This window comes from Zingiber officinale, chromosome 6B, assembly GCF_018446385.1.
Source record: "Zingiber officinale cultivar Zhangliang chromosome 6B, Zo_v1.1, whole genome shotgun sequence".
Taxonomy (NCBI): Eukaryota; Viridiplantae; Streptophyta; class Magnoliopsida; order Zingiberales; family Zingiberaceae; genus Zingiber; species Zingiber officinale.
The window spans coordinates 80,699,863-80,771,951 of record NC_055996.1 but is presented as its reverse complement, the minus strand read 5'-3'; the positions used below and the strand labels follow the sequence as shown (position 1 = coordinate 80,771,951).

General features: G+C 36.6%; 2 long non-coding RNA genes across 2 annotated transcripts; one reads left to right on the top strand and one right to left on the bottom strand.

Moving 5' to 3' along the window:
• Positions 1-31,867: 31,867 nt before the first annotated feature.
• Positions 31,868-32,122, top strand: LOC121990345. The gene is made up of 2 exons (XR_006114561.1): positions 31,868-31,944; positions 32,040-32,122. It is a non-coding gene; the product is annotated as an uncharacterized LOC121990345 (long non-coding RNA).
• A 29,929-nt stretch (positions 32,123-62,051) lies between these two features.
• On the bottom strand, positions 62,052-63,246 carry LOC121990344. The gene is made up of 4 exons (XR_006114560.1): positions 62,879-63,246; positions 62,409-62,645; positions 62,254-62,315; positions 62,052-62,101 (listed from the first exon to the last, which is right to left on the bottom strand). It is a non-coding gene; the product is annotated as an uncharacterized LOC121990344 (long non-coding RNA).
• Positions 63,247-72,089: the final 8,843 nt, after the last annotated feature.

Here is a 72,089-nt window from a genome sequence, read left to right as displayed (position 1 = left end):
TATCTTCTCTTATTAATCTTGCTGGAAAATTTATTTTGGTCACCAATAAATTAAATAGGGATAAGATGACTATTTTACGAGTAGACTGTCGTAAACTAATTTTTTGAGTGAATGAAAAATTAATGTCTAATGAAGGGTTGATATGATATGATCAGAGTTTGAACTCGCACATGAATTGGCTTTATGGATGAGATTACATGAATGCTAACTTGAGTATGTGAAACCATTGAAATGTATGAAATTATAATTAATTTCATTCATTGATTAAAAGGTGATTGTGATATTAATTAATTGATTAATTAATATTTATAATAGATGTAGTAAATAATTAATCAGATTATTTAATTTAATTAATTATTGATAATTGATAAGTTTTAAGTGAAAATGCACACCTATTGATAAAGTTTAAGTGAAAAGACACATCCCATGTCTATTCATCTCTTCACCTGTGGGAAGAAACCTTTCATCTTTTGGGAGCAATCCTTCATACCTCAACACGCTCAATTCTCAAATTGTGAATTCTCCTCTTGAGTTCTCTCATCTCTTTTGAGTTTCAAGGTTTCAAAAGTTCGTCAGGGCTCAAAATTTGGAGTGCTTTTATTTCGAGACGTAAGTCATTGTATCTTAAGAGATGATTACTGATAAACCGTAAGCTAGGTGGGATAATATCGTCTTAAGGAAAGAAAGCATAACCTTCACCTCGATCTTAATATTCTTATTTGCCGGGAGAAGCTTAGAGGCATGTCGATATTCGAAGGGATAACTTGACAATCAATGAGATTAAGTTGATAATGATGATACCAAGAAGGGTATGTTTGCTACTTGAAAGGGTGTCTCGATCACCGAAAGAGTGCGTTGAGAGTATAAATAGGACAAGGTTCACATCGTCATACCGAGCTCCACCAGTTAGAGTCATCGAATTATCGTCGAGATGACTAACCGGACCCAATTGTTGGATAAATGCCACAGATCCATCTCTCTATATATGAAAATTCCAATAGATCTCGAGCTCATCATTTGAATCCATAGTGGAAACTTGAATCAATACCAGCACCGCATGCACAACTATGTGATTTTCTTGGTATGCAACTCTTAGGCGACTAATCTAATGCATACTCTTAGTGATCTCCCTCCACTATAAACTTCTCCTTTTGAGATATCTTTCAGAAGCGGAGAAGCCTCTTACAATATATTCTTACAAGAACACAATAAAAAAGAATGAATACAAAGACAAATGGAATTGAAAATGACTTTACAATGAGGATGCTTTGGATGTTTTCTTGTTGCTTGAAAATGCCTCTTATAGATCCAAAAATGTATCAACACTTTGTCTCAGAATCTCCAAGAATTGTCTTAAAAAATCTCCTTGAAACCCCTCTTTAAAGTCTTTAGGACGGGTTGATTTCTACCTAGCTATCAGTTGACTGATCTTACCTATCAGTTGATTGATATAGTCTCTAACATTATTCCTGTTGTTGATGACCTCTAATCTTTCTAAAATCTATTTTATTTTGTTGATAATTCAAACATCAGTCGACTGATATAAACCATCATTCGACTGATCGAATTAGTTGAATCGAACAAGCGAATCTGATTCACTTATGTTCAATTATGATCGACATCAATCGATTAATGTGAACTATCATTCAATTAATGCCATCAGACGAATCAAATCAAGTGAATTTGACTCACTTTTGTTTGATTTATGAAGTCATCAATAGACTGATGTCAATCATAAGTTGATTGATATCATCAGTTAAGTCAATCAATTAAATCAATTTGCTTTTATTTGGTTCTGATTGAAATCAGTCAACTGATATTGAGGAAAAATATAGGTCTCTAAATGAGCTCCATTCACACCTTAAAGCGCCTTGTTCTAATATTTGATTTAAAAATTATGGTCTTTGAAAGTTTGTTATGTCAGGACTCCTCGTTACCTAATATTCGATCAACCATAACATGTTATAACTTCATTGTTATCTGTCATCCAGTCAACTTGACTTGCCAGGACTTCACTCCGCAAGCCAACTCCCTTTTGGAACAGCTAAGTGTCCAATCAACTATGAACCCACTTGGACTTGCACTTGTTAACTACTTTGTTGGACTTTCAATCACCAAGTGTCTAGTTAATCATGACCCATTTGGACTTCCAATCACCTAGTGTCTAGTCAACTATGATCCACTTAGACTAGCCAACTACATATTGAAATTCTAATCACCAAGTGCCCGGTCAAATGTGACCCACTTGGACTTTCTGTTTCATGTCAACTCCATGTTGGACTTCCAACCGTCAAGTGTCTAGTCAACCGTGACCCTATTTTATCAAGTATTCAGTCAACCTTAAGCTATTTGACTTTTCACTCAACTAACTTAATATATTGATCGACCATGAAGTATCTAGTCGGCTTTGACATACTTGATGTCTCGACCAACTAACATATTGATCAAACATCAAAACTCCAACTCGAGTCAACTCAAGCTTCATCAATCTTGACCAAGGGTCGATTGCACCAACATAAGTCAATTTTCTACTGCACAATATTCTATAAAGTCATCGCAAATATATTAGCTTCACGAGGGGTCTAGTCCATTAGTCTCTAGCTACTATTGTACAATGTAAACTCATTAACAATATGCATTATGAAGGGTCAACCTTTAGAAGGCTTTCGACTTAGTGCATTGAGAGTTTCTATGGGAGGCACTTATTAGACTACGTTTTCCCATGTAGTTTATATCATGGATAATGGAATGTGTTACCACCACATCATTTTCAATGGCCATTAATGGGGGTCATTTGGATTCTTTAGTTGGAGCTAGAGGACTATGACAGGAGGATCCACTCTCCCCTTATCTATTTGGTATATGCGTGGAGATTCTTGGGCGATAAATACAATAATTGTAGGTGTAAGATCGAAAAGAATTTAGATATCTCCACAATGGTATGATATTGTCCACTTTAGGCCTAAACCCTCATAATTTTTCTCTTGGGCTCTACCTAAAACGTTTCATACCAATGAAGGTATCTTTTTCTTATAAATACATGATATTTCCCATGTGTTTTCTATTGGATCGTGAAAGTCGATAGAGGGGGTGGGGGTGAATATCGATTTTAAACTTTATCGAGAGATTACACAGCGGAAAATGTATAAGCGAAAAGTAAAGAGCAATGCTAACACAGTTCGATTTACTTGGGTCAGAGCCTGTGTCGACTCCTACTCCAAGGCCCGCACACAAGGGTGCTTTCGATGGATAATTCACTAGCAATTCGAAGGTTTGATTACAAATTAAGTACAAGAATGCTAATGATAAAATAAAATAATGTCGACAAAGAAAGAAACTAGAGGAACAGTGCGTTGTCGGAGCTTTGCAGCGTCACAGGAGCACAAGAGATTAGATTGTGAGTTCTGTGTTGAGCTTCAGCCTTAACCCTCCTTATATAGGAGGTTCGGGGCGCCTGGAACCTTCAGGGTGCCCTGACCATGACATAGCCGAGCCAACCAGGGTGCTCCACGTGGTGAGTTGACGCTGAGGATAAATTTTTACCTCCGAGCACCCGGGTACCTCCCTGGGGTCCGGACCCTATTTTCCAGCGGTTTCCTACCTGCAAGAAACCGTTAGTCCGAGGCAAATATATATCTTGCAAAATAGAGTGTTAGGACAGTTTATCATTAAATAAAATATTAATTAGATTCCATCTCCTCGAGACCGGAATCTAGTCAAGATCTCGACATAGAGTTCTGAAATGGTTCTAAGTCGGATCAGCTCCTAAGTTCCCTTCCTGGGAACACGTCCTCACAGTCACTCCCCTCCAGTGACTTACCTTCACTTACCTGCCGGACGTCCGGTCAGCCCTTAGACCTGTCTGGGCTTCGTGCCAGTTATCCGGTCGGCCCGTCGACCTAGCTGGGCTTCATGCCAGACATCAGGTCAGCCCGTCGACCTGTCTGGTCTTCTCCTGCACACTCAGTCAGAGTGTTAGATAACGACAAAACTAACTTAACCTATTTTGTCATTAATTAAAACTTGAGTTAGATCGTCAGTGGTAACCGCACCAACAATCTCCCCCTTTTTGATACAATGACAATTTGGTTAAGTTAGTGATAAATATGCATGTAAGAAACAAGCAGATGGTTGTTAAGTTAGCTTTTAAGTTTTGTTCTATTTGTGTTTGTTTAACTAACTTAACCACCTAACCCTCCCCCTTTGGGATTCATCAAAATAATATAGAAACATCAAGTTAGAAAAGAAAAAAAAATCAAGGTCAAGAAATTTAAGAACTGTAAGTCAGATTATCTTGTGGAAGTATAACTTATAAACTGATTTAACTTTTTAACTTTCAAAACTAAATAAGATATTATTAAGACTTTAGTTTGTAAAATCAAATTTTCAAAATCAACTTTTGAAACTAAGTAAAATCTGTTTTCAATTTTAAGTTTGTAACCTTCAATTTTCAAAAAGTAAAATTTTCAAAATGAAGTATAAAAAAGAAATCTAAGTTACAAAACTTATTTTTCAAAGTCAACTTTTCAAATCTAGGCTTAGAAGGTCTAAATATCATAACTAAGTAGAAAACATGATTTAAGTTTAAAAAGTTTAAAGTTTGAAAACAAAAATATTTTTTAGTTTCAAAATCAATTTCCAAAATCAAGTTTGATTTTGTAAAAACTTAAAAAAATATACAATATGATTTTGTAACCTTTTAGATAAATTTGTTTTGAAACTCAAATATGATTTTCAAAATTTGAGGACTCCAATTTTCAAAACAAACTTTTTGTTGGTGCAAGAAGCATCCGACGATCGAACCAGTGTTTTGATAATGACAAAGGATTCAAAGTTAAAGTTATGTTGTGATCTAATAGTTTGAATGAGCTTGCAGGAAAGTCCTAAGTGTACTTAGGCAAAAGTAACTGAGATTAGGCAAGTGGAAAACCCTAGGGGGTGGTAACCCTAGGTCATTGGGGGTGGTAACCCTATGTGGAAAGTCTTGGTGGGTTGAGGGCTTCAGGCAAAAGTCCTAGGGGTGGTAACCCTAGGTGGAAAGTCCTGGTGTCGTGAACCAGGTGGAAGACTGGACGGGTCGGGGAGCGGGCGCCCAGCAGAAAGTCCGGAAGCATCGAGCGTTGAGCAAAAGTCCAGTCGATCTGGAGGATCGTGATGGCAATAGGTAAATCTTCTGAGAGGAGTAGGTGAGGACGTGTTCCCCGCAGAGGGAACAATAGGCGTCGGGTCGACCTAGGGTTTCCGTTTGGAAATCCGAAGTCAGACCCGGACAGTTCAGAGACTGTCAAACACTATTTTTATCATATTTATGTGTGCTAACTTTGTTTTGCAGGGTATATGTGTATTTTATGGACTAACACGTTGTGCAGGGACAAAAGAGCACACTTGGCCTCGGATGAACACTGTCCGAGGGGCTCCATGGAGCTTGGAGGCGCCTCGGGTGCAAGCCAGAAGAAGTCAGCGCAGTAGAGCTTGAGGCGCCTTGGACTAGGCTGGAGGCGCCTTGAACCAGACCTTGGAGGCGCCTTCAAGTGGATGAGGTGTGACCGGATTAGTGCTGATCCACGCGACTAACTCGGCGGGTTGGAGACGCCTCGAATGAGCTTTAAGGCGCCTCCAGCAGGGTATAAAAGAAGCTCTCGAGGCAGCACTCAAGATATCACCTTCTAAGCGACCCTTTTGCGACAAGCTGCCAACGAGAAGTTCCCGAAGTGCTGTAGCAACATTTCGACGACCTGAAGCTCCAGATTTGATATTCTTGTTATCGGTATTGCTTTCTTTACAGTTCAAATTGTAATTAGTTTGTAATAACTTTTCGAGCTTATAGTTGTTGCCCACCGGAAGCGATCAACGATCGCGGTCCTTGGAGTAGGAGTTGCCACACACTGCAAACCAAGTAACTCCTCATGCCTTTGTGTGTGATTGTCCTTTTAATTTCCGTTGCGTTTAACACTCGGGTTTTACGAATCAAACGAAATAGCCACGAGCGCTATTCACCCCCTCTAGCGCTTCTCGATCCAACACTTTTTAAAACTAGATTTGGAAGGTTTAAATCAGAAAGTTGAAACGTTGAAAGCAGATTTTTTTTTTGAAAATAATTTTAACTTTCAAAACTGATTTCGAAACCTATTTTTTTTTTAAAAAAAATTTCTAAACTCTTAGTTTTGACTTGTTTTAAAGAGAGGTATTTTGTAAAAAGTAATTTAAACTAAGTAGAAGAATAATTAACCTCCCCCTGAACCTAACATCACAAAATCTGTCTAACCAGTTAGTTACTTACTGACTATTCAGAGGATAGCAACTTTCACTTGGTTAGTCAAGTTAAGTCTAAGCATCAGTTAGTGTTTGACTAAACCGAATGACTTAACTTGATTACTATTTGTGTAATGCCCCGCCCCTTCCTGCTTAGGCTGACGGGGGTTACTTATCTTTTCTTCTTAAAACAGCGGAAGTCTTATCTATAGTATAAGTTTTTTTTTCTTTAAAACTTTTTCTTTACTTTTCAAATCATCATCACTAACTACCTATCATATGAGTCACATAACATGCTTAACATAAATTTAAACCACAATACCAAAGAGCATGATGAAATGTCATGGAGTCATAAAAGAGCGACATAAATATAATTCTTATTAACTAGAAGCAGGTCTTTCTCTTTAGCCGAGTCACTACTACACACGTCCTTCTTGCCCCCTCCTGCTGCTCCCTTAGTACATCCATTCTTTGCCCTTATCTGTGGTACAAGGAAAGTAAGATGTGAGCACACAAGGCTCAGTAAGATCCTTTCCTACTCACAAAAACCGTATAGCATAACTAAATCTCCAAGGCATAAAGCATAAAGACAACTCATCATATCATGTATAGAAGCATCATATCATAACATAATCGTAAGGTATCATGGCATATCATAACATGCATCCTAGCATAACATAATCATAATAATAGCATATCGTAACATGATCATAAAGTTCATCCTAGCATAACATAACATAATCATAAGCATTATAGCATATCATGATATAATCATAAAGTACATCCTAGCATATCATAATCATGATCATGGCATATCATAACATAATCATAAAGTTCATCCTAACATAACATGTCATAATCATAAGCATCATGGTATATCGTAACATAATCATAAAGTGTTATGCGAGATGACTTTCAAAAACATGATTCATGCAATAATATATGCAACATGTCCTTTGAAAACTTATTACATACATACTTAAACATAATCATAACATGATTAGGGCCCCGGCTTGTACCACATACATAAATGCGCGCGTCCTGTGTAGGTCCAAGGTAGTAAGTCTTGAACCCTACAAGGCATACATACTAGGCCCGTTTCTTAGTCCATCGACCTAGGGGCACTTAGGAGCCCATCCCTAACGAGGCCCGTTTCTTAGTCCATCGACCCCGGGGCGCTTATGGAGCCCACCCTTGGTACAAGCCATATAAAGTAAAGTAGCATGTCATACATATCATGGTTCTTAATATTTCATGCACATCGTATCCCTTATCATATCATACCATACAGAATTTGGGCACACAGCTCATCATAATGGTATGTAATAATTTGGGCACACAGCACATCATAAATACATGCATAGTTTGGGCACATAGCTCATCATAAATACATGCATAATTTGGGCACACAGCTCATCATAAATAGCATGCATAATCTGGGCACACAGCTCATCATCATAACACACAGCATAGCATAAGAGTTACCATCATACATAGATCATAAGTGTACATAATTAAACATAGAAGCATAGCAAGCTCTTACCACATCATAAAACATTGCATGTGAGATACATGGGAATCATATTTAGATTTCTAACCCTAATGTCATATAGTGGCCAAAACATATAGTTGGGATTTAGGTAAAAAAAAACTACATACAAGCATGTGAACCCTAAACCAATATCATATCATATACCATAAGGAAACATCATGAGCATGTTTAGGTAGGGTTCTAGGTTTCTTAAGCTTATAAACTTATCATGGCCGAATCTTATCAAGCATTACATTGGGTTAAAATCATCATTCAAACATGTGAACCCTAAACCAATTTCGTAGCAAATATTACAAGGAACATCATGAGCATAATTAGGTTAGGTGCTAAGCTTCCTAGGCCCTTAAACATGTTGTGGCCGAGACTTGTAAGGCTTGAATCTAGGGTTCAAGTGTCATAAAAGCATGAGAACCCTAAACAAATTTCATAGCAATTATTTCAAGGAACAACATGAGCATAATTAGGTTAGGTGCTAAGTTTCCTAGGCCCTTAAACATGTTGTGGCCGAGACTTGTAAGACTTAAAGCTAGGGTTCAAGTGTCATAAAAGCATGAGAACCCTAAACAAATTTCATAGCAATTATTTCAAGGAACAACATAAGCATGTCATATTAATTTCATAACTTGTCTTAAGGAGGATCATGGCATAATTAGTTTAGGTTTAACAATTTTTCTAGGCCCCTAGTCCTATCATGGCCGAATACATATGAGCATGGAATGAAGTTTAATCATCATATAGGCATGAGCATATCATGTTAACAACTTCCTCATCATGAGGCACATATCATAAACAAAAAATAAGAAACATACTTGGTTTGAGTCTTAACTTACCTATTTCCTTTGTTCATGTTTGGCCGAGAGTCTAGGGGTATGACTCTAAGTTCTAACCAAACATTCTAGCATATGAACATTAGATAAATCCCTACCATAAGATACATGTTACAAGAAACATGTTGAGCATGTCAAAATTTAGGTCTTTACATTTCCTAGGTCCTTCTTTTTAGTCTTGTCTTGGCCGAAAATTTCATAAAGGTATCCTAGGTTTTTAGGCAACCAAATCTCATAAAAAAAAATACACAAGCTATTGTACCACAGGTGAGGGAAACTTACATCCTTTCACTTGTGATTTTTCTTAAGGAAAAAGGTATCCTAAGTGCCAAGGAAGGAGAAAGCTTCTTCTTCTTGTACCTCCTTTTGCTTCTTTTACTTGGAAGGGATAGAACTTGAAGGCTTCTTCTCGAAATTTAGTTTTCTTGGAGAGGAACTTAGCTTAGCTTTTGGAATAAGGAGAGGGGAGGGCTCTTGGTTTCGGTGAAGAATGAGAAAGGAGAAGGAAGGAGGAAGAAAAAGATTTAATCTCTTGTTTTTCTTCTCCCAATCTATTTATTCCTTTGCCAATGAAACATGTCTTCATTCATTCCCTCAACTCCTCTTTTCCCTCACTCCTTTAATTCCCACGAAAAATAGAGAGAGGGAGGGAAGTAGGCAATTCATCTTTTGCTTGCTTCTTTTCTTAACCAAGAGGAAAGGAAGGTGAGCAACTTGGTTTTCTCTTGCTCTTTTGCTTAGTTTTTCTTTTATTTTCTTCTCATCATTAACTAAATTTTCCTTCCTTCCTATCCATATATTATTCATTATTCTAGTGGTTATCATACATCAATTTATCTCCATTATTTGTGGGAGGTTCAAGGTTCAATCCTTGACCTCACCTCTTCTTATTCTATTTTTGGTTTCTATTTTCCCTTTTCTCTTATCCTTTTTATTTCTATGCTCTAAAGAAAATAATACCCATATACTTATCTTATAATTTCATGGGTGTTACAATTTGTTTGGTATTTAACGCCCAGACTTATATTGATGCATTGACATAAGCATCTTAACTCCAAGCAATATGTCTATGCATCTCACCCCTTTCTATGTTTGGCAATCACAAACAAGGGAATCCTAGGATGTTGGTGAGATGCTCAAGTATTATCCCTAGGGGAACATGCTTTCTAAGGGATTATTCTGGTCTAAGGTTAAAACTGATTTTGAAATACTAAAAATAGGGAATTTTGAAAGCATAAAAGTATTTTACCTTAGAATTTGAAAATTATCATTTTTGAAAATAATTTTAAAATTCCTAATCTATTAGACACATCCCTAATTTTCTACGTAGATTGCTAAACTCACTTTCAGGGAGGGGTTTAGTAAATATGTCAGCTAAATTAGATTTTGACTCAATGTACTTGAGTTCAATGTCTCCTTTAGTGACATGGTCCCTGATAAAGTGATGCCTAATTTCAATGTGTTTGGTTCTGGAATGATGCATTGAATTTTTTGTTAAATTAATTGAACTAATATTGTCAATTAATACTTTTACATTTGTGAGGTTTAAGTTAAAATCTTTTAATGTGCGCATCATCCATAATAGTTGGGCAACACATTCTCCTATGGCTATATATTTTGACTTAGTTGTAGATAGAGCAACGCAGTGTTGCTTTCTACTAAACCAGCTAACAAGTGATGGACCTAGTAGTTGACATTCACCACTTGTGCTTTTGCGGTCTAATTTACATCCAGTATAATCTGAGTCAGAATACCCTATTAATTCAAAATTATTAGTTCTTGGATACAAAATACCTACATTTGTTGTTCCTTTAAGGTATCTAAAGATTCTTTTGACTTGAGTTAAATGTGATTCTTTAGCACATGTTTGATATCTAGCACACATACTAACTGCAAATAAAATATCAGGTCGACTTACAGTTAAGTACAGTAGGCTACCTATGACACTCCTATAGTGTTTTAAGTCAACTAATTTTCCATTTGCATCTTCATCTAGGCTTGTGTTTACTGCCATAGGTGTTTTTATTTCTTTAGTGTTTTCCATTCCAAATCTTTTAAGTAATTCTCTAGTGTATTTTTGTTGATAAATATAATTACCTTCATTTGTTTGTTTGATTTGTAATCCTAAAAAGTAAGTTAACTTGCCTACTAGACTCATTTCAAATTCTTGTTCTATTAACTTTGTGAATTCATCTAAAAATTCTGAATTAGTTGACCCAAAAATTATATCATCTACATAAATTTGGGCTATGAATATGTCCTCTTTTATTAATTTAACGAATATGATTTGGTCAATTTGACCCTGGTTAAACCCTTTGGATATAAGGTAAGAGGTTAACCTTTCATACCATGTCCTAGGTACTTGTTTAAGTCCATATAAGGCTTTCTTTAATTTAAATACATACTCAGGGTGTTCTAGACTTTCAAACCCAGGTGGTTGTCCTACATAGACTTCTTCTTTTATTAATCCATTTAGGAAGATTGATTTGACGTCCATTTGATATAGTATAAACCCTTTATGGGCTGCATAGCTGAGCAACATTCTAATGGACTCTAGTCTAGCTACTGAGGCATAAGTTTCATTATAGTCAAGTTCTTCAACTTGACTAAATCCCTTGGCAACTAACCTAGCCTTATTTCTAGTAATTTCCCCAGTTTCACTAAGTTTATTTCTAAAAATCCATTTTGTTTCTATTACCTTTTTGTTTTTGGGTGGTGGTACTAAGTCCCATACTTCATTCCGCTCAAATTGAGCTAGTTCCTCCTGCATAGCTATGACCCAGTCTGTATCAAGCAAGGATTCAGCTATGATTTTAGGTTTGATTTTTGAAATTAAAGAAATATGACTTAGGTTCCTAAAGGATGACCTAGTCTGAACTCGTAGATCTTGATCGCCAATTATCTGGTCAGTTGGATGATTTGGGTTGACTCTTATGGTTCTAGGAGGTTGATTTTCTTGAGTTCTTTCTTCTTCTTCATGATTTAAGTCTTGATTGTTTCCTTCTTGATTACTATTGCTTTGAATGAACTCAATTGGCTGAAGTTAGGTTTGATCTAAGTTTGGTTTGGATTCCTTAAATTTTACATTGGTGGTTTCTTTAATTCTTAATGTAACCTTATTTTATATTCTGTATCCCCTACTGTTGAGTGAGTATCCCACAAAAATCTCATTTTCTACTTTAGAAGTAAATTTTCCTAAATGTTCCCTTGTGTTTAAGATGAAAGCTGGGCACCCAAATACTTTAAAATATTTTATATTAGGTTGTTTGTTATAATAAACTTTGAAAAAGGTTTTATTATATACTTTATTTAGAGTTGTTCTATTTTGCACGTAGCAGGCTGTACTAACAGCTTCTGCCCAGAAATATTTGGGAAGATTATATTCATTTAACATAGTTCTAGAGGTTTCAAGTAAAGTTCTATTTTTTTCTTTCTATAATCCCATTTTGTTGAGGGGTTTTAAGGCATAAAAATTCGTGATGATAACCATTTTCAAGACATAATTTATTAAAGTTATGATTTTTAAATTCTCCCCCGTTATCACTTCTAATCCTTTTAATTTTAAGATCTTTTTCGTTTTCAACTTGTTTACAAAAGTTTGTAAAAATTTCAAAGGTTTCATCCTTATTTTTTAAGAATTTTACCCAAGTGAACCTAAAGTAGTCATCTATTATTACTAGACAATATAAACTATCGTTTATAGACTTGACTCCATGGGAGTCAAACAGGTCTAGATGTAAAAGTTCTAGTATTGAATTAATTTGAGATTGGTTAATTGGTTTGTGGGTAGATTTTGTTTTTTTGCTTTGTTGACAAGCATTACATATGGTTGAGTCTAAATTAGGTAATTTTGGTAAGCCTTTAACTATTCCATTTAATTTGCTTATATTTCTGAAATTTGTGTGTGACATTCTTCTATGCCATAACCAAGTTTCTTCTTTTTGTGTTAAATGACACTTAATTGAAGAAGTAGTTAAGTTGATTACATAGATGTTGTCTTTTCTAAACCCTTTTAGACTTATTTTAGGGTTATCTAGGTGCTTGATTAGACATTCTGAAGATAAGAACCTAACCTTATACCTAGTGTCACACAATTGACTGATACTTAGGAGATTATATATACTTGAAATTTTCAATAAGTAAGACATTTGTGATAATGAAGTCTAATTTTAGCTCAATGTTACCTATACCAATTACCTTGAGTTTGTCATTGTTTCCAAAGGCAACTGTCCCTAAGCTTTTGTAAGTAAGTTGGGTGAATTTGGTGTGATCTCTAGTCATACGTTTGGAGCGACCACTGTTCAAAATCTACTTGGTTTCCTACAATAGGTAGGAACTAGAGTTAGTCTAAGTTTAGGCTGATAAAATTTTAAGGTTAGTTTTAACATAAATCTTAAGTTGATTTAAGTTAATTTTAAAATAAAGTTTTTTTAAAAGAGTTTTTAAGGTTAATTTAATTTAATTTAATTTAAATTTAATTCCATTTTAATTTAATTTAATTTAAATTTCATTTCATTGAATTTTAATTTAATTTAATTTATGTTAATTTAATTTAATTGAGTCCTTAGTTATCTCACCCGATCTACGTTTTCAATCAAGGAATCCTATAATTTTGTGAGATGAATTAGGTTCAATTTTAGGGTTTGGTTTAACTTTATGTTAGATTCAGGTTTAGCTTTGGGTCTAACAGATAGACATTCTCTGGATAAACTTCTGGGCTATGGTGAGTCACTTGGACATCATTAGAGTAACCATGCCTTCGAGGTTTTTCAAATAGTCCTATCCACTGGACTTAGTACAAAACCTTAGTCTAACTGGTTAGGATCCATAAAGGGTAGCTTCGGTCAGTTCTACTTAGCCAAATACATCAGGTCGAAGTCATATCTTCTTAGACATGCATAGACTAAGCTTCCCTAACATACTATCATCCAAAACTTCACCAGTACCATAGGTCAAGTTAAACTTGAACCCTTTCTAATTGGTCCTTATTACCCTGCCGAGTAGGTTGGTTTGGGTTGCCCTGCCGGGTATGTTAATTTTGGAGGTGCCAACTATTCTAGAGCCCCCCCTGAATTATTGGCCTTTTAATTTTTGGTTCTTGGTTTATGTATGTTATTTTTGTAGTTGTAATTTACTTGATGATATTCTAAGTCTTGGTGTGACTTAAAATATTTAGATTTTGAATTTGTTGGTCTAGGTTTGTATTTTAAATTTTGATTTGGTTTATTTGGTTTCATATAATGTATTCTTTCTTTGGGTATGTAGTATTGATTAAGTCCTACTTGTGCGGTTAAACACGTTTTCGGAACCCAAGCTTTACTTGTTGGTTTATGTCGGGTTATTAATGATTTAAATGTTTTATTTGAACTTGACTTATAGCCAAGTCCGGTTTTGTTGTAAATTTGTTTTTGATTATTTAAGATTAAACCTAAATTTTTAGATCTTGTTGTAAATTTTTCTAACATTTCTTTTAATTTATTAATTTATATCTTTAGTGATAAATTTTTCTCCTCAAGTGTTAGATCTTGAGTTGGATTATTTTTTGTAATTTGTTCCTTGAGGTTTTGGTTTTCCTCAAGGAGTAATTTGTTTCCATCTTCTAATTTAACTAATTTCCTATTTAAACAAGAAATAATTTTAAAGAACTTTTGATTTAAATTTTGGTATACCTCTTCAGAACCTTTGGAAATGAGTACGGACTCGTGGCTCGATTCGGGTTCGGACCCGTCTTCTGAATCGTCCTCTAACTCTGCTTCGCGGGCCATCAACGCGAGGTGACTCTGGTTATTCTGATCTTCGGCCTCCAATTCGTTAGAGGAAGAGTCGTCCCACGTCGCTTTGAGAGCCTTCTTTTTGGTCGTCTTCGGTTTGTCGTTCTTCAATCTCGGGCACTCGTTCTTGTAGTGGCCCTTCCTATTGCACCCGAAGCACGTCACATTCCTTGGTTCAGTTGGAGAGTTGATCTTCTGCAGGTCCTTCTTGTTGAAGCTCTTCTTCCTCCTAGTAAACATTTTCCTTACCAGGTTCACCAGGTACTCTTCGTCTTCAGAATCCTAGTCAGAATCTTCATTGGGTTCAGACTTGTTCTTTGTTCTTTCCTTGGAGGAACCTACAAACAGGGCAATACCTTTCTCGGTTTGGGCGTTAGTCTGTTCGTGTAGTTCTAATTCACAAAATAGTTCGTCTAATTTTAACTTAGATTTTTTGAAATTTTGTAGGCATCCACGATAGATGCTCATACATTATTGCGTGGAAATGCGTTTAACGCGTACCTTATCATATCTCTGTTTTCTATCTGGTGGCCTATCGCGTGGAGCACGTTGAGGATGTCCTTGATCCTCGCGTGAAGATGACTCACCGTTTCTCCTTCCTACATTTTTATGTTAAATATTCTATTTAATAACAAATCACGTTTCCTTACCTTAGCGTCGCTGGTTCCTTCGTGCAGCTCGATCAACTTGTCCCAAAGTTCTTTCGCATTCTGGTGCGGTCCTACCCGGTTCAGCTCTTCCCTTGTCAGTCCGCATTGTAGCATGTTGATTGCCTTGTTCTTCGTCGATGCTTTCTTCTTTATGTCCGAAGTCCACTGTTTCAGATCAAGTAGATTTCCGGAGTTGTCAACTGGTGCTCTGTAGGCTTTTGTGACGCTGAGCCATTGGTCGAAGTTCGTCTTCAGGTAGACTTCCATCCTTTTCTTCCAGTACGGAAAATCGTCTCCATTGAATATGGGAGGACGTACCATGCTGAAGCATTCAATCTGAGACATGCTGACCTTGCACACAATAAAGTAACGACAAACAAAGTCCCAAGACTTGGTCTTGGATTAGTAGTGCGGGAAGAATTAAGAATAATAAAAAGAGCTAAATTGGTGTTGCACCAATTTAGATTTAATTGCAACGGAAAAAATTTCCAAAAAGGTAATAATACCAGTTTGGAATTATGCGAAAAATTGAAAGCCGAAAACGAATAAAAAAAAGTTTCACCCCCTTGTCTGATTGGTGGTTGCACCAAATCAGAGCGGTACCTGCTCTGATACCACTTGTTGGATCATGAAAGTCAATAGAGGGGGGGGGGAATATCGATTTTAAACTTTATCGAGAGATTACACAGCGGAAAATGTATAAGCGAAAAGTAAAGAGCAATGCTAACACAGTTCGATTTACTTGGTTCGAAGCCTGTGTTGACTCCTACTCCAAGGCCCGCACATAAGGGTGCTTTTGATGGACAATTCACTAGCAATTCGAAGGTTTTATTACAAATTAAGTACAAGAATGCTAATGAATAAAACAATACCGAAAAAGAAAGAAACTAGAGGAACAACGTGTTGTCGGAGCTTTGCAGCGTCACAGGAGCACAAGAGATCAGATTGTGAGTTCTGTGTTAAGTTTCAGCCTTAACCCTCCTTATATAGGAGGTTCGGGGTGCCTGGAACCTTCAGGGTGCCCTGACCATGACATAGTCGAGCCAACTAGGGCGCTCCACGTGGTGAGGTGACGCTGAGGATAAATTTTTGCCTCCAGGCGCCCGGGTACCTCCCGGGGGTTCAGACCCTATTTTCCAGCGGTTTCCTACCTGCAAGAAACCGTTAGTCCGAGGCAAATATATATCCTAAAAAATAGAGTGTTAGGATAGTTTATCATTAAATAAAATATTAATTAGATTCCGTCTCCTCGAGACCGGAATCTAGTCAAGATCTCGACATAGAGTTCTGAAATGGTTCTAAGTCGGATCGGCTCCTAAGTTCCCTTCCCGGGAATGCGTCCTCACAGTCACTCCCCTCCAGTGACTTACCTTCACTTACCTGCCAGATGTCCGGTCATCCCTTCGACCTGTCTGGGCTTCGTGCCAGTTATCCGGTCGGCCAATCAACCTAGCTGGGCTTCGTGCCAGACATCAGGTCAGCCCGTCGACTTATCTGGTCTTCTCCTACACACTCGGTCAGAATATTAGATAACTACAAAATTAACTTAACCTATTTTGTCATTCATCAAAACTTGAGTTAGACCGTTAGTGCTAACCGCATCAACATTTTCAATGTGAGACTATGTTTGCAACATTGCAATCCCAACAATCTCCTCTTAAACAAAAGACCACAGGGTCCCTCTCAAGAATCAAGTCATTCTTGACCTGCTCAGGGTCCTTCCTTGAGCATCCGATCACTCTTGACATGCTCAGAGTCTCCCCTCAAGCATCAGGTCACTGACCTGCTCAAAACCTCCCCTACATTGTTCAAGATTTCACCTAAATGGTTCGCTCTTAGATCATGGAGAATTTAGATATCTCTACAATAGTATGATATTGTCCACTTTGGGCCTAAGTCCTCATGGTTTTGCTCTGGAGCTCTACCCAAAAGGGCTCATACCAATGGAGATATCTTTTTCTTATAAATCCATGATTTTTTTCCATGTGTTTTCAATGTGAGACTATATTTGCAACCTTGCAACCACAATAGTAGGATCAGTGGATTGGCTAGAAGGGGTGAATGACCTACAAATCAAATTTGCTTCTCTTGCTTCTAGCTTATCAAGGATACATATATTAATTAACCAAAATAAATAACATAAAAAGAAAAGGGACTAAGAAGATTTACTTGGTTTGCAATTTAAGAAGTTACTAATCCAAGACTAAATCAAGCTTACTAACAAGACTCGTTCTTTGATAATGTTAAAGGAGGAGAAGCCCCTTACATGAATTTAAGGCACGAATGAAATTATAGAGTTTGGAGATTAGGAATAGAGTGTGATTCAAACTTCGAGCTCAAGGGCTCTTTTTATAGCCTCCTGGTCGAAATGATTAGTTTGTTGGCGTGGCCATTCTAGGCGCCTCCAGTGATATAGGGCGCCTTCAATGGACTGAGTTGTTATCCTCATTGCAATGGTCATTTCAGATTTGGCGACATTAGAGGCGCCTTAGTTCATTTGAGTTGGACTCCATGCTTTATCTCCACAACAACGACTCCAATATTTTACAAGGGCCTCGAGTAGTCGGGGGTGCCTCAAGTCCCGTAGCTGGCAACGACTCTAGTTTGCATGCGAGGTGCCTCAGTTCCATTTGAGGTGCCTTGGATCTTTAGATCAACAGGGTGCCTCTGGTCAATCGGAGGCACCTATAATGGTCAACTTCTAAGTTGACCATTTGCTTCTTCGCACGCTTGGGTGATGGTTTGGTCATCCGGAGTTGAACTCACTCAAACTCAACTCCGACTTTCTCCTCAAGCATGCTTTCTCCTAGCTTCTCATTCCTTGGATGCGTCTCGCGCATCCTTTTTGCTTCACCAGAGTACTTTTCCACAGCTCCTCATCCCTTGGATGCACTAAGTTGGTCGACTCCCTTCCCGTTCTATTCTTTTCGCTCGCTGCGTCTTCCGCTTGACTTCTTGTGTTCCTAAGTCTCTGCACGCTTAGATACAAAATATCAAATACTCATGATCTAACTTAACTTAGTTGATCAACATCAAAACTAACTCGGAGTACTTACAATCTCCTCCATGTTGATATGTATCAACCCGAGTTAAAGTTAGAAAAATCAAATAAGAAATTATATATAAAAATCAATTATACAATCACAACATAAATTTTGAAATTAAGTCCTTCCCACACCTATTAATTCTCCCCTTTGCTCATATCAAATATGGGTAAAAAAATAAAAATAGTAGAGAAATTTTTTTAAAAAAAATCTCTAGGGGATATACATATGTGATGCAAGTTTGTATATTTTTATCGTAATTATTTTTCAAAAAATAATATTTAAGAATTAAACTTCTGATTTTCTAAAAATAATTTGAAAAATTATTTTCAACTTTTTGGGAAGTATAATTTTTTTATCAATGTAAATACAGTCAATTTGATCATAGAAAAGTCAATTTTTTCAAAAATTATTTTTTGATAATTTTAGATTTTATAAATTCTATTTTCGGTAAAAAATTCATAAAGCATTATTTAATAAGCAAAAAATTAAAAAAAAAATTCTTCTGACAGACAACATTTTTTTTTATCATAGGACAAATTTTCCATAAAAACTTTTAAATAGATTATTTCTGAACAATATTTTCAAATAAGTAATAAATTTCTAGCAATTAAATTTCTAAAAAGATTTCTAGTAATAATAATAAAGAATATCTAATAAGTTAATAAATATTTTAGAACTTAAAATAAATTTTTACATACTGTGTTAACTAAATATCTTTTTTAGGAATTTCACTTTTTGAAACTTTTAAGATTTAGCTCGGTGGTTTTTAACATATCAATTTAAGCCAAGTAGGAGTAAAAAATAAGTTTGACTTTTTAGAAAAATTTCTAGCTCCTATTTTTGAGTTTCCACTAATTCTTTTAATTTTACATTTTCATTTTTAATTTTTTCAAGTTCTTTTAGTGTGCATGCATATTCTTTGTTTGAATTTATATATTCGGTCCTTATTTTACATAGTATTCTAGACAACAATTTTACCACTTCATACATTTTATATGAGGGAAGAATACATACTCATCATTTCTGACTCACAGTTTGAGGCTCCTCCTTTATCATTTTTCTCTTCCAAAGAGCTTTCATCATCTTCAGGTAGGTGGCTAGCCATTAGTGCTAGTCTGGTGTACTCCTCAGTTTTGGACTCTTCTGAAGATAAGTCGCTCCAAGTTGTCTTGAGATTTTTGTATTTGAATTTTCTTGACTCTTTATTCTTTCTTTTCCCATGTCTTTTAATTTGGGACAGTTGTCCTTGATATGTTCTCTTTCATCACAATTGTAACACCTAACTTTTCTTTTTTTTTTCATAGAAGTTTCTTTGCTTATTATCAAAATTGTTAGAATTAAATAATTTTTAAAATTTTCTTACCATATAAGCTTATTCGTCTTCATCGAGAGATGACTCTGAATTTGGTTCATTTTTCTTAGCTTTTAGTGCTAGATTTTGATTCAACTCATTTTCTTTTCTTAGTCATGTATATTGAGATTTGTGAAGTTCTAAAGTCTGAAAATAAATTTTCTAAATTACTTACCTCAAGGTCCTTGGAGCTGTAATAAGAATCTACAATTGATATCTATTCTGGAGTTCATAGAAATGCATTTAATGCATATCGGAGAGTATTCCGATTTGACATCGTTTCTCCGAGGTTGGTGAGTTTGGTGATAAACTCCTTGTGCTTTGCGTGGAGTTGAGCAACTAACTCACTATTCTCCAGTTAGAGGTTGCTGAGTTTTTTTTTAAACCACATCTCATCTAACCAACTTAATTTCTAATGTACCTTTGTTGAGTTTTAAGAACTTTTCTCAAAATTTTTTATTTCCTGCACTAATAAGACATTTAATAAATGAAATTCTGTCTTACCGTTAGCCATGAATTCATCTCTATGCTTTTTTGTCCATAGGTGCTCTTCCTTTACTTCTCTATCCTCATCCCTAGGTACTTCAAAGCTATTTTTAATACAAAGCATTATATGAAAATCAATTTTAAAGAAGACCTTCATTTTAAATTTCCAGACGATGAACTCCCCATCAAACTTCGGTGGGTGGATGCTTAATTCGGCCATTCTCTGAGTAGCTTTAGACGGTGGTTAGTTCTGTTGGACACAAACAATCTGTTGCCGGAGATTTTTAGGGGATTTAGCTGAATTTAAATACTCAAACTAAATTCAACTTATAGTTGAGCTGACCTGAGCAGATGATCTCAGGCTACCAGCAAGGGCTGGTTTTTATCCAAGTGCCAACCTCAGAGTGACTGGGTGAGCAGAGCGTCCGAGCAGAGTGGCCCGTCGGACGAGGCAGACAGGCCGAGCTGAGAAGCCGGTCAGACGAGGTAGACAGGCCGAGCAGGAGAGGCTGCACTACAACAAAAACCCTCATAGACATCGGTGGAACAACAACGATTTTAAGCAAAAACCGATGTCTTTGAGTATTTTATACCGGTTTTTCCAAAAATCGGTGTCTATGAGCGTAGATTTTCGCTCATAGACATCGATTTTTTAGGCGATGTCTATGAGCGCCTTTTTTTTCGTTAATAGACATCGATTTTAACATCGGTTTTTTAAAACCCGATGTCTATGAACCAAAATAAAATAATATAACTTTTCCACTAATACTTAGCCAAAATTTACAACACTTCACTCTTCCCTCCAAACCTAAACCTATATCGCCCCGTCCACCGTATACCGTCGCAACGCCGCCACCACTTTCCTCCTCGCCGCTGGCCATCTCTCTCAGCCTCATCTCCCTCTTCCCCTTTCTAGATCGATGCCCCTTCCTCTCCCGATCAGGATCAACACACGACACCCTTGCTTCTCCGTCCAACCACACCGCATCTCCTCCAACTCCTCCCTTTGGGTGAGAAGAGGAGCCCTTTTTCGCATTCCAGTGTCGACGCTACCGTCGCTCTGATAGGGTTTTTTTCGATACGAGGAAACCTTCCTAACTATTGCTACTTTCCATTTCATTTTCATTTTCCAGGTATTAATCCATCTCATGCGTATTCCGATCCATTCTCCCTTATTTTACCTCTTTTGTTTTGGCGTTTAGGATTTAAGGTTTTAGCGAAATGTCGGATGACGAAGCGAGGGAGGAGGAGTTCGATCTCACTTTCCAAGACATTGTTACCAAGTACAAGACCGCGGCAGAGATTGTTAACAGTAATGTTCCCCAACCTTTCTTTGCCTTTCTTCGTTTAGTGAAGACGTTACTCGTTAGAGATTTAATCTATTATCATGTGCAGAGGCCCTTCAATTGGTGGTATCTCAGTGCAAGCCCAAAGCTAAGGTTGTTGATCTATTCGAGAAAGACGACTCCTTCATCAGAGAGTATGCATGCTTTCTAGTCTAGTACAGTGTTTTTGGTATCTCAGTGCATGCTCTCGCCTCTCTCTCTCTCTCTCTCTTTCTCTGTTCCCATTTTTGTGCGATCCTTTGCAGGTTAAGCTCATTTCCTGTCTCCTTTGATCGACCGTCAACCTCCGACAGGTTCGATCTCGCGCCTGCTTCTTCGCTCCGAGGTTTGGACAGATCTTTCCCCCTTATCCGCAGTACGAATTGTATCTTTCTGCATGGGCTGTAGGGATTTCAACTCAGGGGTTTGCAATAGCACAAATGCTGTTCCTTTCGAGTAGGATGGGAAGGCGGGCATGCTCCTGTTGGGTTTTTCGGGCCGCGAAAACCGTTTTTCCGCGTCGCGGAAACCCCGAATCACCCATGCCACTGGATCTCGTGCGAAGAAAACTTTCGAAAATACGAGTACGAGTTTAAAGCTTCAATCTACAGTAGATCTACAAAGGAAGAAAACATTTTTATACCTTTGAAGCGTGCCTTTCGCGTATCCCGCTCGTCCAAAATGCCGGATCTCTAGACCGTCAAGCGTACGGTCCTCTAGAAGTATCCACACGGACAACTTAGGTGGAGAAGACCTAAACAAAGGTATGTTAGAACCTTGATAGGTCACGGCAAGAAGAGGAGAGGGAGAGAGAAAGAAGAACTTAAGGAAGAAGAAGGAGGAATGAATGAGATTCACTCACAAAATGAAACTCATCCTCATCTTGATGTGGCCGGCCACATTAAGAGATGTGTAACCTCCATGGAATGCCAAGAGTCACAACTCTTGGTAACTCCCATGAGGTGGCATCCTACTTAAGCAACCATGATGATGTGGAGCATCATCATTGGCCCAATCAATGCCAACTCACCAATGAGGTGGCATAAAGTCAAGTCAAACTTGACTCTTCATCTTCCTCTCAAGTCAAGTCAAACTTGACTTAATCTCTCTCATGGTTGATTTAATCCAACCATTTAATTCAAGCCACTTTAATATAATGAATCTAATTCATTTAATTAAATTTATTTAATGAGTCATAATACAAATTAGACTCATTAAACACATGAATCAACTTGAGTCTAACTCAATTAGCCCAATTAGGATTACTCTTAATCCAATTTGATTCATCAAATGAATCTAATCCTCTTGGTTCATCATATGGACCTAATCTCCATCTAATTGTCCTTAGTGTGTGACCCTATAGGTTCTTGTAACGTTGGCAATGCCCCTAAACCCATTTAGGAGCATAAGTAATGAGCGGTATCTAGCAACACATCATTACTACCCAATGTTACAAGAATGTTGAGATCCAACATCACCTTTGTGACTACTAATTGTGACTCCTCACAAAATATGACAAGTGTCCTTTTATCCTAAACATCTAGATTGATCAATATAAGGCATAGACCATGTCATCCTCTAATTAATCTAAATCTTGAACTCCAAGTAGACTCACTAAATCAAATGAGCTCAATATCCTATATTGACTCATTTGGGCATGGCCATGTACTTCGTGGTCTCACTCTATCAAGAATATCGATGCCACTCCCGTCATATAGGAGGGATAGATCCCATCTACATCACTCACATCCCTTTGCATAATTCGTTACATACCCAGTAATCGCCTTTATAGTCCACCCAGTTACGGGTGACGTTTGACGAAACCAAAGTACATAACTCCTTATGTAGGGAACCATGGTGACTTCAGGTCTAAGGACTAATAGTCATACTAATAGCCACATGAGAAAGTATATGACACTCATATAACGATCCATGATACTTTCTCATGGCGGGTCATTCAGTATACATTCTCTAATGTATACCCATGTGTCAACTTGATATCCCTATATCCATGACTTGTGAGATCAAGTCATCGAGTTGACCTACATGCTAGTCTTATTGCATTAACATTGTCCCTGAATGTTAATACTCGACTAGGAATGATTTAGAGTAGTGTTCCCTATATCATCTCACTATCGATTCAACCAATCGATTGATATAGGTAAGAACCTTCTACTCAAGGACGTTATTATACTTAGTTTATTTGGCACCAATACAAGTAAGTATAATAACCAAACAAATGCCTTTATTAATATAAGAATATGATACAATAAGTCCATAATACAATCATCAAATGATTGGCTCTAGGGCTCTAACTAACAATCTCCCACTAGCACTAGTGCCAATCAGTGTAGGCTCTAAGCCCCAATGACCTAGTGTGACCATCATGCTTCCTCTGTGCCAAAGCCTTAATCAAAGGATCTGGGATGTTAGTTTCTGTAGGTACTCTGCAAATCTTCACATCTCTCTCGATAATCTCTCGAATGAGATGGAAGCGCCGTAGTATGCGTTTGGTCCGTTGGTGTGAGCGAGGTTCCTTCGCCTGTGCTATAGCTCCATTGTTGTCACAATAGAGCTCAATGGGGTCAGCAATGCTAGGAACCACCCCAAGTTCAGTGATGAACTTGCGGATCCAAACTGCCTCCTTTGCTGCCTCTGATGCAGCAATGTACTCGGCTTCTGTTGTAGAATCAGCTACTGTATCCTGCTTCAAACTCTTCTAGCTGACAACACCACCATTAATGCAAAATACGAACCCCGACTGTGATCTATAGTCATCCTGGTCGGTCTGGAAGCTAGCATCACTATAACCCTTTATAGCTAGCTCATCATCGCCTCTATATATCAAGAAATATTCTTTTGTCCTTCTTAAGTACTTAAGAATATTCTTGACCGCTATCCAGTGACTTTCACCTGGATCTGACTGGTATCTGCTCGTCATGCTCAAAGCATACGAGACATTAGGTCGAGTACATAGCATGGCGTACATGATCGATCCTATGGCTGAGGCATAAGGGATCTGATCCATGCGGTCTCTCTCCTCTCTAGAAGAGGGACCTTGAGTCTTCGAAAGACTCACGCCATGTGACATCGGCAGAAATCCCTTCTTGGAGTTCTGCATGGCAAACCGAAGGAGTACCTTATCAATGTATGCACTCTGACTTAGGCTAAGCAATCTCTTAGATCTATCTCTATAGATCTGTATCCCTAGAATGCGGGATGCCTCACCTAAGTCCTTCATTGAGAAGCAACTCCCTAGCCAGGTCTTGACAGACTGAAGCATAGGGATGTCCTTCCCAATGAGTAGTATGTCATCCACATACAATATGAGGAAGACAATTATATCCCCTACAACCTTCTTGTAGACACAAGGCTCATCTTCGTTCTTGATGAAACCAAACTGTTTGATTGCATCATCGAATCGAAGATTCTAGCCCAGAAGCTTGCTTTAGTCCATAAATAGACCTATGCAGCTTGCAACTGCTAGTATCATGGATCTACAAAACCCTCGGGTTGTGTCATGTACACATCCCCGGCAGGTTTCCATTCATCGCGGTTTTGACATCCATCCGCCATATCTCATAGTCATGGTAGGCATAATAGCAAGCATGATCCGAATGGACTTAAACATCGCTATCGGAGAAAAGGTTTCATCATAGTCAATACCATGAATCGCTTGAAACCTTTAGCTACCAAACGACCCTTATAGATAAGTCCATCCATGTCAGTCTTTCTCTTAAAGACCCACTTACACCCAATGGGTTTTACCCTTCGTGGATCAACCAAAGTCCATACTTGGTTGGTGTACATGGATTCCATTTCGGATCTCATGGCTTCTAGCCATTTCTCGAAATCTGGTCTCATCACAGCTTCCTGATAGGTGGTAGGCTCATCCTCTATGAGCATAACGTCATCATGGTCAGACAAGAGAAATGAGTATCTCTCAGGCTGACGACGTACCCTATCAGACCTGCGAAGAGGTATGTCTACTTGAACTGGTTGTTGTTCCTCAACTCCTTGTGGAACAACATCATCCACAACACTTTGTGGTTCCAGTTCAATTTCCATCGAGGCATCAGTGCTATTGTTCGCATCTTGAACTTCTTCAAGATCGAACGCACTCCCACTAGTTTTTGTAGAAACAAAGTCCCTTTCTAGAAAGACCCCGGTCTTTGCCACAACTACCTTGTGCTGACTGGGAATGTAGAAGTAAATCCCTTAGTTTCCTTGGGATATCCAATAAAGTAGCACTAGTCAGATTTGAGTCCTAATTTGTCTGAGACTTGACGTCTAACGTAAGCCTCACAACCCCAAATCCTCATGAAAGACACCTGGGCATCTCTCCCAGTCCATATCCTATATGGTGTCTTTATCACGGCCTTGGATGGAACTCGGTTGAGTATAAAAGCTGCCGTGTCTAGAGCATAGCCCCAAAGGTATGTCGGAAGATCTGTGTGACTCATCATCGATCGTACCATATCTAATAGGGTACGATTCCTCCTTTCGGATACACCATTCCACTATGGTGTTCCAGGAGGAGTGAGTTGGGATAGAATCTCACACTCAGCTAGATAGTCACGGAACTCATGGCTAAGATATTCTCCACCTCGATCGGATCGAAGTATCTTAATACTCTTGCCAAGATGGTTCTGTACTTCATTCTTGAATTCTTTGAACTGTTCAAAGGATTCAGACTTATGTGTCATCAAGTACACATAGCCATATCTACTGAAGTCATCAGTAAATGTGATGAAGTATCAATAACCGCCTCTAGCAGCAACATTGAAAGAGCCACATACATCACTATGTATGAGTCCTAACAAATCAGTTGCTCTCTCATTGTGCCCACTAAAGGGAGTCTTGGTCATCTTGCCTCGTAGGCATGACTCGCATACCTCATATGATTCAAAATCAAATGAGTCCAGCATACCATCCTTATGGAGCTGGGATAAGCGCTTGTCATTTATATGACCTAAGCGACAATGCCAGAGGTAGGTTTGGTTCATGTCGTTTGATTTGAACCTCTTGGTATTTATGTTATAGATAGGGCTCTCAAGGTCTAGAATATAGAGTCCGTTTATCAGAGGTGCACTACAATAGAACATATCGTTTAAATAGACGGAACAACATTTGTTTTTTATAGTAAACGAGAAACCTTTCTTGTCCAAACAAGAAAATGATATAATGTTCTTAGTTAATGCAGGCACATAACAACAATCGACTAACTCTAGTACAAGCCCAGAGGGCAGAGATAGAAAGTAAGTCCCTACAACAACAGCAGCAACCCGTGCTCCATTGCCTACTCGTAGGTCCACCTCGCCCTTTGTCAATGCCCTGCTATTTCTCAACGACATCAAGACAAATGTGAGAAGCACATCCATTATCTAATACCCATGATTTAGAAATAGATAGATTGACTTCTATAACATATATACCTGAAGTGGAAGTCTCACTTCGCTTCTTCTTAAGATCCTCCAAGTATACCTTGCTCCTCTTCCGGTCTTCCGACCGCAGTGGAAGGTAGCATCCTTGCAACCCTCCTTTAGGCTTCAAGGTTTGCCTTGCCCTTGGCTTGGGACTTTCCCTTGCCTTTGGGCTTGCCCTTGCCCTTATGTTTATGAACCATCAGAAAAGTGTTGGGTTTAGCATTCTTAAGGTTTAGCTCAGCAGTTCTTAACATGCTAAGCAGCTCGGGCAGTGGCTTGTCAATCTCATTCATATTATAGTTTAGAACGAATTGACTGTAGCTATCCGACAAGGATTGCAAGATCAGGTCAGTAGCGGCCAAGAGGGAACCCCAACCTTTGTAGGTTCTCTATGTACCCAATCATTTTGAGTACATATGGGCCTACTGGAGCCCCGTCTGACATCTTGCACTGAAACAGTGCCCTTGAGATCTCAAATCTCTCATGCCTCGCTTGACCTTGATACAGTTGACGAAGATGTTCAACCATATCGTAAGCGCCCATTAACTCGTGTTGCTTCTGAAGCTCAGAGTTCATGGTCGCGAGCATTAGACAAGACACATCTAATGCGTCATCTTGATGCTTCTTGAAAGCATCTCGGTCAGCTCGCGGGGCAGTGGCAGGAGGAGCCTCCAGAATGGGCTGCTCCAGAACGTACAGTTTACGTTCTTGGGTGAGAACTATTCTCAGGTTCCTGTACCAGTCCAGGAAGTTTGCTCCGTTGAGCTTGTCCTTCTCGAGGACAGATCGCAGGGAGAAGGTGTTCGTATTCGACGTCATGGTAATCTACAACAGAAATAAAAGCAGAAATAAATATCATATTCTTTATCATTTAATTTGGCCTTTAACTAAATGATGCTCCCACTGAATTCTATAATTCATGTGGGACAAGATCCACATCATACTAACCCTTGAGTTAGCTTTGGCTAATACGCCCAAGACTTAATATGATTGGTAGGTAACAATTACCAATTACATCTCTATGCAACTCTTGTTTATAGAATCAAAAATCCGCATTTATATTAAAACTCGAGTTAGCTTTGGCTAATACGCCCAAGAGTTAATATATATGTGATTTTGACCTAACTTTCCAACCATTGGAAGAATGCCTATAGTTATACTCGATCCAACCGAGTTAACTAGGAATACTCAATCTAATTGAGTTGTACTCACCCATGCGTTGATAGGCGGGACCAAGATTGTCCCTCCGTACCCTACCAAGATAGTATGTGTTGCTCTGCTTTGGCAGATTCAACAACTACATGCGATCGAGGTAGTAGTAGGTATCACGGCACGGTAGGCATTAGAGTTGACGTGATTTAGATCTAATCTAAATGATGATGCGTATCAAATACTTGATTTAGATCTAATCTAATCGTGGGGTGCATCATGTGCACGATTTAGATCTTATCTAATCGCTAGGCACTAATTAACTACTTAATTAAACATGCATCACATACATATAAGTAATTAATTAAATTATTTTGTGATTGTGTCATGACCCTACTACGATCTTCTCAAGCCAATGAGAAGATTAGATGGTCAACCTAAGGTCAACAGCTTCTCAAGCTTCTTCCATTGACCACCTTGTGTTGCTCGCGCCCTCCTCGTAACTCCGTCTCGTGTGGACCTTCCACCGCTTCAAAATTACATTACAATTTTGAAACTCGAGTTACATTCGAGTCTAAATCTAATTTACAACCAGAATAAAAAGAAGGCACGATGCGCAGGTCACGAAAAATAAAATAAATAAAAATAAGAAAAATACAACACGCACATCACATAACGACACGCAGGCCGTATTATGAATTACAACACAATTGTCAATCGAATTGGGTCTTTGGGCCATGACTATCACAAAAATAATATATAATTCAAAATTATATATTTTTCATAATTTTTCTGTAATTTTTCATAATTTTATAGATTTTATGAGTAAAATTTTCCCGGCGGTCCTGATTAGCGATTTCGGGCGCAATCGCGGAGCAAATCCCCTTGCGGGGTTAGGGGCAATACCCCTACCCACGATCTAACCATCACGAGTTGCTCCTAAGCGATCCAAGAGCACCTTAGCCCGCTGTCCCAAAAGATTTTGGGTCGAAACATTACCGTTTTGGAAAATTCTTCTCGGTAGTCGAAGCCTACAAGTGCCGAAACACTTGTGCTTCGCTTCTACGAGAAAAATACCCATAAAATCATAAAAATTAGGAAATTCACAGAATGTTATAGTATGCATATTTTTCACAAAAATACTAATTTAAACTAGTACTCGCTTCGCACGTGGCTCTGATACCACCGTTGGGTTTTTCGGGCCGCGAAAACCGCTTTTCCGCGTCGCGGAAACCCCGAATCACCCATGCCACTGGATCTCGTGGGAAGAAAACTTTCGAAAATACGAGTAAGAGTTTAAAGCTTCAATCTACAGTAGATCTACAAAGGAAGAAAACATTTTTATACCTTTGAAGCGTGCCTTTCAAGTATCCCGCTCGTCCAAAATGCCGGATCTCTAGACCGTCAAGCGTACGGTTCTCTAGAAGTATCCACATGGACAACTTAGGTGGAGAAGACCTAAACAAAGGTGTGCTAGCACCTTGATAGGTCACGACAAGAAGAGGAGAGGGAGAGAGCAAGAAGAACTCAAGGAAGAAGAAGGAGGAATGAATGAGATTCACTCACAAAATGAAACTCATCCTCATCTTGATGTGGCCGGCCACATTAAGAGATGTGTAACCTCCATGGAATGCCAAGAGTCACAACTCTTGGTAACTCCCATGAGGTGGCATCCTACTTAAGCAACCATGATGATGTGGAGCATCATCATTGGCCCAATCAATGCCAACTCACCAATGAGGTGGCATAAAGTCAAGTCAAACTTGACTCTTCATCTTCCTCTCAAGTCAAGTCAAACTTGACTTAATCTCTCTCATGGTTGATCTAATCCAACCATTTAATTCAAGCCACTTTAATATAATGAATCTAATTCATTTAATTAAATTGATTTAATGAGTCATAATACAAATTAGACTCATTAAACACATGAATCAACTTGAGTCTAACTCAATTAGCCCAATTAGGGTTACTCTTAATCCAATTTGATTCATCAAATGAATCTAATCCTCTTGGTTCATCATATGAACCTAATCTCCATCTAATTGTCCTTAGTGTGTGACCCTATAGGTTCTTGTAACGTTGGCAATGCCCCTAAACCCATTTAGGAGCATAAGTAATGAGCGGTATCTAGCAACACATCATTATTACCCAATGTTACAAGAATGTTGAGATCCAACATCACCTTTGTGACTACTAATTGTGACTCCTCACAAAATATGACAAGTGTCCTTCTATCCTAGACATCTAGATTGATCAATATGAGGCATAGACCGTGTCATCCTCTAATCAATCTAAATCTTGAACTCCAAGTAGACTCACTAAATCAAATGAGCTCAATATCCTATATTGACTCATTTGGGCATGACCATGCACTTCGTGGTCTCACTCTATCAAGAATATCGATGCCACTCCCGTCATATAGGAGGGATAGATCCCATCTACATCACTCACATCCCTCTGCATAATTCGTTACATACCCAGTAATCGCCTTTATAGTCCACCCAGTTACGGGTGACATTTGACGAAACCAAAGTACATAACTCCTTATGTAGGGAACCATGGTGACTTCAGGTCTAAGGACTAATAGTCATACTAATAGCCACATGAGAAAGTATATGACACTCATATAACGATCCATGATACTTTCTCATGGCGGATCATTCTACATTCTCTAATGTATACCCATGTGTCAACTTGATATCCCTATATCCATGACTTGTGAGATCAAGTCATCGAGTTGACCTACATGCTAGTCTTATTGCATTAACATTGTCCCTGAATGTTAATACTCGACTAGGAATGATTTAGAGTAGTGTTCCCTATATCATCTCACTATCGATTCAACCAATCGATTGATATAGGTAAGAACCTTCTACTCAAGGACGTTATTATACTTAGTTTATTTGGCACCAATACAAGTAAGTATAATAACCAAACAAATGCCTTTATTAATATAAGAATATGATACAATAAGTCCATAATACAATCATCAAATGATTGGCTCTAGGGCTCTAGCTAACAGCTCCCGCGTGGGGATGCTAGATCTAAGTGAATGTGAGCTTAAAGTTCATATTTTAGAGGGTTCTGTGGGTTTTGGATTTTACTGTCTACTGTTCTTAGGTGGATCTGAACGCGTGCTTTTTAGTTATATAGTCACTTGACCTGGACGGAATTTTATGGAGGTTAAGTTGGACAATTACGCAGGGTGGTTGTGGAAATTATTGTTTTGTTCTTGGATTTTATAGCCCATCTTCCCTCAGATTGAACTGCTTCTGGATGATCTGGTTTGCCAGGAATAATTTTAAAAAAATATCTTGTTTTGATGAAATGACTTCCAGTTATTGTGATAATAATTGCATGTTTATAGCATTTTTTTGTATCTTAAAAGATCTTTATCTGTTTTTTTATCGTCAAACAAAAACATACTTGTGCCATAGAGATGTCTACTAATGGATACCCTATGAACTTTCTTTTTTATCAGTGACCGCGTTAATAGACTTGATCACAAAGTTTGATGTGTAATCCTTGATTTGAAGAATTGACTTATTTATGGACAAATTTATAATTACACTAATTTTGTTAGATTCTAGTCTTGGCTGCAGTATTTTCTACTTTTACTTTTCTGGTCGCTAGGGCTTTCCTTATTTTAGTAAAAAGTTGATAATTCAAGTAGTTTGTTACTCTCTATGCTGTGACATTATTGTGTAGTTATTTTTTTTATCTTCATAAATTTGTTTGATCCCTCTAATTTAAGTGGTTATTTCTCTTTATTTCAAGCCATATGGACAGATCTGTGGGGACCCTTGGCACTCTATCATGCTTGTATTCCGTTATTTCAAGCTAAGCTTGGCAATGACGAGAATGTACTGGAAGAAAATGACATCATTAAAATGTATATGTTGATTATCTAGATTGTTTTGTGACTCTCTACGATTTAATTCTTCTGAGGTTTTTTGGCAATATCTTCTCTGTGTTGCAGTGACATGGGGTGTCATATTGATGGGCTTATTACTGTGGTGGCACACACTCATGTTGAGCAGCAGATGTGATTGCTGCTGCCAATACAGCAGCAGAAGTTGCCTTGCGCCTTGTGAGGCCAGGAAAAAAGGTGCCTTTATATTTGACAATGATGAAATTGTTAATAATCTTTCCTAACTATGTAGAGGGATTTTAAATTTAGTTTCTAATATATGCATTGCGAAGACGTTACAAGACTGCTCATTGTTCTAAGTCAACACTTCAAGCCACGTTGATGTTAATTCCAACTTCAATATTACCATCATCTGGTGCGTATTTGACCAACTCAGTGTTGTGTCTTGCTCATGGTGACTGACGTTCAACCAATTTGCAATTTATGAAAATTAACTTTTACAAGCAATTTGTGTGTTAACTCTTGAAGGCAGTTGGAATAGCAAGGGAAATTGGGAATTTTCTGTTCATTTATGTCATCCTACACTTTCTGTTTTATATTTTCTCACGCTAATTGTAATTTTTTTGTTTGGAGAATGTGATAAATTCCCTGTCTCATGGATGAATGTCATACGACATCTTCTTTAAGATCTTTATCATTTTGATGGTTCTTAAATTTTATTTTATGATTTATTTATTTAAGTTCTTATTTGCTTATCAAAGAATCTAATGGATAAAAGGTTCGTTTAGTGAACATTGATTTTTAAGCGATCCATCTGAAATAATTAGCACAATCAATTTTCATGTCAACGTTTACCTTGTTTCTATGCCATTAAGTTTGATACTTAGAAGCTGCAAATTGATGGCTGGGGTTTTCCTGGTTTAATCTTAGTTTCAGAATCGAAAAATTGATTGCTAGTGAAATCACCTAAGAAATATTTCTTTCAGTTGTAACTGGCTGTAGTACAATTTGAACAAGACCTCTTAATACAACTGAATTAAATCATTTTCATCAAGAAATATAACAAATGCAAATCAACCTTCATACATGTGGGTTGCTTCAATTTGAACCAAATAATTAAAATCATTCATTAAAGTTGTTCTTTTGAACACTGAATTAAACTATAGATATAGTGTGGTAATTTTCAAACTGAACAATGCAAAATATTCTGTTGAAAGTGTACAGAACATGTTTTATTTTTATGTGTTTCCTGTATGAATTGATAATGTACACATGTACTTGTTGGGAATTCCTGAAGGACATGATGGCTTGGGCTTTATTAATTGAAGGAATGACCTCTTCGATTTGACCCAGTGTCTTTCATAAGTTTTTTTTTGGCTTCTTTTCCTACCTTTGTTGAAATATGTATGTATTTTGATGTGGTAATACAATTCCCATGGGTTATATACATGAAGGGCCTTGAAAATGTATAATGAGGAGGCAGGAAGGAAAGGGAAAAAACAACCAACATGGGTAGTTGTCAAGGTATGTCCTTTTGATTAGCAACTATTTCACTATCCTTGAAGGAGTTATTCCAATATTTCTTTTCTAACATAGGCTCCTCAACAACCGGATGCGGAGCAATGTGGTTTTTATATCATGCGATATATGAAAGATATAATTGAAAATTTTGGAGTTGACCACAAGGATTCACTTCCAGCAATGGTAATAATACAAACTCATATTTGATTTGATTGATTATGAACTTCTCTTAGCTTTTCCCTCATTATATCAGATCTTGCTGCTGTTGATCTTTCATTTGATTTCCTCTAGTTCTACAAAGTTTATGTCTGGTTGAAAGAACAGTCTTGAATTTGTCGAGTTTGTTCTTAGAAATGATTTCATAAGCCTAGCTCGAATAGGATAAAGTTTGAAATTCGTGTTGACTAGTTAGCATTTTATGCCATGAGACCATGGAGAGATGTCTTGGGACTAACTATGTGCAGCCATTATGCTTTAGAAAATGTCATTGTTTTACAGTGGAATGAGATGGTTATGCTGAGTACCCGTCATGGGAAATTCAAGATAACAAGCAATATTTAATTATATTTTCTTATGTGATGTATTTTTTTCTTTTCTTTTATTATGTTTGTCTAGTGCTTGTATGGAGGTGCTCAGAAAGGACCCCAGTTAAGAGAGTTGGATCGTGGAGCTGATATCATTATTGCTACACCAGGACGTTTTAATGATATTCTGAATATGAAAAGATTGAACCTCCATCAAGTACTGATTAATTAAATTGTAACTATGAGAAAACTTTGTTGCAATAATTTCTGGTTTGGAATATATTAAGTTCCCAAGAATGATAGATATATCACTATATGATGTGGTTGAGATAAATGATGAATGTGTCTCTTTTTAAGCATTCAAATTAGTCATCTTGTTACCTGGTGCTATTACTACTTTTTCAACTATGATTTTTGGTCTTGGTTTACTAATATATTATTTATGTGTTTTTACAGTTTACAAATCTCAAGTACTCCAGAGTTGAAATTGATGAAGTGCGATTCGAGTGGGCTGATGAAGTGCGATTCGAGTAGGCTGAATGCATGCTAGATTACATTTGAGTAAGAAAGGTATTTGATTTTTGAAAACTTTGGATGATGCATGCATTTGCATGGAATGTAAATTGCGTATATTGTCCCATGTCAATTTCTTTCTGATGGTGATATTGTAGGACTTCTGCAGCATGTATAATTCTTTTATTTTTGTTCTTTGCTGTAGTTAAGTAGACTAAATGATATTTTTGTTTGACAGATTAGAACAGTGGATGTTTTAACTCAGAAAAATAGGCATTTGAAGGTGAAAAGCTGTGAGATTAGGGAAATGAAAGGCGCAAGAAGAATGGAGCAGTATAGCAAGTTGAACAGATTCCGATTCTCATAATTTAATGTAGCCTCAACTTGATTTTTGACTCACGATGTTCTACCTTGATGTGTTATTAAAAGAATGTTCTACCTTGATTCTGATATCTATTAGCAGTTTTTGATGTAAAAAGAATGTGTGTGTATTTTATCGATACTGTTGTAAGAAGAATATTTATGTAATTTGTAAATATTTGTGTATTTTATGGATTCTGTTGAATGAAGAATATTTGTGTAATTTGTGAATATTTGTGTATTTTTTTGGTTACTGTCGATTTTTCACTATTTCGGAAATCAAATTTGTGTTGTTAAAAAATACTGATATTACATCGGTTTTCCACCATTGTAAAACCGGTGTCATTAACTAATATTACATCGGTCGGTTACCGCTGCCAAAACTGGTGTTATTAACATATAATATTACATCGGTTTTACGCCATTGATGAAACGGTGTCGTGAAGTGATACTACACTGGTTAATAACAGATTCGAACACCGGTGTCGTTAAGTGATACTACACCGGTTTTAACCCGATGTATAAAATAGCAGACCTTTTACATTGCCTTCATAGACATCGGTCGAAAATGTAATAGACACCGGTGGAAAACCGATGTCTATGAGGGTTTTTGTTGTAGTGCTGGTCAGACAAGGTAGACAAGCTGAGCAGGAGAAGCCGGTCGGACAAGGCAGATAGGCTGAGCAAGAGAGGCCAGTCGAACGAGGCCGGTCGGGTCGAGCAGACAGATCGGGCGGCAGATAGGTCAGGCTATCAGAGAGGTCGGCCGGGTCGAGCAGACAGACCGATCGGCAGACAAGTCGGGCTGTCAGAGAGGTCGGTCGGGTCAAGCAGACAAGCCGAGTGAAGTAGACAGGTCGAGCTGTCAAAGAGACTAGCCGACCGGGTGAGCTGACAGGCCGGGCGAAGATCCCGAGCGGGCAGAGAAGTCTGTCGGTCTGACAAAGAGACCGACCGGGAGAGCTGACCGAGGCTTGCGAGTCGCAGTTTCCTTGAAATAGATTCGCCCACCCCCGGCTGTGCTTCGAGGCTTAGGCTTACAAGGGTCGTCTGTTTCTCAGGATACAACGACCGACCATGAATCTGACCAAGCACCGGTGGTTACGGCGAGCTGAGTGGTACCCGAATGCTACCACGGGCACTCCGCCGAGCAAGAGATGCACGACAGAGGAGGAGGAAGAAAAATAGAGAGCATTTGCTTTGCTGTGCATCTTCTCTGCCTATGATTGGAGCCTCTTTATATAGGAACTCGGATCACTGGCCAAAGTTAATGATCTTAATGGTCATTATTAGTGAAACGACCACCGTTTGACTCATTATTACTCGGCCAGAATTTAATGCATCCGTTTCACAGCAGCAAAAGATCTATGTGGCAAAATGCTGGTTGTTCTACTTGGGCAAATTTTGCTCTGCATTTGTGCGCGTAGGTCGCGCTCGCACACAAGTCAACTTGGTTCAGTGCAATCCAGGACCTGGATTTGCACCCCCCCTATGCACCCACGCATGAGAAAGAGCCTCTCCCCATGCATTTGTTCACATCCTCAATGTATGTGAATCAATATAAACCAACAAAAATGCCTTGAAACTTTCAATGTGGGACTAAAGTCCCATTCACAATGGAGCCTCTTTCCTCTTCCATTTCTTCTCCATTCACTTATATTTAATAAGTTCTTCTAAGACAGGCTGGCTAGAGGGAGGTAAATAGTTTGTAAATCAAATTTGCTTCTCTTACTTTTAGCTTAGCAAATATATACACATTAATTATCAAAACAAATAACATAAAAAGAAAAGAGACTTAGAAGATTTACCTGGTTTGTAACTTAGGAAGTTGCTAATCCAAGGTTAAATCAAGCTCACTAACAAGACTCCTTCGATAATGTAAGAGGCGAAGAAACCCCTTATACGAATTTAAGGCATGAATGAAATTATAGAATTTAGAGATTAGAAGTAGAGTGCAATTCAAACTTCGAGCTCAAGGGCTCTATTTATAGTTTTCTGGTTGAAGTGACCATTTTTCTAACGTGGCCATTCCAGGAACCTCTAGTGATCCAGGGCACCTCCAATGACCTGAGTTACTATCCTCATCGCAAATGACCGTTTTCAGATTTGGCAGCATTGGAGGCACCTCGGTTCATTGGAGGCATCTCGTTTTGTCTGAGCTAGACTCCACGCCTTATGTCCACGACAATGACACTAGATTTTTGAAGGTGCCTCGAGTAGTTAGGGGTTGCCTCAAGTCTCATAGCTACAATAACTCCAGTCTGCATGAGAGGTGCTGTTGGTGCAACGAGATCGGTAAGAGGGGGTGAATTGCCTGTACAAAATAAAACTACACCCTTCTTGATATTTCAACTCAGATTAGTAGCACACTTATAAGAGAAAATTAAACAACTAATAAAATGAAAAAGACTAAAGAATTACTTGATTACAACCTACGTAGTTGTTAATCCAAGATAAAGGAAAGTACTAAAAAGATCTCCTTCGTGTAGGTCGCGGAGTATGTTACACTCATTGTGTCACACCCTAAAGGAGTCTCTGCCCAACAAACAGACAACATCTCCCCTGTAACAGTGATAATTAAAACATGTATACAATACCACAAGGCTACTCACAAGCTAACAATAGCCCACACAGCTAGAACATACATAACCACACAGTTATATACATAACTCACACGGCTGGAATAAAATGATCACAACCATGCAGTTGTATAATAAACAGCTCATACGGCTATACTAAAAATAAAGCGGAAAATAAAAGGAAACCCTATAAACCTTTACACAACCACAAGAAAGTGAATACAAGACACCACACAGTAAAACTCCAAAAAAAAGTCAAGTTATACAATGCCAAGTCCACAAAATCATAATGCAAGTAAAAACAGAAAACAAAATCAAAAATCATTCTCGGATGTGATGTGGGGCTGGCAAACAAGATACTCCAAGCGACTCCACAATCATTTGCCTGCTACTTGAGAAAAAAGCAACAAACAAACGGGGTGGTGAGTGCGAGTCACTCAGCGGGTAATAGACAAGATAGTGCATGGTCTAAATAAAACATGGAAATCAAAGTATATAGTCTCAGTAGGGAACTAAGAACATATCATACTGACACAATCAATGCTTCTAAACATAATTGACATAATGAATACACATACCCAATCTAGATCTAACTTATAAAATTATGATCGCACATGACATAATCAACATGCATACTCAATCTGGATCGAACACATAAGGTCAAGATCGTAAATGATAAAATAAATGCACATAGCCATAACTAACATAATGAATGGATATACCCAATCTAGAAATCGACACATACAGTATAATGATCAGTAAAGTCATCGGGGATCAGCAATAGATCTGCTTGTAACACCTGAGCAATGTAACCGACAATATATACATGTATAATACATGACATGTATGAAGCATGGCATGCATATGCAACAATTATAGCTCAAACAAGTACAACATATTACAATCACATGTAGCTAGTATCTACTAGACATGTATGTAAATATATCTCCACAGATGCACCGTGCATCATATGTAAATGTGCATGCATGCCACATGTTGTCACTCCTGCCCGTCCCTCCACTTGCCATGACCCCTGTGTGGTTGAGGGGTCAGGATAATGACGATTGTACAACCCTCTAGCTAACACTACTCTCGAATGGCTAAGGCGACAGTGCGCTAAGTAGTTATCTAACTATATAGCGATGGGATCCCTGACTGCTCACAACGCCTGGTGATCAGGTGGCACGATAGGACAAGCGACAACTGCTTCAACTACTACTACCCATGAGTGGCTGAGTGTGCGACGCTAAAAATGACTATCAACCCGCTCAACAACAAGGGAGATATTTGATTGTCAGCATACAGTGCAAATGATGGGCATGATATAATAATCATGATACACACTCGATCATCAACAATGCAATACCTCAATCCATCATAAATACCTCTAGTACAATGATCCATTTAACACCAATATCTATAGGTATGGGTAGATCCAACTGATGTCTACTAAACAACAAATATAATAAATAGCAACACCAGGCACGTACAAATCACACACATACACACCCTACAATGTTGGTATAATCAACATGATACCTCCAATATCACACCAATCACATATGATTACCAATATAGGCATAATCGACATGATTCCTCCCATAAGACTCATCTAACACATATGCACATACAACATAGGTACAATCAATATAGTTCCTCCAATAGTAAACACCGGGCATGTGTACACACATAGCATGCAAATAAACAATCAACAAGGTGACTCCTATAATCAAGTAAATGCCCAACAACATATGCATAATCACCATGTTAACATAGTCGACAAAATATCCCCTACCATACATACTCTACATATATATACACAACAGAGTATAGAAACCCAATAGCCAAGACTGTATGTGAAATGACCAGATCATCTCTAAGGTCAAGCATATAAGTCTCAAGTAGGATAATCAAACGAATAGATTTAAGGTAAAGCAACCTATTCATCAACTAATGACAACCATGTACTAAGTTCAAAGAACTAAAGAGGCTAACGAAGAAATACTCGCTTTATCTGTCGATCGTGCCAAATAATCCCACATTGAGATGCTCGTCTCGAATCAAAGTCTTGTCATTACATAATGTATTCAGCTAATTACATATGTAGCAAATAGCTAAATCAAATCCCCAAACCTATATAGGGTAAACCTCATTCGACCGATCATTAATCAATTCCTAATTAATGATTAACTTCAATTATTCCCATTCGTTGATCAAATTAGGGTTAGCCATCTTATCATCTCTAACTAATCCAATGATTAAATCAAACCCCTCATGAATCAACCATCCAACTAATCTTCATTAATAACCTACTAACTAAAACAATATAGGAAACAATGGTTTAAATTATATAAAACTAATTTCAAATTCTTAACCCATCTCCTCCTTATCAACCAATTAAATCAACCTACTATAGAAATGACGACAATTCTAAATCCATTACTGAATAGATCTCACCTCATTTTCTACAAGCAGCCATTCGATGAAGAGATTGCGTGCTGCCAGAAGTAGAAAAACCTTTGGTGTCACAATGCCTTACTCTTCTCCCTAAGATTGAATCCAACTGGCATTCTCAAGCACGCAAAGAACTGTTTCCCTTATCCCCCTACGACACAGTAATGATCTCAAAGGACAAATCTAGCACAAATATAGGGATGATAGCTCACGGTGCAGGAAAGAAGAAATTCCTATTACTGATGAATGTAGAGGAGGAGTAAGCTAATGGCAGGGATCTAGGGCACCACAATGTGCCCCTGCTCGTACCTGTAGAATGTCGGCTCGAGGTGAATCGTCGGTGGTCAGCTAGAGGGATCTAGGGCACGATGATGGTGTGGCATTAGCCCGATCGAGAGTTGACATTGAGCATAGATATGGTGAAATCAATGACCATGGGGAGTGGAGCAGGGAGAGGTCGGCAAATCCGTGCCGACGATGAGATGTGTTATGGCATCCTGTGGCAGAGAGGGGGCAAAGCTGATGACCTCTGATGATAGTGGCTCCGTAAAAGTCCACAAGTGAGAGGCCTCACCACTCTCCCTCATGTTGGCTCCTCCCTTCTAGCAACAACATCGCCGAGTGGTGCTGGCGACGACCAAGAGAGGAAGAGGGGGAAGGTTGGCGTCAGGGTGCGAAGAAGAGGATCTGGATCGGGAGTATGTGCAGCGAATGAAGAGAAGAGGAGAAGCTATACCCAAAAGTAAACTTAGTTTTAATTTAATTAAACCCTAAGTTAATTTTTCAATCAACTCCTACTTTTGGGTATTCTAAACAGGCCTCCTCTGAGCCTAAACAATTCATCCCCTTAAATGTGTCATACTGATTTCATTAAACTCTCAAAAAATTTCTGAAAAATCTAATAAAGTTATTTCTTTAATAACTCTTATTATTTACTTTGTCGTTTCTTACATTCTCTCCCACTAATAAAAATTTGGTCATTAAATTTACTGCTCAACTCAGAGATCCTCATCCAAGGGTAACCACCAAGTAACATACTCATATACCACTCATCCAAGTATTATGAACAAATCTCTAACCCTATGGGATGACTCTATGGGTGCATTTAGTTAGGGGTTATCCTTGATAAACTTGGTTATCCATCCAAGGTTATCAACGAAAATCCTGTTTGGTTTAGATAATCAATTATTCTCGAGTAATGTTTTATACCCGATACGTCAACAAAAGGGGCATGCAACTCGGAATTGAAAAACCTTGAAAAATTGAGTTTTTCATGATTTTGGGGTTAACTAATTTTTTTTTACCAAAAATACCCTCTGATAAGAGAAAACATGAAAGAAAAAGAAAAACGTAAAGAAAAAAAAAAAGAAAAACATAAAAAAAAATATAAAAAAAAGAAAAGTGATGTAAAAAAATAAAAAATTAAAAAAACATAAAAAAAAGGTAAATACGTAAAAAAACACATAAAAACATAAAAAAGGAAATTTTAAAAAAGCAAAAAGTAAAAAAAAACAAAGAAAAATGTAAAAAAAGGGAAAAAAAAAGTAAAAAGGAAACATAAAAAAAAATGGAAGAAGAATGTGAAAAAAAAAAAGTAAAAAAACATAAATATGGTTGATTTTATGAGGGTAATACAGTAAAATATTAAACTAGGTTATTCATTAAAATCTTCAAACAAATAAGTTTTTATTACTTTACCTAGGTTGAAGCAAACAACATTTGGTTATGTTTTATTCCCCATAACCTTGGTTATGTGATTATCTGGTAATTATATAACCAAGGTTATACAGGATAACTTGAACTAAACACACCTTATGGGTTATAAGCTCACCCTGCTTCTGCTACTCCCACACTACTACCTGGCTAACTGTGGGTAAAATCTACTATCCCAAAATCCATAATGCACACTATTAGCCCATCCTCCAACGTCTGTATAGTGCGCTCAGACTGTCTATCTATCTAAGGTTGGAAATCTCTACTACAACAAAGCTCTATACTCATGATATGTTATAAACCCTGCCAGAAACGTGAGGTGAATCACGGATCTCAATCCGATACAATACTTAGAGATATACCATGAAGTCTAGTAATCTCTCTATAGTATAATCCTACTAATCGATCCAAAGAATCTGTCCTACTGATCGATAGAAAGGAAGCAAATTAATCAACCAAACAACGATTATCGAAATCATATCATACCTTCTCCGTGCCTTGCGTAGCCTCATAATAAAGTACATTATGACATGCTCCCATTTTCATTCCAATATCTGAATCTTCTGGAATAGCTTGCTAGTCTCGGATGTCCAGCCTCCACTTGCTGACATACTAGACATTGAGCTACAAAATTCACGATGTCTTTCTTCATGTCATTCCACTAATAAGAACGCTTAAAGTCTCTATACATCAAGTACCACTTGGATGTATTGTAAATCCGGATTGGTGTGCATCCTGGAGCAACTCCTCCCAGACTGGATATGACCACATAATCTCCCACGGTAATAATGAGTCTTGTATAAATGATGCCACCACATTTTCAGTATGAAAACAGTAACTATTAACTCTAAAATCATGAGTCGGATAATTCTTCTCATGATTCTCTCAGCCGTCGAGAAGCATATGAAACTACTCAACCGTGCTGCTATGAAACTGCACCTTACCCCTGATACGAAATATCTATGTAAAGTACAAATCCGTCTACAGTAGAAGGTATAACTAAAACGGGTGCAGTTATTAGTCTTAGTTTCAACCCCTACAACTGGTCTCATAAACATCTATCCAGGTAAATTCCATACCCTTCCTAGACAATCTAGTCAATAACATAATAATACTGGAGAAACACTTAACCAATCTCCGGTAATATCCAGTCAAACCAAGGAAGCTGCGAGTCTCCTGAATAAATTTTGGCTACTCCCAACTAGTAACAACTTCTATCTTCTGTAGATCTACTGATATGCCCATGCTAGAGATAATGTGTCCCAGATAACCCACAGAAGACAATCAAAATGTGCAATACTAAACTTCGCATAGATATATTCTCGTCGAAGCATCTCCAAAACTATGCGAAGATGGTGTTCGTGATCCACCTCGGATCAGGAATATATCATAATATTGTCAATGAAGACAATTACAATTGATCTAAGTTCCCTAGGGATACCAGATTCATCAAGTCTATGAAAACATCTAGAGTACTGGTAAGCCTAAATGGTAATACCAAGGACTCATAGTATCCATGCATCAAGTACACTCAACTATAACATCACTAGCAACGAGTCTGAAATATGATTGCCAACTATAAATCACCAAATCCATAAATATCATAGACATGCTACTCCCCAAGTTAGTATCAATAACAAATACCAAACAATAGATCATCAAGTCAAATATCCACAAATAGATTATCAGAAAATAACATTTCACAACATCTGATCTCAAAGTATCCACCAATCTCAAATCATCCTCAACATCAATCAAACTTGATAACTTCCCATACAATGATAGAGAAAAAAAGAAGACATTCAACCTTCAACACCCACTGACAACAAATTTTAAATATATCCACCATGGTTCAACATTGCACGTGTATGTTGTACCAATTAAAGAGATTATACCCTATGGGTAAATTTGTTGCAGCATATAATTTTCAGTGAGATAAGTTTGTCATGTGCTCACAAATCCAACTTTCAATGACCCGCTCTCATCATGGTGTACTATCAAGATGTAGAAATATATCACCATTCTACCTAAGGTATATGACTACTAAAGTCCAAGAGATATCCCTTAACTTTCTAATCGATAATCAACAACTCTCCAAATGGTAGAGATATGGTCAATCCATGAGATATGAGTATAAAATCTCTACTTATCTTACCAAAAAATATCCAAAGAGTATGCCAAATCTCATCCTTTCAAATACTCAAATATCCACAATAAAGGAATGACAATTCAAAGTCCAAAGGGTCAATCATCCTCCCAGTTGAGAGTCTACCCATCAAGAGGGTATCTCCACAACTCTTATAATCATATCCATAAATATCCTCCGATAAATGTCGACTAAAGGTCAAACTTTCTGATCTAAAATATAAACTTCAAAACCTTATGTAAAAGATCATGTAATTAAGGTCTTGAGCTACTTGATGAAGGCAATGCTAGTTGAGTCGACTAACGATTGTCCAATAACCTATCATACTGCGATTGCTCCACCTAAGGTTTAGTAACCTCTAGTGACGAGCCATGCATACAAGGATAGAGGAGCATTATCACTAAATAGCTAGTCGAAATATCTGTCAATTGACGTTGTGCCCCTCGAAGATCATCATTTGATATTTCTACTCAGTAACAGTGGAATTTCATAGATGTTAATCAACTAACACCACCTCTTCTACATTATTGCGGGTTGTATAACTCTAGGTATCATCAAGATCATCTAACCATATCCGATCGATCTATAAGTCAGAATCTCCCATGGAACAATGTTAGGTGAGTCGACTGACCATTGCCTTATAAACCATCATGCCACCAAAGGAGGTAAAGAAGTATTCTCTCTCAAAATATCTCACGATAATCACCAAGAAATGCCTTATTCCCAAAATTCATCTTCTGCATTCTATTTCACTTTGTGCCGGGTCACGTAAAGGATACATAGCTAACATCATCTATCCCACATCAGTACAAGTCATATATCCGAATAAACTCTCCAGGTTATACACTGTATTACGGTTGTATCTCGTAAGTGTTAAGCAGATAGCTCTACACTTTTCCATATCAGTGGGGGTCATCTCTTTAAATGTACCTTCTAAATTATCTAACCAGGTACAGACAATCCATGGTTAAAATCCCCATGGAATAAGATACATCGATCCTCTAAAACTGATTGAACCGACAATGATATACATTTAATTCAATCTTTTCTATGTCTAAATAAGTCATGTACTCAAACGTACCTTCCAGGTTATCTAACCATATATAAGTCACCTAATGATCAGAATTTTTATGAAATAGAGTAAGTTGATCCCCTACTGATCGAACCAACAAAAGTAAATTAATGCTTGACTAACTGAATCAACAAGAGTAAATCAATCCTCTATTAACCAAGTCAACAAGGGTAAATCAGTCATTTACTAACCAAATCTCAATACTCTACTAACTGAGTCAACATGAGTATACAAATATTATCCACTACCCAGCTAACAATAGCAGAGACTGGTATGTGACTCTAACTTTTGCCCTACTAATAGAAACAGAAACTAGTAATACTAGTCGTATAGTAGAAGGAATCCCCTGAGACTATAATCCCTGATCTCCAACAGGGTTAGGTAGACCTGAACTATAGCTGTCCCACACATGTAATACATGATATAAACAACTAGACAAGTATTAACAGAAGAGTACCGACACATGTCATAACCATCATAGACAACTATACATGTACCAACAAAAATGTATGATAATAGTGATACAAACTTACCTCATGTACCTTGGAGATGTCTTGTCATTGCCTGGTCCTAAAATTCAAAAAGTCACATCGAGAAAAAAAAACACGAAATCCAAAATATAGGAAATAAGCCTTGTAAACCTATGGCTCTGATAACAATAAATTATCACGCCTCAGAGGAGTCCCAACTTGACAAACAGATAACATCTCCCTGTAATAGTGACAATTGAAACATGTATACAATGTCATAAGGCTACTCACAGGCTATCAACAGCCTAGACAGTTGGAACATACACAACCACACAGTTATATACACAACCCACATGGCTAAAACAAAATGATCACAACCATGCAGTTGTATAATACACAGGCCACAGGCTATACTAAAAACACAGCTAAAGATAAAAAGAAAGCCCATAAACTAAAAATGACACACTGCTAGCTGGCTAGGCTGTACACAACCACAATAAAGTGAATATAAGACACCACACAATAAAACTCCAAAACATAGTCAAGTTATACAATGCCAAGTCTATAAAATTGTAATGCAAGTAAAAATAGAAAATAAAACCAGAAACCATCCTCAGATATGAAGTGGGATCGGCAGATAGGATACTCCAAGCGCTCCACGATCATCTACCTGCTACCTGAGAAAAACAACAACACACAAATGGGGTAGTGAGTGTAAGTCACTCAAAGGGTAATAGACAAGATAATGCATGATCTAAATAAAACATGGAGATCAAAGTATACAGTCTCAGTAGGGAACTAAGAACATGATTATACTAACATAATCAATGCATCTAAACATAACTGGCATAATGAATACGCATACCAAATTTCGATCTAACGTATAAGATCATGATCACACATGACATAATAAACATACATACCCAATATAAATCTAACACATAAGGTCAAGATCGTAAATGATAAAATAAATGCACATAACCATAACTGACATAATGAATACATATACCCAATCAAGAAATTGACACATATGGTATAATGATCAGTAAAGTCACCGAGGATCAACAATAGATCTGCTTGTAACACTTGAGCAATGTAACCAACGGTATATACATGTATAATACATGACATGTATGAAGCATGGCATGCATAAGCAACAATTATAGCTCAAACAAGTACAACATATTACAATCACATGTAGCTAGTATCTACTAGACATGTATGTAAATATATCTCCACAGATGCACCGTGCATCATATGTAAATATGCATGCATGCCACATGGTGTCACTCTCACCCGTCCCTCCACCTGCCACGACCTTTGTGTTGCTGAGGGGTCGGGATAATGACAACTGTACCACCCTATAGCTAACACTACTCTCGAATGGCCGAGGAGACAGTGCGCTAAGTAGTTATCTAACTATATAGAGATGGGGTCCCTGATTGCTCACAACGCCGGATACCACAACACCTAGTGACTGGATGTCACGACAGGACAAGTGACAACTGCTCCAGCTACCACAACCCATGAGTGACCGACTGTGCGACGTTAAAAATGACTGACAACCCACTCAACTATAAGTGAGACATTTGATTGTTAGCATGTAGTGCAAATGATGAGCATGATATAATAATCATGATACAGACCTGATCATCATCAATGCAACACCTCAATCCATCATAAATACCTCCAGTACAATGATCTATCTAACACCTATATCTATAGGTATGAGTAGATCTAACCAATGTCTACTAAACAACAAATACAATAAGTAGCAACACTAGATATGTACACACCACACACGTACACACCCTACAACGTAGGTATAATCAATATGATACCTCTAATATCACACCAATCACATATGATTACCAACATAGGCATAATCGACATGCTTCCTCCTATAATACTCATTTGACACATATGTACATAGAGCATAGGTACAATCAACATGGTTCCTCCAATAGTAAACACTGGACATGTGTACACACACAACATGCAAATAAACTGAATGATCGAAAAGAATTTAGATATCTCCATAATGGTATGATATTGCCCACTTTGGGCCTAAGTCCTCATGGTTTTACTCTTGGGCTCTACTCAAAAAGCTTCATGCCAATGCAGATATCTTTTTCTTATAAACCCATGATCTTTCTCATGTGTTTTCAATGTGGGACTATGTTTGCAACCTTGCAACCCCAATAATCCCCCTTCAAACAAAGGACCACAGGGTCCCCTCAAGATTCAGGTCACTGTTGGCCTGCTCAGGGCCTCCCCTCGAGCATCAGGTCACCTTGACCTACTCAGGGTCTCCTCTACTTTGTTCAAGGTTTCACCCACATGGTTCGATCTTGGATCATGGCTTTGGCTCATGCTTCTTTCAGCGGTTAGTCCGATGAAGAGTGACCTTGCTCTAATACCAATTGAAGGGTTGAAAAGAATTTAGATATCTCCACAATGGTATGATATTATCCACTTTGGGCCTAAACCCTCATGGTTTTGCTCTTGGGTTGTACCCAAAAGGCTTCATACCAATGGAGATATTTTTTTCTTATAAACTCATGATCTTTCCCATGTATTTTCAATATAGAACTATGTTTGTAACCTTGCAACCCCAACATAAATAATCAACAAGGTGACTCCTATAATTCATACCCAACAAGTAAACGCCCAACAACATATGCATAATCAGCATGTTAACACAATCAATAACATATCCCCTACCATACATACTATACATGTATATACACAACAGAGTATACAAATCCAAAAGCCAAGACTATATGTGAAATAACTAGATTATCTCTAAGGTCAAGAAGATAAGTCTCAGTAGGATAACAAAATGAATAGATTTAAGGTAAAACAACCTAATCCATCAACCAATAACAACCATGCACTAAATTTAAAGAACTAAATGTTGGTGCAAGTTGCACCAGAATCAAACCTGAGTTTTGATATTGTCAAAGGTTTAAGTTAAGTCTTGTTGTGATTTAACAAGTTGAATGAGTGTGCAGGCTATTTACTCAACCGGGAAAGACCTAGCTGGAGGCTAGGCAGGAGAAATCTTAGCAGATCGTGGAACCCAGGTGCAAGTCCAAGTGGGTCAAGGGGCCCCGACGCTTGGCGGTGTGATCGAGAGGTCTGGAGGACCAAAGATCAAGAGAAAAGTCCTGGGGAGCCGATCAAAGCTAAGTGAAAAGTCCGAACTAGATCTGGAGGATCTAAGTTTGGCAGGTAGATTGAGGTAAACAACTAGAGGAGCGACAGTGAGGTCGGGTTCCTGAAGGGAATAACCTTAGGTCGCTGATCCAACTAAAGAAATCGGGAAGGTTTCCAAGTTGAGATCAAGATAGTTCTACTGTCTTTCATATTACTCTTGCATTATAATATTGTTATTCTGACATCTGTGTTGCAGGAGATTTTTGTCTAATACTATTTTGCAGGTTCGGTTGGATCGGTCGACCGAACCGTAGGATCGGTCGACCGAACAAGGCAGAATCAAAGCAGTATTCAGTTCAGACTAGATCAGAGCCTGAGTCCGATCAAACAATGATCGGTCGACCGAACCCTGGTGACTCAACACAGACCAGCTCACAACCATCGATCAGAAGCAAAATGGAAATCAGCTGATCGGTCGACCGAAGAGGAGGACCGGTCGACCGATCCAATCAGCATTAAATACAACATTAAATACATCATTAAATACAGCATTAAAAGAAGATCACAGCTAATTGTGACGAACAGGGAAAAGATCATGTTCGGTCGACTGAAAGGCATGATCGGTCGACCGAACCCTTAATGAGCAATTAATTCCTAAGATCGAGCCAGCGCAGACTCCGGCCAGGAAGGAAGGGAGCGAGTTCGGTCGATCGAATAGAGAGATCGATCGACCGAATGCCCAAGGCACTTATAAAAGGAGCTCGAAGTCAGAGGCTCAAAAAACAACTTTTCTGATCAACTCAAGTGCTCTTCTGCAAGCTGCTCGTGCTACAAGTCTTCATCAACTCTGCGAGCCACTTCGTTCGATAGTGCCGACCGAGCTTCAACTTTCAACTACTATTGTCGGTATATCTTATTTTGTTCTGTACATAATTTTCTGTAAGATAGTAGGAGTGTTACTATCTTACACTTTTGTATCTGTACGATCCACTTCTTTCCGAGGATCTCGGAAAGAAGGGTTATAGTGTTTTGCCCATCGGTGCGGTCAAGGACTGCGGACCTTCGAGTAGGAGTCGAGCTAGGCTCCGAACGAAGTAAACCACTTTGTTCCCTTTCTTATTTTCCGCTACACGATTCTGATTTAAAAGTAAAAGAAAAAGTTTTAAAAGCGTGATATTCCCCCCCCCCCCCCCCCCGCTCTATCGCTTAAATCCGATCTATCACTAAAGAGGTTAAGGAAGAAATATCTGCTTTTATTTGTCGATCGTGCCAAACAATCTCACATCAAGATGCTTGTCTCAAATCAAAGTCCTACGATCACATAATGTATTTAGCTAATTACATATGTAGCAAATATCTAAATCAAATCCCCCAAACCTATATAGGGTAAACCTTATTCAACCGATCATTAATCAATTCCTAATTAATGATTAACTTTAATTTTTCCCATTCCTTGATCAAATTAAGGTTAGTCATCTTATCATTTCTAACTAATCTAATGATTAAATCAATCCCCTCATGAATTAACCATCCAACTAATCGCCATTAATAACCTACTAACCAAAATAATATAGGAAATAATGGTTTAAATTCTGTAAAACCAATTTCAAATTCTTAACCCATCTCCTCCTTATCAACCAATTAAATCAACCTACTATAGAAATGATGACAATTCTAAATCCATTACTGAATAGATCTCACCTCATTTCCTATACACAACCATTCAATGAAGAGATTGAGTGTTGCCAAAAGTAGAAAAAACCCTCTGGTGTCACAATGCCTTGCTCTTCTCCCCAAGATTGAATCTGACTGGCATTCTCAAGCATGCCAATAACTATTTCCCTCATCCCCCTGTGACATAGTAATGATCTCAAAGGACAAATCTAGCACAAATATAGGGATGATAGCTCACGATGCAGGAAAGAATAAATTCCTATTACTGACGAGTGCATAGGAGGAGGAGGAGTAAGCTAATGGTAGGGATCTAAGGCACCACAATGTGCCCCTGCTCATTCCTGTAGAATGTCAGCTCGAGGTGAATCGTCGGCAGTCAGCTAGAGGGATCTAGGGCATGACAACGGTGTGGCATTAGCCCGATCAAGCATCACACTGAGCATAGATCCTGTGAAATCAACGACCACGGGGAGTGGAGCAGGGAGAGGTTGGCAAATCCATGTAGACGATGATATGTGTTGTGGCATCTTGTGGCAGAGAGGGGATGTAGCCGATAACCTCTGATGATAGTGGCTCCGTAAAAGTCCACAAGTGAGAGGCCTCACCACTCTCCCTCATGTCGGCTCCTCCCTTCTAGCAATGACATCGTCGAGTGGTGGTGACAATGACCAAGAGAGGAAGAGGGGGAAGGTTGGTGTCAGGGTGTGAAGAAGAGGATTTGGATCAGGAGTGTGTGCAGCGAATGAAGAGAAGAGGAGAAGCTATACCCAAAAATAAACTTAGGTTTAATTTAATTAAAGCCTAAGTTAATTTTCAATCAACTCCTACTTTAATTGGGTATTCTAAATAGGCCTCCTTTAAACCTAAACAATTCATCCCCTTAAATGCGTCATACTGATTTCATTAAACTCCCAAAATATTTCTAAAAAATTCAATAATATTATTTTCTTCAATAACACTTATTATTTAATTTATTGTATCTTACATGTTGAATACTTATAAATGTGCTAGGAAATGAATACAAGAGTTGTTCATTTCCTTGATCTAGGGGTCTTTTTATAGCCCCTGAAAAATATTATCCTCAGCTTGAAGACACCTTCAAAGATGTCCAAGATGCCTTCCATCAGATAGAGTTTATCTACCGAGGATAAAACTTTATCCTCGCTAAAGGCTAGTAAAGGCACCTTCCATAGGCTGGAAGGCACCTTCATAGTGTTTATCGAAGATGCCTTCCATAAGGTAGAAAGCAGATAAGCTCTTATACGCTGATCTCTTCTTGGGTGATGCTCCGGCTACCCAGAGTTAAGCTCACCCAAATCCAACTCCGTCCTTCTCCTCGAGCAGGCTTCTTTCTCGATTTCTCGTCTCTCGAACGTCGCACACGTTCTTCTCATCCCTCGAACGTCACGCATGCCCTTCTCATCCATCGGTGTAGTCTTCCACAGCACCTCATCCTTCGAATGCATCGAGCCCATCAGCTCCTTTCTCATGTCATCATTCTCGCTAGCTGTGTCTTTTGCTCGACTTCTTGTGTTCCTAAGCTCCTGTACACTTAGACACAAGGATTAAATATAACAAAACCTAACTTAATTTGTTTGACCACATCAAAACTACCACATGATACTTACCATCTCTCCCTTTTCGATGTGTAACAACCCAAGTTAAAGTTCAGGTCAAACAAAATAATAATAAGACAATTATGTAAACAAGTTGTAATTAGAGTAAAATATTGCACTGTAAAGAATTAAGCAAGTTAACAAAATTACAAAATTTATACAAAAAATGACCTTACTCCCCCTTAACATGTACCTATTTCTCCCCCTTTGATCACATCAAAAATTAGGAAGATACCTACTAAACAGTTAAACAAATTGGGGAAAAAAATTTCTGGAGTTACAGTGCAAACATGACTAGTAGGCTAATATGCTTCAGTTTCAAAAAATCTTGAAAATTTTTATCGAAAATACTAGAAAATATGGTAGCTGCATCTGTTGGGCAGACTATTTTGCAGTTTGTTGGGGTTGGTAAGTATTGAAGTAAAGCAACTATTTTTTTGATAATAAATCTTTAAAAAATATTTTTTCTACTATGAAAATTCTACTAATTTTTCTTGGATATGGCAAACAGATTGTCTAATACTAGAAAAATCAAAGTTTTCAAATTTCCATTTTTCTAAAATTTTAATATTAAAAATTAACTTTTCAAAAAAAAAAAATTGATAAAATTCAAAAAATGTTAAAAATTTTTGTTATGATAGAAGACATCATATTTATCTTGGAAAAAAAAATATTTCAAATATAAGTCTAAAAATTATTTTTAATTTTCAAAATACTATTTTCATTAATAAATTCATAGAAAATAATTTATCAATCAGAAAATTGCCAAAATATTTTTTTGATAGAGAATGTTATTTTTTATCACATAATAACAAAATTCTCAAAAACTATGTTTGTGAAATAATTTTAAATTTCAAAATATAATTTTTGTTAATAATTTTATAGAAAATAAATGAAAGATCAAAAAATTCTAAAAAAAAAATCCTATTTGTAGATCATATTTCCATTTTGCATAAAATATTTTTTAGCATAAATTAAAACTGAAAGATTAATGAAATAAATGAAAAAAATGACTAAATTAATTAATGCATAGATAAGATTTTGAGCAAAGAATATAACCAAAAAAAATTACTCAACAAATTATTTTAACATAATCTTTTAATTAAAAAAAATATTTAATCTAAGAAGAATTTGAAATTCAATATAGGTTCCTTCCTATTGGGTTCACTAAAAATTTTAGTGGTACATAATTCCTAAGGATTTTCTTAATTTGTCCCTGGTGATTTTTAATGTACCAATTAATTTTACCATACTTTCTCAATTTTGATTTTTGAAAGTTGTTAGAACATGCATGGTTGTTTTTTAATTTTTCTATTTGTACTTTCAATTTTTTATTTTCTATTTTTAGATTGTCAAACATATCTAGGAGGCATGATTTTGCTAAGTTTAATTTTAACCTATCATTATCTTTTTTAGTTGTACTATATTCTTAGATAACATCTTGATAAATTCAAAAGATTACTTGAGAGTTAGTGCACGTACCTCACTTACCTCATATTCTGATACCCCCCCTTTATCGCAGCTTTCTCCTAAGGATCCTCCCCCTTCATCAATACTCATCTCTGAGCTGCTTTTATCTTCTCCTTGGTGGTCTGCCAATAGAGCTAGATCGGCATATTCTTCAACTTTTGATTCTGATGATGACTCATCTTATGTTGCTTTTAAGTTTCTATGCCTTGATTTGATTGACTCTTTCTTCTTCTCCTTCATCTTCAGTTTTGGGCAATCATCCTTGATGTGTCCTTTTTTATTACAGCTGTAGCATCAGATCTTCTGCTTGCTCCAAGATTGTTTCTTAGCTTCAGTCTTATAAAATTTATTAGATTTAATAAACTTACTAAATTTTCTTACCATTAGGGTTGTTTCATCTTCGTTGATTGATGCTTCAGAGTCTGGATCATCCATTCTTGCTTTTAGGGTAACATTCTAATTGGGCTCCTTTTTCAATTCTGCACATCTAGATTTGTGAAGTTCTAAAGTGGAAAATAAACTCTCTAAAGTATTTACCTCTAGATCTTTTAAAATATAATAGGGGTCTACTATAGATGTCCAATTTTGTGTCCTAGGGAAAGCATTTAGCGCATACCTTAAAAAATCTCGGTTAGTTACCTATTCTCTGAGATTCGTAAGTCTGGTGATTAACTCCTTCAGATTGGCATGTAGTTGTGCTACTAACTCTCTTTCTTTCAATCGGAGGTTGATCAGTTGATTTCGGAGCAGATCCCGTTTAGCAAGCTTGGCTTCGGACATATCTTCGTGTAGTTCCAAGAATTTCTCCTAAAGTTCCTTTACTGATTTATATGCGCCGATTTTGTTGACTTCCTATGGAGGTAGCATGCTCAGCAGATGAAATTCGACTTGTCCATTTGCTACGAAGTCTACTTGATCCTTCTTGGTTCATTGGTTTTCCTCTTTTTCACTTCCTTGTGGGTTCTTGGGAGCTACAACACCATATTTAATTATTAAAAGCAATTCAAAGTCTGTTTTAAAGAATACCTCCATGCGTTTCTTCCATTTTACGAATTCTCCCTCGAACTTTGGTGGGTAGATGCTCAGTCCGATCATCTTCTCAATACTTCAGTCGGCGGTTAGTCCTTTTGAGGCATTTTTGCTCTAATACCACTTGTTGGTGCAACAGGAACATACAAGAGGGGGGTGAATTGCCTGTATAAAACAAAACTACACCCTTCTCAATCTTTTAACTTAGATTAGTAGCACACGTATAAGAGAAAATTAAACAACTAATAAAATGAAATAGACTAAAAAATTATTTGGTTACAACTTAGGTGGTTGTTAATCCAAGGAAAAAGAAAGCACTAAAAAGATCTCCTTCGTGTAGGTAGAGAAGCATGTTACACTCGTTGAATGCTCAGAAATGTGGTAGGAAATGAATACAAGAGTTGTTGCTCATTTCCTAATTTCAGGAGTCTTTTTATAGCCCTTGGAAAATGTTATCCGCAGCTTGAAGGCACCTTTAAAGAGGTCCAAGGCGCCTTTTATCGGATAGAGTTTATCCATCAAGGATAAAACTTATCCTTGGCTAATGGCTAGCAAAGACGCCTTCCATAGGCTAGAAGGTGCCTTTGCACTATTCATCGAAGGCGTCTTCTAAGCCATGGAAGGCTCCTTCTATAAGACAAAAGGCATATCAACTCCCATACATTAATCTCTTCTTGGGTGATGCTCGGCTACCCGGAGTTGAGCTCACCCGAACCCAACTTCGTCATTCTTCTTGAGCAGGTTTCCTTCCCAGCTTCTCGTATCTCGAACGTCCTGCACATTCTTCTCATCTTTCGGTGTACTCTTCTGTAGCACCTCGTCCTTCGGATGCACCGAGCCCGTCGATTCCTTTTCCAAGGCATCCTTTTCGCTAGCTAAGTCTTCCGTTCGACTTCTTATGTTCCTAAGTTCCTACACACTTAGACATAAGGATCAAATATAACAAGACTTAACTTTTTGACCATATCAAAATTACCATAGGGTACTTACATGTGCCTCAGTTCCATCTGAGGCAGCTCGAATCTTTAGATCATCAGGGTGCCTCTAGTCAATCGAAGGTGCCTGGAATGGTCAACTTCTGAGTTGACCATTCACTTCTTCGCACACTTGGGTAATAGTCCGGTCGTTCAAAGTTGATCTCACATGAACCCAACTTCGACCTTCTTCTTGAGCATGCTTCTTCCCGGCTTCTCATCCCTTGGATGCATCTCACGGGTCTTTTTCGCTCTACTGGAGTACTCTTCCATAGCTCTCCATCCCTTAAATGCACTAAGCCCGTTGACTCCCTTCCTGTACCATCCTTCTCTCTCACTGTATCTTCCGCTTTATTTCTTATGTTCCTAAGTCCATGCATGCTTAGACACAAGGAATCAAACACATATATCCTAACTTAATTCAATTGATCAACATTAAAGCTAACTCGGGGTACTCATAACAATGTATGGTCAGATCAGATTTCAAATTTCATCCTCGGTGCGTGAGTCTTGCCTCAGCTTGGCATTTAGCATATGCAGATGATCTATTATTATTCATATAGGGAGATGAGTTATCAGTGGGATTACTATCTTCTTGTCTGCAATAGTTTGGAACGACAACAAATCTTCTAGTAATCGCTAGAAGTTGAATATATTTCTAGCTGGAGTGGATTGCACGACACACATGTGGCTACTCTCTCTCACAGGTTTCTAGGAGGGCACCATGTCTTTTCTGTTAGTATAAGCCCTAAGAGTCAATCAAAGGTTGATTGACTTAGGACATGTATCATATTTCATTAATAAAAGACAAAGTCTATGGTTATTATATTTACTTCAGATCGGTGTCAGATGAATAAATATAATAATGTCCTAGGATAGTAGGTTTTAGTTTACAATATATCAATTGGTTGAATTGATAGTGGGAGGCTGTAAATATATATAGAACACTACTCTTAACTATTCCTAGACAAACATTAATATATAAGGTCAATATTAATGTGTTGAGGCTAGCATGAGGTCAATTGATGACTTAATCTCACAAGCCATAGATATGAGATCTCAAGTAAATATATGAGTATATATTAGAGAATATGAACTGAATTGATATTATATGAGTGTCATAAGCATTCTCATAGTGACTATTGGTATGATTAGTCCTTAGACATGAAGTCACTATGGTTTCCTATATAAGGAGTTGTGTGCTTTGGTATCGGCAAACACTACTTGTAACAAGGTGGACTATAAAGTCAATCACTGACTATGCAATAAGTTATGTGGAGGGATATGAGTGATGTAGATGAGATCTATCCCTTCCATATGATGAAAATGATATCTGTAGGCCCCTTGATTAAGTAGGATACAAGAATGCATGGTCATGCTCAAATTAGTAATATGAGATATTAAACTTATTTGATTGAGTGTGTCTATTTATGGATTAAAAAACACAAAGATTGATAAGAGAATGACATGGTCTATGTATAATGGATCAATTTAGATATCAAGGATAGAAGAACTGAGTTATACAAGATAATAGATACAGAAAAGTTAGGTCAAATCTCAACATTCTCGTCACTTGAGTAGTAATGATGCATTGCTAAATATCACTCATTTCTTATGTATCTCAAATAGTTTTAGATATATTGCCAATATTACGATAGTCTATTGGGTCATATACAAAGAACATGTTAATCTGGAGATGATGGGTTTATTTGAATTTGACTAAAATATGATAAACCTAAGATTATGGAGTTAAGTTTAATCCAAATTAGACTCATTGAATTAGACTCATATGAATCCAACTATTGGATTATTGGATTATTGGATTGAGTCTAATCTGAATTAAATTCAATGGATTAGACTCAACTAGTAAGGATTAATGTCCATTAAAGAGCTTAATGAAGCATTAATCAAAAGAAAACTAAGAGGCAAAAAAACCTTTGGTATTCCTTAGAGGAGTACAAAAGGCTTTTGGAATTCATTTTCATGTAGATGAATTTGATTCTTCTTCCAAATTCAAGTCTACTTCCTTCTCTTCTCTTGGCTGACCTTCACTTGTTACTAGAACAACAAGGTTGTTACTAGAACAACAAGGTTGTTACTAGAGATGGAGACACAAGAGCACATATTTTTTGATTGCCCTCATGTAATGATATTATAGAGGATCAGATAGTGACTACGTATGAGACAAGAGATGTACGTGTATTCCTATTGACGAACGTTACATGTTTCAGGAGTTTCTTCACTAGAGGCTAAATCTTGACTAAAGTCATATATCTTGCAATGCCGAGTTTGATACACCCTGTATGAAGAGCTAGAAATAATTATATCTTTGATTAGGAACAGTTAGAGTACACTTTGTCTAAGAGTATTTATAAAGATGTACAAATCCATATTTACCGGATGTTGTGACTTGTGAGTGTTCTCTTATCTGGCATTATGTCAGTCATGAAATACTAATCTCCATGTATTGTACTCTGATTTTATCTTGGTATATACAATTTACTTATACAAAAATGAAGCAGTTATGTATTATTTTTTAATTTATATTCATAACAATTGTGCATTGTCAATAAATAATCCCATGATAAATGATTTTTAGTTACCAAAGCAATCAAATATGATCAAACTTAATGGTAATATTTTAAAATTTTATTATTTTAAAAATAATATTTCTTATACTTTTCTATATATATATTATATATATATATATATATATATATAATATTATATTTTATATATATATATATATCATCAACACATTAAAAAAATAATAAAAAAAGTCTTGTCCTTATAATTTTAAAAAAATAATAAAAATTGACAGACTATAAACAATTGAAACATAGCTTTAAATCATTTTGTTCTATGATAAACTTAAATAACTTTTTTAACACTTGTATTTCCTTATTTAGAACTAAAAAAAATTGCAATAAATAGCCTTCTAATTCCTTTGGCTTGCACAAAAAATGGCTACTAAATGCTCGGCGATGATGCTTTTGATTCTTGCTAGTCTTTTCGCTTTAAATCAATGTAAATATGCATCATGATGTTTAGATAATTTACAAGTACATATATTTAGTGGCACTGATCTTATGTTTTATTACTTGTTTTACATATAAAGCTCGTGATATCACAACCGTGGAACATAAGTAAATGGATGAGATGAAATGTCCTTGTGTCTAGTCGACATGCCCCGATGATTCCACTTGCTTTTGCTGCGAACTCTCAACACCAAGCCACTGTCGGGACACACTCAACTTGTGTTTTGAAAATTGTCCGGTATGAAATCCTAAATGTCCTCAGTCTTTGCATTAGTGTGCATACATGCACAAACCAAAATAAAATCACATTTGTCATAACATTTTACTAAAATTGTCGAATAAAAAATTTCATTGTTCCAAGTAGAAATATTGTTATATATAAATTTAGCAATTCATCACGGTCTCAAGAATTAATCTTTTACCCTCTCAGTTGGAAATCCTTTGTGGGGGCCGGATCTTCTTCCCCAGATGCATGCCTATCCTCCCGGGCTTCGGAGGGGAGGAAGGGAGATCAAGGAAAAGATTAGAATTAACTTATATAAATTTGACAAGGTGAGTATGAGATAGAACACACTATCCATCTTAGACAAGATGTCTAATACGAATATCAATTTACTAAGACTTTCCATGCTAAAAAGACTCCTCATATTTTCAGAATTTTATCTGTACTTTCATTGTTAAATATATGATCCTCATCGATTTACTTGGACCTTGATAATTATCAAGAAGTGTATATTTTACATTTTATACATTTAAAATAATCATAAATATTTATTTATTTTTTTAAATTTGTAATGAGTATGAAAATTAATATGTTTAAAATAATGAATTAAAATATTAATAAATCTAAAAAATATTTCTCAATACCCTTTTGCGTAATTCCTTAATTAAATTATAAAATTAAATTAATCATTAAATTTTTGCATTTTATTATAAAGATTAGAACTCGATAACTAGTGGCTTCACTAGCTTAGCTAGATTGAGAGAAGATACTTATCTATTTGATTTTTTTTTAAAAAATAAAATAATAAGAATATTGATCCTGTCTTACAGCGGAGAAGATGGTAAGTTAAGGATGTCGCTCAGAAGTTGACAGGGCGAAGACTCCACGTGATCCTGTAACACAAAAGAGTTAGTGCTCGATCGAAAAGGGTTCTCGGTGTTGACCCTCCGATGCTCAAGTCAGTTTCTAGTGATGTGGAGAATAACAAGAAGGCTTTAGCAAAGAGCGTGTAGAATAATAAAGTTACACATTCCTCCTCCTATAGTTGGGAATCCCCTTTTATAGTCCTGCTGTAATGCTTGCGCACACATCTTAAAGCATGGCTCCTTTTTCAAAATGTCCTAGGAAAAGATAAGACAAAAAGTATCTCTGACATCTTTCCTTAAGCGATCATGCATATTTTTGATGTGACAGGCTGAAAGCTTCCAAAGTACGATTTGCCCATGGAACATGCTCTGTTATCAGTGGCACAAACCTCCAAAAGGGTATGAGGAGATACATAGGTGGGTTATGCTGTAGGTCGATTGGCGTTTGCTCGGCCGAGGCGAACGCCCCCGCTCGGTTGTGCTGAACAAAGCAATCTCCCTACACTCAGCTTCTTGGTTTAGCATGGGGCCGCCTTTTACCCAGACAGACATGGCGCCCTCTCGGCAAGGTAGAGACCGAGGAAGGCACTGTTTGTTGTCTCTTGATCTTGTGCTATTCGCTTGCCATTGCTCATCTGTTCGATCATGCTGTCCATGCGGCCATAACTGGTCTGCTTGGCCGAGTTTGACACCTTGCTTGACTTTAACCTCCTCATTAACCTGTATTCCTTGCTCTGACCTATCTTTGGTGGGACCCCTCTTTATCACCATATCATAAGATTTCCCCTCAAGTCTAGTCAAAGGAGGCTGCGAGTTTGGCTGAGTGGACGGTTAGTGTGTTCTAGAACTTTCTTCCTGACTAGGTGTCTTTCGGTTTAGAGCCACTGCTCGACTATCGACGTTGCTGTTCTTTTTGCTCGCTTTGGCATCCCCGAGTTTAAAGCCGCAGCTTGGCTGTGTCACTGAGCTATTTTGTTGAGAAGTTACTTCACCTCCGATTGGCTGTGCATGGTTTAGAGTTGCCACTTGGCTATAACGTTCATTGGCACAAGAGTTTATAGTTGCCACTCAGTTGTGATGGTTACCAGCGCAAGGGTTATATTTGCCACTCGGCTGCAATGCTCACTGCATGGGAGTTTATAGCTGTCGCTCGACGATATCATGACCAACACTTAATCATTTTTCAACTTCCTTTTGATCTCTGCTCCAACCGCTTAACCCACATAGTGCCTTTTAATTTCTGCTGATGTCACCATAATTTCTCGAGAACCATTCAAATCCCTATCCATTAATGCAAAGCACGCTTGACCATCCCATTTACTCATACCTTCTGCTTCCTCAGTGGGTCTGCGCGGTATGTTTTGATATTTCTGACAAGATAAACAGGTCACCACTGTCCGAGCGGACTCGACTTACAAGGTAGGCTAAAAATAGTCTGCCAATAGGATTTTCCTAGCCAATGATTGACCGTCCAAATGACTTCCACAAGAGCCTTGGTGAACCTCTTGTAGGATGCTTTGAATGTCCTCTGATCCGATGCACTTCACAATGATCTTGAGAAAGTTCTTTTGTACAAGTCTCCAATTAATGTAAATCGTCCGACTCTCTTTTTTATTAATTGAGGCTGCTCTCGGTCGGTCGATGCGTTGTCCGATTGAAGGAACTGGATCAAAGGTGTCCTCTAATCACTTGAGGTCCCTCCTTCAGTCGACCTCTCGATATGAGCTACCAACATTACCTGCTCGATCGGCTTATCTACTACTTTAGGGGTTAAGGAACTTACTAATTTTGCTAGCTCGTCCACACATTGATTCTCCGCTCGGAGGATTTTTTGGATAACTACTTCTTGAAATCCAACCTTTAATTTTTTGAACGCCTTAATATATAGCTTTAATCTAGCATTTTTTATCTCAAAAGTTCATGATAGCTGCTATGCTTCTAGTTAAGAGTCCGAGTGAATAAGGACCTTTGAAGCTCCCACGTGCTGGGCTACTTGCAGACCAGCGATCAACACTTCATACTCTGCCTCGTTATTTGTAGTTTGGTAGTCTAGTCGAATAGACAGTTGCATTCTATCTTCACATGGGGATATCAAAAGTATTTCCACTCCGGTGCTCTACCGGCACTACAAGAATATATGCTTTTAATGGCATTTAAAAGTGTCTTCATATACTACTTATACTGACACTTTTAATATAGTGACATTAAGTCAAAATGTCCTCTATAGTGATGTCGTCTAAAGTCTTATGACATTTCCTAGTGTCACTATAGCATAAAAATAGTCACACCACTAATGTTATGAATAATTGTTATAGTGACAAAAACAATGTCACTATAAGATTTGTAATGACATTGATACATGCCTTTATTATAGTAATAATATGACAAATTTATATGTCCTATAAAATCATTTAACAAGACAACTATAAGTGTCGTGAATTGTTTTTATAGTGACATGAAAAAATGTCCTTAATGATAATTTATAAGGTTAATTTAAAATGCCTCATTATTTAATTTGTAATGACACTTACAAATGTCTTCTATACTAGTCTATAATGTCTTCTATACTAATCTATAAGGACATTAAAAAAATATCATTAAAAGTTATTTATGATGACTTTTTTAAAAGTCTCCAATGGATTTGACGGTCTATTGTGACCTAAAAAATCCATATATTATGAAAGATGTCATCCATTTTCAATATTTTCATGATATAATATTCACGCACATAACAAATTAACATAAATACAAATAAAAAGTTTTAAAATAGAAATTAAAATGCTAATCAATAATTGTCATTAATTTTCTAATCCATAAGGATAATAAATTTGTCACATCAAAAATATCTATATACCAATTACAAATGTACCCAATGTATTTAGTTTTAGAACTAGAAAAAAATTAAGTCTCATAAAGCAAAACATAACCAAACTTGTAGTGCATCTTCATTCTTCAACCATCACATCTTAAACAAAATCCAATATTCTTGTCACCTACAATAAAAATTCATATATTTGTGTAAATAAAATAACATAAAATAAAGAGATTAAAATTTAATTTAAACTAGCAAATTTTTACCAAATGATAAACCGAGAAAATTCCACAGTATCAAATATAATTGGTTTAAAAAGACACTAACATTTACCTTACTATTGTGCCACTAAACTCCAAATGCACCTAGTAGAAGTCTTCTTCATTAACTGCCAACTGTAAATATAATTGATATTGGTATAAAAAAGTGTCATAACATGATGGGCATATACAATAAATAGTAATTAATTAAAAAGTTACATATCATACCAGATGGCAAGGCCAAGCTATCATTCCTCCAAGTGAATCCTCAAACCTTTGTAAAAGATCATATGGCCTAATCAAACTCTCTTCCCGTTCTAAGACAACTAGAACTTGTATTTCACACCAATTTGGTCCCAATGCCTATCTTCCTACTTCAGTATTTGGATCCATGCTATGAACAACTCCTTTTGCCACAATTTTCATCGAATCAAATAGACTTTTTATCGAGACAGAGCATCCAACCTAACAAGGCAAAAAGAGAAGGTCATGATGAAAACAAATATGGTATACCATCAACAGCAACATTTATGCTAAATAAGATTATACGTTATTACTCAATCTAACTGAATTCTCAACTTCTCAATAAGCAGCAATACACATACAAGAAATCAATAAATGACTAACTCATGATAATTATAATCTCACACAAAAAACATATATAGCTTGGAAGAAAGCAAACTAGATAAAGACTTTACCCTTAGAGATAAACTAACTGGATCAGAAAGTAATGGACTACTTGATAATGTTGTGTGTTGTATACTGTTGTAATTTGAACCAAGGTTTTGGTTTGATTGATTGCAAATCTTTGATTCTAACATTGCAATGTGTTGGCCTTGCTTTCTAACTTGTTCATCCATTTTTTCTAACTTTGTCCTTTGCTCCATCACTATCCGATTGCATGTACTACGGCTTGGAACTTCTCCCCATAAATCAGATGGGTTAACACCATCACCAAACATACGTACTCGACCTGGTCTATCTGGTCCAATGATTTGAGCAGATATGTATTTTGACCAACTTGATCATCCTCGTCTTCAGGAAGTTGATTTTCTAGTTCTTTCATTGCAGCCTTTACCAAAAAAACAAAAGTCATAATTTATACATAGACATGATGAAAACCAATATCTTTGAAAGTAATATAATTGTAGTTTATAATTAACTTACCAATTTTTCCGCCACAATGTTGCTTGAGGGGCTTCCATTAGCATGAGTAAAGCAAGCATGGAATAATTCGACTCGTGATGGAGGGCGTCCCCTTTCTTTTCCCTAAAATTACAGTTGTTAAAAGTTTGTAGATTCTAATGCATGTCAATTATAAGATTAATATGATAAATTACCAATTTTTGTTGCACTTGAGCAAAAGATCTTCTTCCAGTTGTCTGATTCATTATCTTTTGCTTCCGAGCAATCTTATTTTTTTCACTTCATTCCTAATATATTAAATTCAAAAATTGATACACGATACAAAAGTAAAAATGAAAATTTTCTAAATAGATAAAATGTTTATACCTTTGATTTTTCTGAATTCCACTGAATAACTAATTTCACATATTGCTCTACCAAAGCTCTGTTATCTCTTTCTTCCAGAAGAACTTGCATTGGTAACTCAGGATCATAATACTTCTTTTTAAGTTTTGACTTCCAATTTCTCCATTTTTTTTATATTGAACGTAGTGTCCAACTTTCTGTTCCAGGAGGAAGGTCATACTTTTCCTACACAGACATTTAAAAAATTTATCCAAATAATAAAAAATTATTTAATAATAAAATTATACAATAACATTTCAATTACCTTTATAACATCTAACATTTTTTTCTTATTTTCCATGGGCATTTTATGCCAATCTTCCACGTCAATTGGACAAAATTTACCATTTCTTGCCAAAGTACCTAAAAAATCAGCAAATTTATTTCTTCTTGATCCTATAGGGCGTCCCATACCATCACATTGGATCTTAATACGTGGCAGCGTACTAGGTCGACCCCAAATGTCTTTCATAAATGTAGGGCCTCTGGTTTTCTTCTTAGCATTAGGAGATTCACTTTCACTATCTACATATAGAAAAAAAGGAGAAATAAATGATTGAATAAATACAGTGAAATAATTTATTACATACTTTGCACAAGTTACCTTGATCAAATTCTTCATCCATAAAATCATTTTCAACAATCTTATTTGAAGCTTGTAACTCAATGTCTTTCTGATTTGAAGCTTCATCTATTTGGTTATTTGATGCACCTTGAATGTTTTGACAGTCTGCACAAGTATTGTTTGAACAAAATATAAACAAGAGTAGTTAGGTGTGATACGTTGAGAATAAATATGTAATCTAATACGACATAGATCATATAATTGCATAAATTGAATCAATTAGAGTTGCTATAAAGGTATTTGATTCTATTTGAAACCACGTGATTCATTAATTTGTCGTTGTTACAATGATAACAAACATGCACTGAAACATTTATTTGAATTCATTTCAACATGCACTGAATAAAAAATGAGTAAAAGATATTTTTATTCAACGATCTAATTTATACAAATTATTAAAAGTAGAGAATCAAAGTGAAAAATATAGTAAAATCTAGCTAAGTTCATTTTGATATGTTGTATCATATTATGAATCACGATAAGTATCATATTATACAATAATATTGTAATTTAATTTACTAAGAGATTATACAAAAGAAAATAATAGATTGCTGATGTATAAAATAAGATGCTACCTTTTTTTTTTGAATTTCGAGTTTTGTACTTGTCAATCAAAATCTGTGGTTGAGTATTTGTCCCATCTTGAAGTTGAACATAAAATTTTCCAACATTTTTACTTTTAAGGGGCATTCCTATCAAAGACAAGTTATATAAGATAAATAAAGCATGAAATAACCATTATACCAAACTATATTAAAACTTAATATTTTTGAATTGAACTTAATATTCCTATCAATTCTTTCTGAATTGAAGTTTCATCTATTTGGTTATTTGATGCACCTTGAATGTTTTGACAATCTGCACAAATATTGTTTGAACAAAATATAAACAACTTGAGTTTTAAATTATAAACAAGAGCGTTCTGACCTTTTCTGCTAGTTACCACATTCTCAATTTCTCTTGCATGATAGACTTGAATAATGTATATAACATATAAAAGAAAAAGTAAAATAAGAGTTATACAAAAGAAAACAATAGATGACTGATGTATAAAATAATATGCTACCTCTTTTTTTTGAGTTTCGAGTTGTGTAATTGCCAATCAAAATCTGTGGTTGAGTATTTGTCCCATCTTGAAGTTGAACATAAGATTTTCCAACATTTTTACTTTTAAGGGACATTCCTATCAAAGACAAGTTATATAAGATAAATAAAGCATGAAATAACCATTATACCAAAGTATATTAAAACTTAATATTTTGAAATAAAAAATTCACAAGTTTCATATATTTTTATATCTAATACCTTGTACATCATTGTCTTTCCGATTTGAAGTTTCATCTATTTGGTTATTTGATGCACCTTGAATGTTTTGACAATCTGCACAAATATTGTTTGAACAAAATATAAACAACTTGAGTTTTAAATCATAAATAAGAGCGTTCTGACCTTTTCTGCTAGTTACCACATTCTCAATTTCCCTTGCATGATAGACTTGAATAATGTATATAACATATAAAAGAAAAAGTCAAATCAGAGTTATACAAAAGAAAACAATAGATGGCATACAGGATTACTTAGTATGTTAAGTATGCAAGATCAAAAAAACTCAAATAACAACTAGCATACAGGATTACCATGCTTCTCATAATCAAGCATTTACCAATAACAACAAGCAGCACATTTCCCACCAAGCAAATTTACCAATAAGAAAAATATTACCATGCTTCTCATAATCAAGCATTTACCAGCAAGAAAATTATAGAAGTCCCTACTGGATTTTTATAAAGTCTAACCACATTTCCTGGTAACCCAATGTTGGTATTACAAACTCCATCCATTTGTTGGTTGGTATATTACTTACACTAGCAGATTTGAAAACAATAGATTGTTGATTTGAAAACAATAGATTGCAGATTTGAAAATCTTTCTATAGATTTTCGAATCAATAGAAAGAGATGGCATCAAATCCAATCATACAAAAGAAAACAATAGATTGTTGATGTATAAAATAAGATGCTACCTCTTTCTTTTGAGTTTCGAGTTGCGTGATTGTCAATCAAAACCTGTGGTTGAGTATTTTCCCCATCTTGAAGTTTAAAATGAGGTTTTCCAACATTTTTACTTTTAAGAGTCAATCCTATCAAAGGCAAGTTATGTAGGATAAATAGCATGAAATAACCATAATTATAAGGAAGAAAGTCCTAACCTCTTTTTGAATTTCGAGCTGCGTGATTGGGAATCATAATTCGAGATTGTGTATTTGCCTTATCTTGATGTTGAAAATGAGGTTTTCCAATAGTTTTACCGTCACAAACCATTCCTATCAAGAGCAAAAGTTACAATTTATAGATAAAAAGAAAGTTAGTTATATATCCATTGATATGATAAATAAAAGGTCCATAGTCAACAGTGAAATAACATATATATATGGCAAATCTACTCTCTTACTATCACTTTATATCATATTAATTAAACATAAAAATTATATATGCTAGACAAAATCTCATCATATATCAACATCAATTTCAACTCCTGTAGCATCATCCCGAACCCAAACGATTTCTTCATGATCATGGTCGTCTTCAGGATTACAAATACAACTTTGAAGGTATGTATCAACATCTGCCACAGGTTGCATTTTATACTGTCCTCGTGCATCGGTGGTGATAATTACATGCCAATTACAATCAACTGGATCTTCCACATAAAAAACTTGCATGGCTTGGGATGCTAAAATATAAGGCTCGTTATGACACTTCACATTTGTAAAATTGGCCAACATAAAACCATCCTCGTCTAGTTTTAGTCGTTTGCCTTTGGAGACCCAATCACATTCAAATAAAACAACTCTTCGACCTCCCTCGTAATCTAACTCAATCACATTTTGCAAAATTCCATAATAATCAAGTTCACTTGATATTGGATTCTGATCTCTAATACTTGAATAACTTGAAGTAGTAGCCCGAACAATAACACCACAATTCTGAGTTTTTCTCTTGCGTTCCACTTCTTTTGTATGAAACCTAAATCCGTTGGAAAGGAATTTTTCATATCGTATCCCTATGAAATTCGGACCTCTGGCAAGTGATTTCAGATCATTTGATATTGGATCATCCTGGGAAGGATTTGTATTTTCGATCTATCACAAAAAAAAATGATAAAATAGGTATAAAAATCATAATATATAACTTTAATGACAATTACACCACAAACTGACATGTTTTGCAAACCAAGATGCAAAAGACTCACTATGCATACGTTCAATCTGGTGAGGTGGAAGACCAAAATGACTAAGATTCAAAATCCGACGGTGTTCACTGAAATTAAGAATAACGATTTGATAAACATTGATGATTATATATTTAAACTCGATGAAATATATATTAACATACTCTATATAAGGTTGTACGTGATGATAGTTGAATAACCCATATTGATGTGCCTTCTTTAATGTCTCATCATCAAACTTAGTTGCAATGGCCTTTCCAAGTGCATAACCAGAGGCTGTAAACACGTCCAATGCAAATGTTGAACCGATAGTTGTATCATCATTTCTCGTTGACTGATTGAATCTTGTCTCTACATAATCAGCTAAATATAAAGAAAAGAATGTCAAACATTCCTCAGCCAAATACCCCTCAGCAATGGATCCTTCTGGTCGACTTCTATTTCCAACATATGACTTCAATGTCCCTAAGTACCTTATATCAAAAATATAAATTTTATATTATTGAGTGAAAATAATAATTTAAATAAAACAATATCAATAAGAGAATTGTTTATTACCTTTCAATTGGATACATCCAATGATAATAAACTGGTCCAGCAAGTTGTACTTCAGTAGCCAAATGTACAGTCAAATGAATCATTATGTCAAAAAATGACGGAGGAAAAATTTTCTCGAGTTGACAAAGAATCACCGCAATGTCTTTCCTCAAACGAACGACATCAGTAGGAGAAATTACTTTACAACATAGCTGTCTGAAATACCTACACAATCTTATCAAAGGATTCCGAACTGATTTAGACAAAGTTTTACGTAGTGCTACCGGCAACAACTGTTGCATCAAAATATGGTTGTCATGACTTTTTAGACCAATTAATTTTGCTGGTTTTAGTTGAACGCATCGTGAAATGTTAGATGCATAACCATCTGGAACTTTAACTTTTTTCAAAACCTTGCAAAATGTACCCTTCTCTTTTTTCCCCATTGAATAACAAGCTGGAGGTAGGTAAACTCTACTCGGTCCCTTCTCAATAGGATGAAGTTCTGATCTTATCCCAATTTCTTGCAAATCAAGACGTGATTTAATATTATCTTTCGTTTTCCCTTCCATATCTAGCAATGTCCCACAAATTGATTCGCACACATTCTTTTCAATATGCATAAGATCAAGATTGTGACGTATCACATTATCTTTCCAATATGGTAAATCGAAGAAAATACTCAGCTTTTTCCAATTGAATGGTAGTTCTGGATTATCATCAACTATTTTTCCAAATTTCAATTTAAATTTTTTTAACTCATTGATCACTGTCTCCTGAAAGTATTGGTGGTGGTCTTCCATACTCTTCTGTGCCATCGAAATGTTGAGAATCTTTGCGAAACTCATGATCACTGTTTAAAAATTTGCTGTGACCCATATAGCAATATTTTTTACCATTATTTAACCACCGTGAATGTGTAAATTTGTGGCACACCGGGCATGCAAATTTACCCTTGGTTCTCCATCCAGATAGGGTTGCATATCCAGGAAAATCACTTATCGTCCATAGTAATGCAACATGCAATTAAAAATTCTGTTTTGTTGATGCATCATATGTTTGCACTCCTACTTCCCACTAATCCTTCAAATCTGCAATAAGGGGCTGCAAGTAGATGTCGATGTTATTTCCAAGAGCAGATGGACCAGGTATTAGCAATGATAACATAAAGTATGATTGTTTCATACACATCCATGGTGGAAGATTATAAGGCACTAAAATGACTGGCCACGTACTATGCACCGCACTCATATTTTTAAATGGATTAAATCCATCTGAAGCTAATCCTAGCCTTATGTTTCTAGGATCCTTCGCAAATTCTGGGTGGTTATGGTCAAACGTTTTCCAAGCTGGGGAATCAGCTAGGTGTCGCATGTAACTGTCTTTTGTGCGAGATTCAGAATGCCATCTCATATGGACAGCCGTTTTGTAGGGCATGAACAAACGTTGTAACCTAGGCTTTATTGGAAAATACCATAAAACCTTACATGCAACTTTCCTCTTGTCACCAGTAGGATCATCTTCAGATGTTTCCCATCTAGGCTCATTGCATGTTTTACAGAGAACTCTTTCCTTGTCCAACCCCAGTACAAAGTACAATCATTAGGGCAAGCATCGATTTTTTCATAACCAACTCCTAATTGCTTCATCAATTTCTCTGCTTCATAATATGACTTTGGTAAATCTTTCATGGCATTTGGAAATGCTTCTCTCAACAAATCCAAAAGCATATTAAGACTTTATTGGTCATTTTTCCAAGACATTTTAAGTGAAGCAAGCGAATGATGAATGCAAGTTTTGAGAATTTCTTACATCCGGGATATAACTCCTTTTGTGAATCATCAATTAATTTATAGAATTTCTCGGCCTCCCCAAACGGAATATCTTTATCCTTTTCAAATCCTGCTGTATTGATTGTACTACCATCGTGTTGTTGGACCCCAAAAGCATCATGAACTAGTCCCTCCATGTTATCTACATCATCACGAGACAGAACCGAACTAGATATTGAAGGTGCACTACATGCTATCTCTCCATGAGCAACCTAGTGAGTATAACCTTTAATAAATCCATCAACCGTCAAATGATCATAAGCCTCCTCTCTTGAAACACATATGCCAATCTTACATCTTGCACAAGGACATGCAATTGTTCCATTTATGTTTGCATTAGAAAATGCAAAATCTAGAAAATTCTCAAGTCCTTTTCTGTATTCCTCAGTTTGTCTTGGTAAAAACATCCAACCTTTATCCATCACAATTCCAGTAAAAATATGTACTAAAACTGGTTCAACAAAAAAATAGATTCAGTCAAAAAATCAAAAAACTTAACAACCAATATAGTAACTAAATAATCTATCTGTAAACAACTCAAAAATACTAAATATTTTATATATAAACTGCAAACATGTTATTAAATAGATTCAGTCATTGTGATAAACATGATAAGTCAATAAGATAACATGATTTCAATATCTCAATAGATGTATGTTTATTTTTAATTCTAGAAACATAGAAAAGTCCATTATCCATTCCTATAAGCTAATTTAATTTTTAAAAATCATGATAGTACAGAATATTTTTATACTTATTATTAAAGAGCAAAGTTTCTAGAGCATAATGGATTTGAATGATGAGGAAAAGTCAAACTTGTTGGAATGTGTACCTGAAGATTCTTTGATAGAGTTGAAAGCTTGTCAACTTGTTTCTCGATTACTTGAACCTAGCAGAAAAAACAAGCATCAAGCTCTTTAACAGCTCAACTATGATATTGCATACTTCATAAACTTAATGTTGTAGACTTGGCACCTGCTTAAAAAAGACTTCCAGTCCCTGTTCTGCAGCACTAACTGGAGGCTGCTGTCCTAATTCAATGTCGGCATCTCTTGAAGGCTCTCCTCGAGGGAGTTCGAAAGAATCCTACCAAAATAATTGAATAGTAATACCTCAGTTCATAATATATACATTCTCTAGAGAAAAGAATAAGAGTGAAATATTTCAGAATGTTAGAATTGGCATTCATTTGAAAAATTATCTTCTCAAGCAATTGAGAAAAAACTGACAACTATTTACCAGCTGAGATAGAATAATATACATGTTTGTTTGTGTAGTAATATCCAAATAGAAAAAAGTTCAACCACTAGTAAAAATGAAGTATGTTGTCATCAAACTTATCATATATTTCTGAATGCCTTGACAAAAAAATTGTCTCCATATGAAGAGCAATGCAGTTGGCTAGAATTAGACTATTTTGGATCTTTAAGAACCAGATGCATTTATTTAGTGATGTATGGTAGACATATTGAATAAAAAGATATTTGCCATTGGAATAGTGCAAGCTATTTAAATTGTTGGTGATAGGTTTATATAGAAACAAGAAAAACAAGAATTATATTACTGCTTTTACACAATGTGAAATTGTGAACCATCAGGACACTATCCAATATTTCCATCAGCAAATTGTGAACCCGACTATTTGGATTCAGCTACATGAATGCTATAAACCATTAAGTACTATGTAAAAATATAATACCGGTAGATTTTAAATCAATTAAATTAATTTTTTGATAGATTGACTATGTTGTATATCTATGTTTCATAATTGACGTGCCCATTCCACAAAGAACCAAAACCTTGATGTAGATTTGAGAGTAGTAACATGCTACAGCATTTCTAGGAAATGGCTGACAATAGCAAATATGTTAAAAAATCAGGATAGAAACTTTCTATGCTTCTTTTCTTGTGGTACCAAAATTTATCCACTATTCTCTCAGGATAGAAACTTCATTCATTAATAGGATGGTGAGTTTAGAAAGAGGACCTCACTATAGCTGTCAAAGTTTTTCATAACTTAATGGCTGACAATGTTATCTAATGAAGAATCATGAATGGTGTGTCAATCAACAAAACAAACAGATTGCAAAAGAATAAATGTTTTACTAACTAATGTCTTCTTATAAGTATCATTAGTCCTTCTCAACTCAATAA